We start from the raw sequence: 72,089 nt of genomic DNA, 5'->3' as shown, positions 1-72,089 counted from the left end.
CTTTATGTTTTGCGCACGGTTACTACCCCTACCACCAGTTCCTCTCGAGAAGATTAAGGGAATGTACCTGAACATTTTATAATAGTGATATTTCTACTTTTTTTCAGTCTTATCTCTAAGCCATCACTCCTGGGCAGTTACCTACTGTGACTCAGTCTTTGTGCTTTCTATAATCTTAAGTTTCTCATCCATTTTATTATCTTCTCATTTCTCATAATAATTGCTCGCTGTTTACTGATATTTTACTGACAGAGCTACTTGCCACTCACCTATCACTTTACAAGGCTCTGATAGGGTCCATCTTTGGAACAGTCATCGCTCCAAAAGGGTGAAGGGTCAAATAGTGTAGATTGCATGTTGCTTCTTGTGAAGGGAAGAAGCAGAATTGATAAGAGGGGAAAAAAGTCTGTTAATGTTTTCCAGTATCATCAGCTATAATCTAGATTGGCCTGGCAAGAACAATGTAAAAACAGTATTAATGTGCAGCATGTTCCAACAAGCAGCACAATTAGGACATATGCAAGCTCATTTTTTTTTTTAAAAAAAATACTTTTTAAAGCCATGATATCCTTGCATGTGAAACCTGAAACCGCTGTTCAGTTTTTCATTCAACGCCATCATTACAGCATGCCAGACAGGATGTTCTCGGTTGATGTTGGTGTCACAAAGATTAGAGTATTAATAAAAAAGAACGTAGGGGCTGGAGAGATGGCTCAGAGGTTAAGAGCACTGGCTGCTCTTCCAGAGGTCCTGAGTTCAATTCCCAGCAACCACATGGTGGCTCACAACCATCTGTAATGGGGTCTGGTGCCCTCTTCTGGCCTGCAGCCATACATGGAAGGAATGCTGTATACATAATAAATAAATAAATAAATATTTTAAAAAAAAAGAACGTAAACATATAAGCATTTTCTTATTCCTCCTGAAAATCTAAAACTGTAGATAGGTCACTGTCTTTTTATGGATTTGTCTGGCAAGTATTCATTTTGAGAGAGAGTGATCCTTGTTTCCACTATTTGCTGATATTTAAGCTTCATTTCTTGCTTTGTTCCATGCCCAACTTTTTTTTAGCATACATGAAGATCTTCATGCTTTTTCCTGTAATCCCAAACCTTCAAAAGAGATGAGGGAAAGTGAAGGATAGATTCGTCCTCTTCTTTTTATGCCTCCTTCTCCTTCTACTATTTGTTTTCAAAAGTTGGGGATGTTGAAGCTGTATTGTCAAGTCTGTGATGTTATAATATTTCATCTTTGGAAGTATTCATCTTGTTATGAATTGAGGTATTTGAGTAAGTGTCTCTATTTTTCTCTCTTATTCTCTCTCTAGTTCCCTGGCCTTGATCTCCATGTGTAGCAGAGGATGAACTTGAACTTCTGATCCTATTGCCTCTATTTCCTGAGTGCTGGGATTACAAGTATATACCACCATGGACAGTTTTATGCAGTTGTGGGGATTGGACCCAGGGCCTACTGATTGCTAAACAAACACTCTAAAAACTGAGCTACACCCCCAGTTCCTACACCTGTCTTTTTAGCATAAGGAATACCTAAAATGTGAGCTTCTGGATGCCTGTACTAGTATATAAAGGCACTTCAGATATGCCTACTTAGAACTCATTATATGATTTGTGAAAGAATAAATTGTATTTTTTCTCTATCTTCAATTGCACCTGTTTTATATTTGAACTTATTAATTGAGTTTTACTGTCTTTATTGTAAGAGATTGGTAACTATAGCCTCTTTCTAACAAGTGAAATAAATGTAAAAATAATAGGGAGCTTATCGTCTTTAGACATACAGTACATACCTTCCTTGAAATAATGGTTCCTAAATCTGTTTCCTTGAGAAATATGGTTGGAAGTTTGAAATTCAGAAGTAAAAAAAAATATGTACCTTTGCTCTCTTACCTCTGAAAAAAGAGCATTGAATTAATTAAGATTATCTGATAGGAAATAAACTTGATTGTAGAATACTTCAGTGTAATTCCCACCCTGGCACTCAGAGCTGTATGATCTAAAGCAAACCATTGAACTTTTCTGAACTTCAGTAGTTGTAGGAAATTTATATGGGATCATATGATGGAGGGGATATATATATATATTTTATAAATATATTTATAAAAATGTAAAATATATAGATTGCAAAATGTTATCTAGATGTTGTGGTGGTATCTTAGTGTTTCTATTGCTATGAAGAGACACCATGACCAAACCAACTCTTAAAAAGGAAAAGCATTTAATTGGAGTGGCTTACTTATAGTTCAGAGGTTTAGTCCATTATCGTCTTAGTGCAACATGGTGGTGTGCAGGCAGACATGGTGCTGGAGAAATAGCTGAGCATCTTACATCTTGCCTCACAGGAAGTGGTCTGTCTCACTGGGTGGGTCTTGAGCATATATGAGACCTCAAAGCCTGCCTCCACAGTGACATACCTTCTCCAAAAGGCCACACCCACTCCAACAAAGCCATACTTCCTAATAGTGTCACTCTCCTTGCTGTTTGCATAAGAATGGCCCTCATAGGTTTATATATCATCTGTATGGTGGTCATTAGTGAGTGGTGCTACATATTAAGAGGTATGGCCTTATTGGAGAAAGTGTGCCACTGAGGGTGGGCTTTGGGGTTTCAAATGTTCAAGTCAGTCCCATTGTTTTCTCTTCCTGTTTCCTGCAGATCCGGATGTAGAATTCTCAGCTACCATGTCTGCATGCATGCCACCATACTCCCCACAATGACAATAATGGACTAAATCTCTGAAATTGTAAGCCAGGCCCAATTAAATGCTTTTCTTTGTAAGAGTTGCTGTAGTAATGGTGTCTCTTCACAGCAATAGAACACTGACTAAGATTATTAAGCAATTTTTAGTGTGTCCATTTCTTTCTCTTCTACGGGTTTCAGCTTAGTCTGAAATTATATAATAAAAAGGTTTATTTTTATAAAAGTACGTTCAGAGACTGTAGTTTTCTCAAGAACAGGATATCCTTGATTCTTTCTCTCTGTGTTTAAAATAATTTAAGATGATGGGATGAAAGCACTTAGTTCCTTTGTGTTTGAATTGCTGTAATTAGGAAATTGTAGTATTTACCTCTTATGTTCACTCTGAGTTCTGAAGTCAGAAAAATGTCAAATCTTGAAAAGATCAACTATTCAAGTGTTAGAAATTATAGTAATGCAATGTTGTGCCTTTATTTCAAAGTAACAAAACATACCTGTTATACGTCTATGATATTTTTATATTGAAGCATCTTGAAATATAGCAACCTTGTGATTTGGCATTAACTCCTGAAACCAGTGAATCTCATTCTTGGGATCTCTGGATCCTTCTTTGCATTGAATTCTATCTCTACTGTTTCATGTGGAAGTTATTATTACTGGGTTTATATTAAATGGCAAATTTTCAGAAAAAAATGATGAGAGCATTATGTATCAAGAATAAAATTTTTTTTTCAAGACAGGGTTTCTCTGTGCAACAACCCTAACTGTCCTGGAACTATCTCTTGTAGACCAGACTCGCCTCGAACTCATAGAGATCTACCTGCCTCTGCCTCCCGAGTGCTGGGACTAAAGGTGTGCACCACCACCTCTTGGCTAAGAGTAGAATTTTATTTAAGAAACATTCAAGATGCAATATGTGGAACTAATATCAATGATGAGCTTCTGCCAGACAAACTTTGGTAGTCAATTTTTGTATGCTATAGGTACTAGACCAACGGTATCTGCTGATCACTTCTTTGTTATTATTCCTTTCTACTTTGTGAAGTTCCCCTTCCTACATGTTGACACTTCTGCTGTTATTCAGAAAGTAAGGTTTGCATATGTGAGTCTATTTTTGCCACATATTATGGCCCTTTGTTGTATCTTTATGAAGTCTGTTGCTGCCCAACAATCTGTGAGAAAGCATTATGAATAATCTAGTTTTCTTACTTCAATGTGATAACTTGAGTTTATTGATATAATTTTGTTGGGCAACAACAGGCTTGTATATTTCACTGCTAACTTGTGATTGTTAGTATCTTTATTTAGAGCTATGCCTTAGTGAGGTGCTTATACCTTAAAAGAACTTTCTGTCTCATTTTTGTGATATCTTACTGGTTATTTTCTGGCACAACCTAGGACTGACTGTGCCCAAGGGAGAAAATAATTTCCCTTTATGATAAGTAACAATCCTTTATTTGCTCAAAAACGTGCTCTCTTTTTTCCAGCCAAAATTGTGTCAGAGGTTCTGGTATGGGAGTTTAGTAAAGTCTGTCTCTTTCATAAAGATAAATAATCTTAAAATGGTAAGGAGGAAGAAACTTCTTTTTGTAGTAGATGGAGACCATTACAGAAAGTCACAACTAGTTAAAATGCAGAGGACTACAAACTGTGGGATGCTCAGCTCAAATTGATATATCTGTACACAACCCCTAAACTTAAGGCTCAGGAAACATCAGAAGACCAGGGTATCTGCTGTGAGATTGTCTTCTACAAACAACATGGAGCTACAGTCATGAATTCATAACTTTGTTGTCACCTAAACACGGCCTGACCCAGAGACAGCACCAATTGGTATTTCAATTTGAATGAGGATGGTCTCCATAGACTCTTATTCTTAAATGCATAGTGGAACTGTATGGTAAGAATTAAGAGGTGTAGCTGTGTTGAAGGAGGTGTGTCACTGGAAGCACGCTTTGGGGTTTCAAAAGCCCACACCAGGCTCAATTAGCTCTCCCCTCTCTCTTTGTTATGGATTCAGACGTAAGTTTTCAGCTACTGTTCCAGTGCCATGTCTGCCTGCCTGCTTCCATGCTCTCCACCATGATGGTCATGAATTCACTCTATGTAAGCCCCTAATAAACTCTTCTATAATTGGCCTTGGTCACGGTGTTTATTCACAGCAAATGAAAAGCAACCAAGACACCAGTGTGGATGTGGTAAATCTGACAGGTCCCCATCACTACATGAAACTATAGGCAATTGTTACTGAGAGAGTGAGAATTAGTCTTCTTTAGGAATAAGCCCCTGACAGGTTATCCAATCCCAAATGGTCATTCTTAAGCATATATACATACAAGCAACACTAAATGGGCTAGCAGATTGTATTTATAAGTACATATGTATAAATGCATATATATAATGTATTTATAATTACATATATAAAATGTATGTGTATATATATATAAATGTGTATATAAGTATGCTTTTGTTTTCATATACTATAAACTTCATTTTTATGAATAAATAATAAAGATTTATTTATTTATGTATATGAGTGCTCTATCTGCATGTACACCTTTCTTTCAGAAGAGAGCACCAGATCCCATTATAGATGGCTGTATGCTGCTGTGTGGTTCCTGGGAATTGAATTCACAACCTTTGGAAGAGCCACTGGTGCTCTTAAACACTGAGCCATCTCCCCAGCCCTCCAAACTTTATTTTTAAAACATGAAAATTAAAAAAATTACACAGAGAAATTAACCAGACCTGAAGTCTATACATCATAGTGAAGTTCTGTACAGTTCGAATAGCCATTCTGAAGCTGTGGAACTTCACACTGAATCTTACACTGTCACTACTGAACACATTTTTACATGTTTTCTCCCACCAAAACTGAAAAATCCATAACATAACCAGAAGTAGAAAAGTAATTAGCTTTATATCCTCTTTCATAGCTCGTATCCGTTATCTGCATTCAGTCCTCTCCTATCCCCCAACATTTACACTCTCTTATTCTCTTCTATTCATGCTTACAATATATTCAGATGTGATGTAGGTGTATCAAAGAGTTCCAAAATAGCCCAGAATGGAGTATAACAAAGGTTTATTATTTGGGGATAAACTCGCAGTAAGAGTAGCAATTCAGTCTTCTCTGTGCACTGGGAACTAGGAACGCAATCCAGCAGAAAAAAAGGGACCCTGCACACTTTTCGCCTACATGTATTTTAACTGAGACCATGCCCAAAGTGGACCAGTATCTAAAAGGCTATTGGTTGAGAGAGTTCCTATAACACCATGATAACAATAATTAAAGAGGATGAAGTCATGAACTAAAGAGGAAGTGCGAGATACACAGGAGGTGTTTGAAGGGGAGAGTGTGTAGAGGAAATGGTGTAAATACAGTATTCATGTATAAAATTATCAAAAGTAATATTAACAAAAAATAAAATAAATGTTTAAAAAAGAAGAAAGTGAAATTTTTTTTTAAATGTTATGGAGGGCCAGAGGTGGTGGCTCTTTTATCCCATATGACTTCAATCCCAATATTTGGGAGGCAGAGGCAAGCAGATCTCTGTGAGTTTAAAGCCATCTTGGTCTACATAGAAACTGACAGGCTAGTCAGAAATTTATAGTGAGACCTTGTCTCAAAAAGAAAAACAATTTCTTTCCTCAGTGCCTTAAAGTTCTTGTCAAACAGATCTTTCACTTCCTTGGTTAGAGTTACCCCAAGATACTTTATGCTATTTGTGGCTATCGTAAAAGGTGAAATTTCTTTGAATTCCCTCTCTGCTTCCTTATCCTTTGTGTATAGGAGGGCTACTGATTTTTTTGAGTTGATCTTGTAGCCTGCCACTTCACTGAAGGTGTTTATCAGCTGTAAGAGTTCTTTGGTAGAGGTTTGGGGGTCACTAATGTACACTATCATATCATCTGCAAATAACGAAAGTTTGACTTCTTCCTTTCTGATTCGAATCCCCTTGATCTCCTGATATTGTCTTATTGCTATTGCTAGAACTTCAAGAATTATGTTGAAGAGATATGGTGAGAGTGGACAGCCTTGTCTTGTTCTTGAATTTAGTGGAATGGCTTTGAGTTTCTCTCCATTTAATTTGATATTGGCTGTTGGCTTGCTATATATTGCTTTTTATTATATTTAGGTATGATTCTTGTATCCCTAACCTCTCCAAAACCTTTATCATAAAGGGGTATTGAATTTTGTCAAATGCTTTTTCCACATCTAATAAAATGATCATATATTTTTTCTTTCAGTTTATTTATATGATGGATTACATTGATAGATTTTCATATGTTGAACCAGCCCTGCATCTCTGGGATGAAGCCTACTTGATTGTAATGGATATTTTTTTTAATGTGTTCTTGGATTCTGTTTGCCCCAGAACCTGGAAACAACCTAGATGCCCTTCAATGGAAGAATGGATAAAGAAAGTGTGGAATATATATGCATTAGAATACTACTCAGCGGTAAAAAACAATGACATCTTGAATTTTGCATGCAAATGGATGGAAATAGAGAACACTATCCTGAGTGAGGTAACCCAAACCCAAAAAGATGAATATGGTATGTACTCACTCATTAGTGGATTCTAGCCATAAATGAAGGACATTGAGTCTATAATTCATGATCCTAGAGAAGCTAAATAGGAAGGTGACCCCCCCCCAAAAAAAACCATGTAGTTATCCTCCTGGATATTGGAAGTAGACAAGATTTCCAGGCAAACACGGAGAGCTTGGGGGTGGGGGTGGGATGGAGGTAAGGTGAGATGGGGAGAGAGAAGTGAGAAGGGGAGGATGGGGAGAACTTGGGGGAATGGGACAGTTGGGATAGAGGAGGAGTGGATATGGGAGCAGGGAAGTATATATCTTAATTAAGGGAACCATTTGAGGGTTGGCAAGAGACCGGACTCTAGAGGGGTTCCCAGGTGTCCGAGGAGATGTCCCCAGCTTGTTCCTTGAGCAGCTGAGGAGAGGGCACCTGAACTGGCCCTATCCTATAGCCACTCTGATGAATATCTTGTATACCACCATAGAACCTTCATCTGGCGTTGGATAGAGACAGAGACAGAGACCCACATTGGAGCACTGGACTGAGCTCCCAAGGTTCAAATGAGGAGCAGAAGGAGAGAGAACATGAGCAAGGAAGTCAGGGCCTCGACGGGTGTGCCCACCCACTGTGACAGTGGGGCCCATCTAATGGGAACTCACCAAGGCCAGCTGGACTGGGTCTGATGGAGCATGTGATCAAACCGGACTCTCTGAACATGGCTTACATGGAGGGCTGACTGAGAAGCCAAGGACAATGGAACTGGGACTTGTTTCTACTGCATGTACTGGCTTTTGGAGACCCTAGTCTATTTGGATGCTCACCTTCCTAGACTTGGATGGAGGGGGGAGGACCTTGGACTTACCACAGGGCAGCAAACCCTGACTGCTCTTTGGACTGGATAGGGAGGGGAAGGAGGAATGGGGAGAGGGGGAGGGAAATGGGAGGAGGTGAAAATTTGTAATAATAATAAAAATTTAAAAAAGAAAAAAAAGAATTTCAATGGTGAAAATAATAAACATTTAAACATAAAAAAGAAAAACAAAACAGAAAAATCAAAATCAAAGAAAGCAAAATGGCAAGGAGAAATACACTAAATATTTTAAAAACTAAAACGTTGGTGTGTTTTGTCAAATGCAACACTATAAAGTCTTTTAACAGTTCAGTTTTTAAGTTCAAGAAAGTCAAAGTGTGTGTGTGTGTGTGTGTGAAACTAGCATCTTGCCACTCAAACTAAACACTCTACTTACATAGATGCATCTATAGAAAATGCAAGCATGTTAATAGATGTGGTGGTTTGAAAGAAAATGGCCCCCAAAGGAATGGCATTATTAGGAGGTGTGGCCTTGTTGGAGGAAGTGTGTCATTGTGGAGATAGGCTTTGAAGTCTCTTTTGCTCAAGTTTTATTCAGTGTAGAAGTCAGTCAACTTCCTGTTGCCTGCAAGATGTAGCTCTCTCAGCTACAACATTACATCGGCCTGTATACTGCCTTGTTCCCTGTCATAATGATAATGGACTGAACTTTAAGCAAGTTATCACATTAAGTGTTTTATTTATAAGCGTTGCTGTGGTCATGGTGTCTCTTCACAGCAATAAAAATCCAAACTAAGACAATAGGCTTAGGAATATGTGGGAAATTCTTTTCTTCTGGATGCTATACTAGTAGAAATTTTACAATGCTGATAAAATTTTGTTTTTAGGAGTCCTCAAAGTCTGAGATCAAATCATGCATTCAACCCTTATCTATATTATTATAAACAAATTGGCTTACCTGTATGAACCTATTTATTATGGGGGTGATAGTATCTATCTTTAGAGACTATATGAATTTAATGAGATAACAAATATAAAGGATCTTGCACAATGTCTGGCACATACTAGAAATTCAATATTACATCTCTTCATCGAAATATTTATATGTAAATAAAGATCTGCCTGACATATTTTCAGAGCAAAGATTCTACTATCTTCTTTAGCTAGCCTAACTCTTACCGAAGTTGAAAATATTAAAATTATTGCTTTGTTTGCTGAGGCATCACTCATAGCACACTTGTTTGTGCTTTTATAGGCATGCCTTTGATATTTGTCATCAATTTAATGAAAGCTCAATGACATCATTAGTGTAATAAAAGAGCATAATAATTGTTAAATTTCTCCTTTAAAAAAATGACTTATTTTCTCTGAGTAAATTTTGCTTTGAGATTTTTGTGTTCCTTTCTATTAATGTAAAAACTACACCCTGTCCACATCCACATGCTTTCTCCTTTTTGCCTTCTGAAATGCACAATACTGGGAGATGAGAAAGCTGGCCCAGACAATAGAAAATCATTTACTGAGATGGTCTTCATCACAGATAGTATCTTGTTTGCTTTCTAGTAATTGTATTCTTATTTCCTTTCTGTAGAACTTATTAGTTCCTTACCTGCATCATTATTTCTGCGACCTAGGATGCTGTATTCACCACACCTTTAGTACAGTGATAAAGCACTTATTGCTATCTTCATTTAAAAAAAAAAACTGAAGCAGGGCTTCTCCTGTAGCATAGGCTGGACTTGAACTCACTATAACTGAACCTGGCTTGAATTCCTGAACCAATTCTTATACATGAAATGTATTTCACTTTATCTAGGCCAGAGGTTATGGTTTTTTCTTATTATGTAGGTAAAAATGCATGCCTGGTGTAGGATGGCGCATAAAAGCAAGCAGATGAGCAGAGTCCACTGTACATAACTGTAAGCCTTGTTTACATAGTACTTGAATGATATGAGTGTTGGTTTGACAAGCTGATAAAAGCACTCAGCTTCGCAATTTGTTGAAGTGTATCTGAGTCAAATTGTATAAATAAATTCTCTCTATAGAACTACAGAGGTTAGCTTTAAGGGGTGGGTAGATTAACATTCAAGTAATAATGCACTTGTTTTTCTAAAACCGCTACGTAGGATTCCTTAATGTTGTATATTATCTGAGAAAAAGAGGGAAACTCCTCTTTTTTATAGTGCAGTCTCAACGCACTGTTCCTCGTTCTTTTCTTCACCTTTGTCTTCCAAGAGCTTAAAATATTGCCCTTTGTGGGATAATTGGGACAAAGTATATTATATTTAGTGTAAATGTTTTGAATGTGTTAAGGTAGCAATAGATCTTCTGGAAGTAGATTGAGGTGGAGAAAAGATGGAGCCTGAAGAAGTTGCATCAGTGGAATGGGCTGGGAATCAAATGTATTTTCTTCTTTCTTTCTTTCTTTCTTTCTTTCTTTCTTTCTTTCTTTCTTTCTTTCTCTTTCTTTCTTTCTTTCTTTCTCTTTCTTTCTTTCCCTCTATTTATTTATTTATTTATTTATTTATTTATTTATTTATTTATTTATTTATTGTTTTGATTTTAAGAGACAGGGTTTCCCTGTGTAACAGTTTTAGCTGTCCTGGAACTAGCTCTTGTAGACCAGGTTGGCCTCGAACTCACAGGGATTCACCTGCCTCTGCCTCCTAAATGCTGGGATTAAAGGCATGCGCCACCACTGCCCAACCCAAATGTATTTTCTAATTAGAGCACATTTGAGCTTTTTCCTGTAGGGACTGACTGAATCTTTCAGATTTCTTCTTAGATTTTTGAGAGCTTGAGAGTAGGTTCTCACACGTGAGAAAGCAAAGATCCATGCAGGAAGATCCAGTCATCCTTAGTCCCACTTACTATGTTGTTTCCAGTTCTTTAACTGTTTTATACATTTATACAAAATGGAGAGAACTTGCTTCCTTATCTGATGGATGAACAGGAGTGCTTGTCCATTTCAATCTCTGCTTCTTTGCTGCCTTAGCTTGTGAACTGAAAATTCCAAGGAACGAATTTCTTAGCAGCCTGGCAAGTTCAGGCAAGTTTTAAAAAGTACAAAGGTCATAATCCAGAGTTTAAGTGTCAGCAGGCCATGTGAGGGAAACAAACAGGCAACACTGAAACTCATGGGACATGGGTGGGTGTTGCTGGTTGGTTTTTTACTCTTTTTCTCTTTGCTCTTTTGGGGACCCACCACCCTAGCTCCCAAATAAGTCACACATGGAGACTTAATCTTAATAATAAATGCCCAGCCTTAGTTTGACATGTTTCTAGCCATCTTTTATTATCTTAATTTATCCAATCTACCTTTTGTTTCTGGGCTTTTTTCTTTTCTTACTCCATGGCTGACTGTGTAGCTGGGTGTCTGGCCCCTGATGTTCTCTCTCTCTCCTTGATCTACCTTTTCTTGCTCCTTCTCTTTCTCCCAGATTTCTCCTTGTATTTATTCTCTCTCCTTGTGAACCCCACCTATCCTTTCTTTTGCCTTGCTATTGGCCATTCAACTCTATTAGACCACCAGGTGTTTTAGACAGGCAAAGAATTAAAGGGGAAGCCCAGCCAATCACCTTGTTTATAAGGTGTGTCCCCCTTAGGCTAAAATTTACTTATAAAATCTTGTGGGTGTGCAGCCCGCCCTCTGTTTGTTTTCCTGTGCTCCTTGCTGGAACCTTGGCTTTTGTAAGTTCCCTTTTCTTTCCTTTATTAAAGCTGAATATTATATATTAAAGCTAGTCTGGTTAATCATAACTGCCGATCGACCACGCCCCTTCATTTTGGCACCTGGCTAGCTCAGTCGGTAGAGCATGAGACTCTTAATCTCAGGGTCGTGGGTTCGGGCCTCACGTTGGGCGCCAATCTGTAGATGGAGTAGAGGGGCTGCGTCCCGCCACCCGGCTAGCTTTACACCCGAAATAATTACACGGAAACTGTATTCTTTAAACACTGCCTGGCCCATTAGTTTTAGCTTCTTATTGGCTAATTCTCACATCTTGCTTTAACCCATATTTAATAATCTGTGTAGCACCATGAGGTGGTCGCTTACCAGGAGAGATCTTAACCTGCGTCTGTCTTGGAGAGGAGAAGCATGGCGACTACCAATGGCGACTGCCTGAAGCATCTGCCTCCTCTCTCCCAGAATTCTGTTCTGTCTACTCTGCCTACCTAATTTTCTGTCCTATTAAAGGGCCAAGGCAGTTTCTTTATTAAGCAATGAAAGTAACACATAGACAGATGACTCTCCTCCATCAAAGAATCACAGCTTCATGTATTTAAACAAATGCAACATAAAAGAATGCAACACATCTTTGCATCATTAAAACAAATGTTCCACAGCATAAACAAATCTAGCACATCTTAATATTCTACAGCAGGTTTTAGCAAAGCCACATCTTAGTGAGCCATGGGAGAGGCAAAGCCCTGAGGATTACATGTCCTGAGGACTTCATGCTGTTATTGAGCAGAGCTCTGATTATTGGCTTCATGATCACCACATCCCTTATAATCTATGGGTTGTATGAAAACTCTCAGGGGTCTCTAGGCCCTCACTGGGCAGTGTTATTGGTACTTACAATAATAGTGATTGGCTTTTTCCAAACATTACTGCTGGAACAGAAAGAATTTAGACATGTAGAATTGTAAGGTTAGGATAAGATGTTTTTGTTAATGACTTTGAGGTAGAAAATCTTAGGGAATAATTTAAAGTTTATAAAGACACAGTATTAATTGTTGAACAAGGGACTCATTGAGGGCATGAAACAGGAACAACGGCAGCCTGGCTATTGCTGGCTGATGTATCTTTCTTGATAGGATGGATTGGTGATTAACAGTGATAATTAATTCCTTGTACTCATTTCTGCCCTCAGCTTCTGGATATAAAAAATTGTGGATGAGTGAAATTTGAAAGTAGAGATGACTGATTGTTTTTCATATATAACAGTTTAGATTTGTGATTATTTTAAGATTTCTTATAAGATTATCTTTTGAGATAAACAATAAAGTGACCGATCCTTTCTTTGTAATCACAAAATGCAGCCTGACAGCAGAACTTCCTGAGAAAAATACCTTGCTTGCTCACACTCTGTTAATCTATAACAAGTTGCTTGGGTATGAATATATATGGATTCTTGGGACCACTTGATTTTCACCTATAATACGTAAAATGTTTAATCATGTAAGGGATATGGAAAACATGCTGTTTTTTTTACTTGTATTCATTGTGATCATTCACTTAAAAATAGACTATAACCACATTGTAATTTTTACACTGCTTGAAACATTTTGCTGGGTATAGAAGCTGTAAGGGAAAAAATGAAGTTAGAAGGAAAAATTATAGACATATAATTTTTATAGACATAAAGAATAGACAGAATGGAAACATCAGCTTAGAAGAACAGAAAAATAATACAGTAGAACAAGCAACAGAAAGAATTATAAAATGAAGAACTAAGCTTTGGCCCTCCGAAAAGTCCTCATGTGTCTGTTTGTCTATCCAGTAGTTCACCTGCTCTGCATCTCCTCTTCAGTTTCTCTGACCTACTGAAGGCTTATCATTCATCAGCACTCTAGGTGAGACCCTGACGTGTTGGAGACGTGTGTGTGTGTGTGTGTGTGTGTGTGTGTGTGTGTGTGTGTGTGTGTGTGTGAGTTTCCCTTTCTTAATGGCCCCAGTGAGTTAAGTTTTACTTTCTCAGAAAGAAAAGTCAAGTTGACTCTGTGAATCCTCCTCAGCCCCTGAGCTGCTGAAGGCTAGTCCTCATGGCAGCAATATTTAAAAATTTGCCTGATTTTAGTTATAGGATGTATTAGTTAGTAATGGTGGAAAAACTATGATAAAGAAACCGTTTTTGCACTCAGCTCTGCCAGGATTTCACTGTGTACCCTGGATAAGTCTATTTCTCGCTCTAACTCTCAGTTCTGTCATCTGTAAAGGAAAGTGGTTAGACTAGAATATGATAAACCCCCCTCCTCTAAAATGCATATAGAAAATGGTTCTCAGTGTAAGGAAATCTACAAATCCTGAATCTTAGTTTAAAGTTTCTTAAGGGATATTTGGTGGTCCTTCAGGCTCAGGTACTCTCAGATGTTTCTATGTGTGTGCGTGTGTGTTTATGAAGGAAATTTGGAATCTGCAATTTCTCATTTTGAAGTTTTACTTTTAGAATTTTGTACATGACAACTCTCTTTTTACCTCACTCTAATCATTCAGTAAAATTTTTTTTAAAGACTGACTTTTTTCTGTGATAATTGAAAGCAATTGTAAATGTGTGTGTGAGAGAGAGAGAGGGGAGGGATAGGGATAGGGAGAGGGAGAGGGAGAGGGAGAGGGAGAGGGAGAAGAAGAGGGAGAGGGAGGGAGGAGGGAAGGAACAAAGTGCCATCCTTTTGACTTGAAAGTTTTCTAGCGGGTTGTGGAGATGGCTAAGTAGCTATGAACACCTGGTGCTCTTGCAGAGGACCTGGGTTAGATTCCCAGCACCCATGTCAGGAGGCTCACACCTATCTGTAAATTCAGTTAAAGGAAATTTGACATTCCCCCCTCTCTCACACACAGAGTAGTTAATCCTTTTAAAAATGTGATAAAGGAAGTATGCATACTTAACTGCTTCAAATAATCCAGCCTTAAACCTTTTACTTTCCTAGTCTTGTGTTCTGCTTTTATTGTAATATTATTACTATTTATTTTGTGATCCAACAGGTTGTCTTAAGCCCTGTGTTCTAACCATTCTGCTTACTGTTACTTTTTCATATATCCTATATCCAAATATCTGTATAGTCTTTATAAAATCACGTTTATTAGACCAAAGAGAATAAAACTGGAGACAGGACGATTGCAGAGGTAGTACAAGTTCATTAATACTGGTTGAGTTAAAAATTAATGGACCAGCCTGACAACCTGAGCTTTGCTCTAGAACCCATACGGTGGGGAAAAAAAGCTGACTCCTGCAACTTGTTTTCTGACCTCCACAAGTGTGCCATACAACATGCACCCCTGCAACTAAATTAATGAATGTTTAAAAATAGTGGACCAAAAAATATAGACTTGGGAATCTCACAGTTATTTTGTTTGTTCATCCCCTTACCACTCATTCTGTATCACAAGTCAGCCTTGGATTCTTTCTCTTCTTTTATTTTATATGACAGTTGACAGTTAATAGTAACTAGGACAATTGTCTTTTGCGCTTTTTTTAACCCAGCATGGAATTTTATTGTTTATGCATTATCATTTTGTATTCATTCTTTTACGTGTTTTCCTCATTTATATTCTTACTGTCTCTGAAAGTGCCTCCTTTTGTATAGTCATAGAGCAATTAGTGGTAGGTATGAATGGATGACAGAATTAATTAATTAATTAGTTAAATAATTAAAGGAAATTCGTTTCCTTCCCCATCATTACTTGGGGAAGTCCTGTTTTTTGATCAAGGCTCAAGCTTCTCAGGCTGCTGTAAAAGGACAGCTATAGGTTAATCTGTAACAGTAATTCTTCTACTTTAGTGGCATTATTGACTTACCTTTTCTCACCCCAAGTTAGATTGTGGGCTTTTCAAAGGCAGCAACTGAATGTCTTTGTATGTAGTGATACATCTTGCATATATGGTCACATGAAAAAATGAATAAATGAATGATCAATATCTACTTTTGTCAAAATGTCCAATGTTGATTACCCTGAGTTTTACATTATTCTGATTTTATAGAAGCTTTCTGAAGACAGGCAAACTCTTCCCTATTGAGTAGGAAGACTTTTTACTAGTAAAAATAAATGGATAAAGGAAATCATTTTCTAATCTATGATTTATGATTTTAAACATGATTTACTATCCTTACTGGATCCTTCCTCTAAGTATTAATCCTTGTTTTGTTTGTTTGCTTTGTTTTTCCAATTCAGAACTCCACTTTTATCTTAACTCCATAACAGGGAATGTTTTTTTGTCTCTTTTCCTATTTGGTAAACTTTCCTTTTGCACTCTATTGTTGTCTTTTCATTCTCCAAAGAGCAAAGTATGTTCTGATGTTAGGACAAGAAATTAATATAGTCCAGTAAGAATAGATTCTCCATGCCATGTGGACAGTATTTGGAAACTCAATTAGCATAACTTATGATGCCAAGATTGCTTATTGTACTTTTTGTCCTTTCTTAACAGGTAGCTAAGGTTGAAAAGATCAATATCTTGGTCCATTGTTTTAATTGATGGAGCCATACATCACAAATGTGCTCAGTGACCAGCCTCCATCTAAACCCATTTCACAGGATATTCAGAAAATTTAAGGTAAGAGAACAAGTAAAGATATTTTCTTTTATGTGAGTAACAGTTTGGGAATGAATCAAAGAACTCTGGACAAGCTTGACACTTTACACATAGACAGATTTAAATCTATGACTGGGTTTTCAACTTAGCTGCTTTGTATTACCATCGAGTGTAACTCCTTTATACTTTTTCCTTGGACATTTAACATGTTTAGTACCTGTCAGAAGGTAGGTTGCATGTAATAGGTTTCTGTTAGAGTTTGTATATCTGTTATTTTTCTTTCTCTTGCTGTATCAAAGCTGTAATTTCTGTAATAACGAAAAACACGTATGGAAGAAGGAATTTACTTTGGCTTACGGTTCCAGAAGGAAAGGAGTCCATTTTGATGGGAGGTATGTCAGCAGGCAGGCTTAGTGAGAGGAGCAGGAAGCTGAGAGATCATGTCACGAACCACAAGCTCAAAGCAGAGAGAGCAGACCGGAAGTAGAACAACTCTTTAAACTCCCAAATTCTACTCCCAGTGGCCTCCCATAAGGCTGTGCCTCCTAAACTTCCCCAAACATTGCCACCAACGTGAGACCAAGTGTTCAAATGCCTGAGTATATACAGGACATTTTTCTTTTAAACTATCACAGGTAGAAAAGGCTCAAAAATGATTACAAAGTTGGATACCATTTACATAGGCTAGCTTCTGGACTCATCTGTCTGAATATTAGACTTATTATTGTCTTCTGATCCACATTCAAAGATTTCTTTTTCAGTCTTTCTAAGAAACAGAACCCACAATACTGGTTTATCTTCACTGGAACTTTCTAATGTTCTCCATATTAATTCAAATACTACCTTTTATTTCTGTTTTCAGAGGTTGACTTTCATACTGTGCTCATCAAAATTTGGCTATGGTTTCATATTTTGTCATGCATTGATACAGAAAAATTTATTCTAAGAGCATAGGAAGTTTAAAAGACATCCTATTTGTACCTACAATTGGAATCCAAGTATTTTAATTTGGTATAATTTGGAAGATGAACCTGATTAATCATTAAACCATTTCAGCAAAGTATATTGATACTGCTGCAGGGGGTAATTAATTTTATGATTTTTCTAACACAAATGCTTCTTTCTGTAGAGAAATTAAGACCATAATTTCACTTAGAAAAGGTTTAACAAAACCCAAGTATGCTTTTGTATAGAAAGAAATAGGAAGTTAATATGACCTTAAAAATTTTCATTAAGTAATAATTCTTCCAGGCTGGCTTTATAACCTAGTGGTAAAACATTTGCTTAGCATGCACACTTCTCTGTATTCAATCCAAAATAACAATTAAAGAAGGAAAATGAGTGAAGCTGAGCCTGGTGGTACATGCCTATTATCCCAGAACTCAGAAGTAGTGGCAGGATGCTCACATGTTCATAGCCATTGTCTGCTGCATAGTGAGTCTGCAGTCAACTGGTTATACATAAAACTCTTGTCTCAAAATATCAGAAACAATATTCAAGGACAGTATAATATAATGCATACATTGAAGGGGTAGAGATAATTATATCAATTGTTAAATAAAAATCATCATAAATCCCAGAGAGAAAAGCGCTTAACTTTGGTGACTGAAGATGTCCATTCAGATAATGGACGAGGAGAAGCATAGCCGCAGGGAGTACAACCAGAATCGAAACTTTTTGCACAACTGTGACAATTTTAATTATTAAATAGGTCACTGCTTCTTTAAATAATCCCCCCACGTTGATCATCTATTGGCCAGGGTAAAGGCTGAAGGGAATTCAAATCGCGCCAGTTCTTTAATAAGAAACTGGACCTTAGAGTAGGAGAAAGATTGTTTCCCTTCTAAGTGACAACCAGCCTTTCTCTTCCTAGCTGAGCAGAGCTGCTGAAAAATGGCCCAATAAGGCCCAACATGCACCTCACATTTTGGAAGACTTTCTTTCTTTATTGATTAAAGTCTTCATTAATTTTACATTCCAAGCACAATTTTCCCTCCTTCCTCTTCTCCCTTGCCCTCCCACCTCCCCACTTCCACTCTGTCCCCTATTCACTCCTCCTCTGTTTCTGCTCAGAAAGGGGCAGGTCTCCTACAGGTGTCAACAAAGTATGGCATATCAAGTTTGTTGAAATACTTTCTTAAAGGGATAGCATTTTTGTTTAGAGTCCTGAGAAGGACTATAAACATGGTTTTATTGACCAGCAACCACACAATGTGATGTTCTAGATTTATCTAAATATTTACCTTTATCAAGCTTACCAAGTCACAAACTTTTTCTTGATTGTGTGGTGCTGCTTTATCATTTCTGCAGCTTGAAGAACTAACTGTCTTCGCATTTCCTACAAGGCGGGTCTAGTGGTAATAAAATCCCTCATGTCCTGGAAACCAATTTTCTCACTTTAACATTTGAAAGACAATTTCACCTCCTATTGCCTTCTTGATTGGTAAGTTTGTCTCTCCACGTTCGGCATTTTGAATCTATCTTTGCAATAAAATAGCTGCTTCTGGCATATTAAGATTTTGTTGAATCATTTTATGAAAATATAAAAATTTGTATATGACTTATTTTTCACTTACTGCTTTCTTAACTTCTGATAGCTTGACTATTATGTATCTCAGTGTGTAGTTCTTTCAGTTCACCTTATTTGTGTGCATATTTTTTAATGCTGATATTGTACTGGGTGGTTTTGTGTGTCACCTTGACACAAACTGGAGTCATCAGAGAGGAAGGAGCCTCAGCTAAGGAAACAACTCCTTGAGATGAAGTTATAAGGCATCTTCTTTCAGTGATCAATGGGGGTGTATCCAGCCCATGGTGGGTGGTACCATTCCTGGGGAGGTGGTCCTGTGTTTTATAAGAAAGCAGGCTGAGCAGCACAGGGGACGCAAGCCGGTAAAGCAGCACCACTCCATGGCCTCTGCCTCAGGATTCTAACCCTGTTTGAATTTCTGTCCTGACTTTCTTTAGTGATGAACAGCAGTTTGGAAGTATAAGTCAAATAAACCTCCCCAACTTTCTTTTTGGTCATGGTGTGTCATTGCACCAATAGAAACCCTAACTAAGGCAGATATCTATTTCTTTTCTTGGAATTGCAAACAGAATCTTCTTCTTCTTCTTCTTCTTCTTCTTCTTCTTCTTCTTCTTCTTCTTATGGCTTCTTCTTCTTCCTCTCTCCTCCTCCTCCTCCTCCTCCTCTCCTCCTCCTCCCTCCTCCTCCTCCTCCTCCTCCTCCTCCTCCTCCTCCTCCTCCTCCTTCAATAGGGTCTCACTATGTTGTTTGCTAGCTTGGCACACTCTATGTAGACGAGGTTTGCCTGAAACTCACATAAATCCTCCTGCATCTGCATCCTGTGTACTAGGATTAAAGATGTGTGCCACCACACCTTTTTGGTTTTTGCAGTTGTTTTTGTTTGTTTGTTTGTTTGTTTGATTTTTGTTTTTGGAGGCAGGGTTTCTGTGTAACATGCCTGGTTGTCCTTGAACTCATTCTGAAGATCAAGCCGGCCTTGGACTCAGAGACCAACCTGCCTCTACCTCCTGAATGCTGGGATTAAAGAGGTATATCACCACTACTTGATTCACCTGGTCAGTTTTACAAAATAATGTTTTCTCCGATTCCTACGAATTCCTATGCTGACTATATATTGTCTGATAATATCCCATGGTTCACTTAATCTGTCTTCCCTGTTTCTTGTTTTTCATTTTTGCTTCTCTGAATAAATAATTTACATGATCTATTTTAATTTGCTATTTCTTTTTTATGATTCTTCTACAATGCCATTGGGCTCCTGTATTAAATGTTCAGTTCAATTATTCTTTTGGCTTTTAGAATTCTGGAGATTTTTTTTTTATTTTTTGAATGTTATTCTTATTGAAATGCTTATTTTGTTCATTCATTTTTTAAATTTTACTGGGCTTTTCTATGCTTATTTTTAATTTGTCAGGGAATCAGTTTTTATCTTTTTTCTTTTGTTTATACTTCTCTTTTTCTTCATTTTCCTTGACTGCATTGCTATCTTTACATTAGCAAAAACTGCCACCTCTCCGGTCCTGTGGATTAGCTTTGTATGGAAGACTTTCCAGCATTTAACCCGATCAGAGCTTTGAACTGGTGCTAATGTAGCCTGGGTGTCTAGAGCACACCCGGTTTCATCAGCACCCCTCCACAAATTCTACAGATGATAGTGTTTTTGGAAGCTCTAGAGAAGTTAGACTACTGAATGCCTGGCTCAACTCCTTCCTGCCTTGGGGAGAAGGAGAGAGTTAGGGTTCCCTCCTGTCTGTGGAATCTGCTGGGAATTATGATGAGGGATGTTTCTGCATCTCCCCTTTGTCTTAATATGGCAAGTGTGACACTTATTAGAGGAACAAGAGCCTTTCAGTTGGTGTCTGAATTTCTCACAAAGGGGTTTGCCCTTATGTTGTCATTGAATTGGTGTAGCCACACAGGGAAGGAGAAGCCATGCCTTCTTACTCTGCCATCTTGCTGATGTTAGTCCTCCCACTTTTACCTTAAAACTACATGAAATCTACAATTTTCTCAAAAGTTTCGCTTAATTTTAAAAAGTACTTTACGTTCGTTATAGTCCAAGTGTCTTCTTCTCTAGAAATCTTTCTACTGGAACCTTTATTCTTCAATTATTAGTCAGTCTAGTCTTTAATACCATTAAATCTTCCCACCTACCAGACTAGTATTTTCTTGGCATAAAAAATAATAGTGATCAGTTTCTCCAGCTAAGCACTTCACTGGACCACTGTTAGCTTCTTTTTGTCTAAGATGCAGTCGTGGTGTATTAATTTATTTTTTACATGGAGCGACAAACCCAACAAGAGAGTTAATGAGGGAACTTTCAAGAAATTAAAAGGCAGAACAGTGCATGAGCTAGATGTGCATGAAGTAGGATAAGTAAGGAGATTCTCAGCCATCACCCTGACCAGATAGGTTAGATGTCTTGGAAATTCCATGCATTCCTGTCACCTTCGCCTGAGCAAGTTAGAGATCCCAGGACCTCCAGCCTCTGGAGCACTCTTCCATTGTCCTGCTATGCTCACCCAAACAGAACCGATTAGGCTTCTCAGCTCTCATGTATCAGGACCCCTGGCCTCAGCTGCACACTCCTTGCAACCAACCTGTCCAGCTCAGTCAGGTTGTAAGTCTCAGGGACTATACATACTGCCTTATGTCCAACCCAGTGTGACAGGTTCGAGATCTTGGAACCTTCGGCCTTCCATGAACATGTATGATATTCTGCTTGCTCATAACCCCACTGCGTGTTTCTGTCTCTCCATACCCTTGGGAATGCCTTTTCCCCAAGCATACTTCCACTGCTCTGCATTCTCACCCTGGCCTCATAGGTTAGAGATCTTAGGACCTATCACTGTGTGCTTCCACTGTCCAGGGCTCAACCTGGCCAGTAGAAAGGATAATTTACCACTCATAAATAATAGAAGCAGAATCCCTGTAGCCCACTTTTTTCTTTTTGGTTGTTTTTCATGCCATTCTTTGTTCTGGAGACAGAGACTAGGAAACTGTGCTGAGTCACTAGCAGAGATGTAGTAGGAATGCATTGTCCTGGTACTTGGGAAGTCCTTTAATCTCCTAAACTCCATGAGTGTCAGTGGAGGTCTAAAAGGCCCCCTGTCCAGAGGAGGCCTTTGCTCAGATAGATCAAGCAAAAATCCAATGTACAGACCTCTATCATGACTACTGTAGGATTATAAATAAGCCTCTTATGGCCATAAATGAACCTCTCGGGGAATGTGGACATCTTCAAAGGCATGGAAATCTCTGGGAAAGCAGGCACATCTGAGACTTTGATAATCTCTAAAAGCTTGGCATCCCTGGGACCTTGAATATTTCTGAGGCCAGAGACTTCTCTGGAATGCTGGATTTCTTTGAGGCTATAGACATTCTGGGCGATATGGTTATCTCTGAAAATAGTTTTCCCCAAAGGCAGCAAGAAGATAGGCTACTTTTGTAATAGGGACACCTACAAAGGCCACAGTTACCCACCCTTTTTCCAAGTAGAGTTATGCTGCTCTTTCAGTTGGTTTAAGCTGGTAAGACTAAGGCACCTCTCCCCCTTCTAGAAGGAGACTTATAGCCCTTACTGATTTACTGGCCAGTGTAAACAGTCCAGAATGTAATTAAGAAAATAACATGTCATTAATTTCTAAGATGGGATTTAAGTTTAGAAACATTGCCTTTCAGTTGAGATACCTCCTTACACTGCCTGTTCCCTTAATGATTATGATTACCCTTCCCTGCTTTTCTACCCTCATTGCTCTAGCCTGAGGTTAAAGTAAAAATATCACAGGGGAAAATTATGACCTTGTTGCAAGTGTGGAGAGGTGTTATGTAGCAGGTACCCATGAATTGCGGACTATTTCAAGAGAAAATGTACTTTCAGATATAATTGAATCATAGCCATGTTGGCATGAGAGTACAAGGTGCTTTAAGGTTTCTAACATACAAGGAGTATTTTCTTATTTATAGCACTCATTCTCCCCAACCCATACTCGAGCTCTGTCTTGTTATATTACTTTTTTTTTTTTTAGCGAATTCTCTTCTTTTGTAGATAGTTCACAGGTCTAATCCAGTGTAGTATAAAATCATCTATTTCAAGTCATTGAGGTCTGTAATAAAACTGATTAATAGCATCCTTTTTGCTTAAATTTTTATTATATTTTTATTATTTGTGTGTGTGCATGAGTATGAGTATGGGTGTGCATGGCACAGTGTATGTACAGATAGACATCAAAGGACAACTTCCAGGAGTCTCTCCTTTAACCATATGGATTCTGAGGGTCAAACTCAGGTTATCGTACTTAGTAGCAAATGTCTTTACCCTTTGAGCCATCTTGTCAGCCCCAAAGTTAATTTTTTACAGTAAGTTTTTTTTGTGTGTGTTTATATTCACTCCATGATACTGCAGGGAAAACATGCAAGGCAAAAATATGTTTCTTGTCTCTTTGACCAATCAATATTCTTGACATTCTTGACATAGTTCTAGAAGCAACTGAAAACCTTAGTGCTTTGTCCCTTGTTGAAACATAATTTGTATGCTTATCTAATTGTTTTGCAAAACAAGCCCTTTTAGAACCTCTTATTTTAGTTTTCAAGATATCATATAGTTTTTGGATTTTTATACAGTTGACATGACTTTTAAAGTCTAATAGGTTTTCTTGACATGGTAACACACACTTCTAACCTCACAAATTTGGAGAGGCAAAAAATAAAAGGATTTTAGTGGCCACCACCAGCCACATACATAGTTCAAGGACAGATGAGGCTACATGAGACCTAGTTTAAAATTTTTTTCCCTCAGTTTTAAGGTTTTTTATTTATTGCTTCTATTTCCATTTTCAGGTCTTGAACAATTTTATTTGTTTCTTTCAATTGTTTTTTTTTCTTGGCATTCTTTAAGGGATTTATTCATTTCATCCAATTGATTGTTTGTGTTTCTTGGATTTCTTTAAGGGATATATCAATTTCCTCTTTGTGAACTTCTACCGTCTTCATATAGTTGCTTTTAAGATCTTTTTCTTATGATTCAACTGCGTTGAAATATTCAGAACCTTCTGTGGTAGGATATATTTTTAAAAAAATATAAATGTTTTAAAGCACATTTTCAAATGAAATTAAGCTTGGCCTGAATTTAACATAAATTGATGTTTACAAACTAAAGACATTTATGTAATATTTTTGCTACCTGCTGGCTTTCATTAAATATACAACACCTTTTTGGTGCTGCTTTAAATCTTTCTGTAAGACTATTTTGTAAAGTGTTCTCTTTCAGTCATGTTGAAAAATGTAAATAACCTTTAATGAAATTACTCTAAAGAGGAATTTATGGTGTTCTACAAAGGCCATACCTGGGTAGATTGTTCTCTCTTTAGTTATCAAATATTTTATAATAATTATAACAAAATTATTTCTACATGTAATGCAAGTAAGTATGAATGCAACTAATTCAGGTTTCCTCCTAGCCAAAGATGGACCTGATTTTCAATATAAACATTTAAAAATGAACTAAAAGTAGCTATGATTTAACCTCTGAATTTTTCTTATGAACTTGTTTTTCTATAATCTGAAGAAGTGGCTGGCCTGTCAAGTGACACTAAAGAGACAAAGGACAAGGGAAAGACACAGGATCATAAAGGATTCTTGCTTTATTATCTTTGAAAGGAAATTCTGTTTTCAAAGTCTCTGGTGACAGTATAGAATGTTGCCTTTCCAAAAGCAAAAATGTTCCTTTTGAAGTCCTTCAGAACTTGTGTTATGTTACCCTCCAGCTGTGAAAACGAGAGAGTCCGTGTCTCCCTCTTAAACAGAAACTATCAATATTGTTGCCAATTATGGAAACCCACATCTCCTTTAGATGCCAGTGCAAGTAAAAGATGTTACAAGCACTGTGGTTTTTTTTTTCTTCACAGAATGGGTATGCTTTGAAACAAGCTGTTGAATTTATTCTTGTGTATCTTGCACAGGCTGAACAAAACATACTTATAAATTGGCATGTGAGAAAGGAGTAGTTTCCATATTAAGACTGGTGCCCTGTCCCTTCGTGTTTTCAAAAAGCGTGTGAGTGAATTAAAAGCTTAATTCTCGTCCAAAGCGTTGTTGCCTTTTAACTATTTTCTGGTGTTTTTTTTTTTTTCCCATGTGTTTTCTTTACAGGACCACACAGCATTCTCCATAGAGAACTCATTGTGGTTAAGGTTACAGGAAAAAGAAAGGATGAAAGATACACTTGTCCAGTTAAATTTTTATTCATGTTTGAAAGCTAAATTGTTTCTAATAAAATTCAAAACAGGTATTGTCTGAAAAGTACTGTAGCTAAAATATCCCCCCCCCCACAGGTCATCATTTATACTGATAGAAAGTTTTCTCAGGAATGCTTCAAGATATATTTTCTTTCTCAATACTTTTATTTGATAGATTATATGCTCCTGTGTCTTTTAAAATTTAATTTAATTAATCAATTTTATATCCCAAGAGAGGTTTCTCTTTCCTACTTTCCCCCCATTCCTTCTCCCTACCTCCCCTCTGCCCCTCAGTCCACTCCTCCGTTTCTGTTCTGAAAAGGGAAAGCTTCCTAAGGGTATCAACAACACATGACATATCAAGTTGTAGTAAGACTAAGCACCTCCCCTTGTACTAAGGCTGGGCAAGGGAACCCAGTAGGAGGAATAGGTTCCCAAGAGGCAGTTAAAGCATTAGGAACATTCCCTACTCTCACTGTTAAGGGTCTCACAAATAGACCAAGCTATACAACTGTCAAATATATGAACAGGGCCTAGGTTGGTCCTACACAGGCTCTCTGGGTGTTGGTTCAGGCTCTGAGCATCTATGAGCCAGGTTAGTTGTTTCTCTGGGTTTTCTTGTGATGTCCATGACCCCTCTGGCTCCTACAATCCATCTTCCCTCTCTTCAGCAGGATTACCTGATCTTGGCCTAATGTTTGGCTGTGGCTCTATGCATCTATTTTCATCAGTTACTGAATGAAGACTCTGATGATAATTGGGGTAGTCATCAATTTGATCATAGTTGATGACCAGTTCAGGCTACTAAACCACTATTGCTGGGAGACTTAACTGGGGTCATCTTTGTAGATTTGTGGAGTTTCCCTTGCATCAGGTTTCTACTTGACCCTGAAATGCCCCTCCTTTCCAGTTGTCTATTTCAGTACTCTCCCCCTTCATCCACCCCTTAACTCAATCCCTCAAGTTCCCATCTGCGCCAACCCTCAGTCCACACAGGAGATCTATTTCCTTTACCCAAGGAGATATGTCTTCTGCACCCTTAGGCTCTCCTTGCTACCTAGTATCTCTGGGTCTGTGAAATGTAGCATGGTTGTCCATTACTTCATACCTAATATCCACTTAATGAGCGAGTACAAGTCATGTTTGTCTTTCTGTGTCTGGGTTACCTCAAGATGATTTTTTTTGAAGTTCCAACAATTTGCTTTCAAATTTCCTAGTGTCCTTGTTTTTAACAGCGGATTAATACTCCTTTGTGTAAATATCCCACACTTTCTTTATCCATTCTTCCATTGAGGGTCATCTAGGTTGTTTCCAGGTTCTGGCTATTAGAAATAATGCTGCTATGAACATAGTTGAACAAATGCTTTTGTAGTATGATAGGGCATCTCTTGGGTATATTCCCAGGAGTGGTATTGCTGGATCCTGGGGTAGGTTGATCCTGAATTTCCTGAGAAACTGCCACACTGCTTTCCAAAGTGGTTGCACAAGTTTGCATTCCTCTCCAGCAAAGGCTATCATTGGTGTTTTTGATTTTAGCCATTCTGACAGGTGTAAGATGGTATCTCAAAGTTGTTTTGATTTGCATTTCCCTGATCCCTAAGGAGACTAAGCATGACCTTAAGTGTCTTTTGGCCATTTGAACTTCTTCAGTTGAGAATTCTCTGTTCAGTTCAGTACCCCATTTTTTAATTGGGTTAATCAAAAATGGAGAGCTTGGGGGTGGAGGTGGGATGGGGGTAAGGGGAGATGGGGAGAGAGAAGTGAGAAGGGAGGATGGGGAGAACTTGGGGGAATGGGACAGTTGGGATGGAGGAGGAGTGGATATGGGAGCAGGGAAGTATATATCTTAATTAAGGGAGCCATTTGAGGGTTGGCAAGAGACCGGACTCTAGAGGGGTTCCCAGGTGTCCAAGGAGATGTCCCCAGCTTATTCCTTGAGCAGCTGAGGGGAGGGCGCCTGAACTGGCCCTATACTGTAGCCACTCTGATGAATATCTTGTATACCACCATAGAACCTTCATCTGGCGTTGGATAGAGATAGAGACAGAGACAGAGACCCACATTGGAGCACTGGACTGAGCTCCCAAGGTCCAAAGGAGGAGCAGAAGGAGAGAGAACATGGGCAAGGAAGTCAGGGCCGTGAGGGGTGTGCCCACCCACTGTGACGGTGGGGCCCATCTAATGGGAACTCACCAAGGCCAGCTGGACTGGGTCTGATGGAGCATGTGATCAAACCGGACTCTCTGAACGTGGCTTACAGGGAGGGCTGACTGAGAAGCCAAGGACAATGGAACTGGGTTTTGATTCTACTCCATGCACTGGCTTTGTGGGAACCTAGTCTGTTTGGATGCTCACCTTCCTAGACCTGGATGGAGGGGGGAGGACCTTGGACTTCCCACAGGGCAGGGAACCCTGACTGCTCTTTGGACCTGATAGGGAGGGGAAGGGGGAGTAGGGGGAGGGGGAGGTAAATGGGTGGACGGGAGGAGGTGAAAATTTGTAATAATAATAATAATAATAATAATAATAATAATAATAATAATAATAAAGAAAAAATAAAAAAGAATACCTGGAGGTATACCTTCTCTAATCTCAAGCTATACTGCTGAGCTACAGTAATAAAAATGGCATGGTATTGGCATAAATACAGACATGCATTTTCTTTTAGAGCAGAGTTTCTCAACCCGTGGGTTGCAAATCCTTTGGCAAACCTCTATCTCCAAAAGATATATACGATTCATAATAGTAGCAATATTACAGTTATAATGTAGCCATGAAATAATTGTATGGTTGGAAGTCATTACAACATGAGGAACTGTATTAAAGGGTCACAGCATTAGGAAGGTTGAGAACCTACTGCTTTATAGAATCAAGGAAGGTGGGTGGTATTATTTCCTCTTAAAATATCTTTAAGAAAGATGACTTCTGAGCCTGTTATTTGCTTCTGTAGCAAAACTATCATTGGATACCTCAGCTATTAGGTAAAAATTTGTACACCCATGTCTCTAGATGATTAATGTTTAACGGCCTATGTCAAAGCCCCGCTCACATGTAATTGGCTACACTCCAGTTAATGTATAGTACCTGCAAGTCTCCACCTTAGTCATATTTGCAGATAAAGTGGTTTCTCTATGTGTTGTGAGCACTATTGGGAAAGGAAAGCACATATTCTAGTCCTGGAAGAGAGGATGTTCTGTATTCCTGGTGATCAGTGCTTATGTAGAACTATCAGTTTACTCCTTTTATAATAACACATGGGAGCACTATTTGCATTTATCTGTATAATTTTGTTAGCATGTGGCTCAAAGATCATTTAGCATTCAGATGAAGAAAATTTGTTTGGTAATTAAGGATATTTGAGTGCTAAACCACTCGCTGATACTGTACAGCAAAATTTTACATGGTAAAGCAGAGACACAAACCAAAGTGAAACAACCAAGCTTTTTTTCTAGTCAGTGTTATATAAATTAATATCAGTCAAATACCAGCATGGTCATGCAATTAATGTGTACTTCCAAATCTTTACTAAGAACCTGCCTTTTCACTAGCTCTATGTGGACAGAATGACACCGTCACAGCAGTTCAAGCTGAATTAGCAAAAATACAGAAGTATGATTTACTTTCAACTTCCTATTTTCCGCTTTCTTGAGCCCATCATCATATCATAGGGGTATAGATGTGGGATGCAGTCAGTGTTTTATTAAGTGCCACGGAGCTCATTTTCCTTTTTAAAATCCTTTTTACTTTTAGAATACACCCATGTTTTGTATATGTGTGGTTGCTAGTAATTCTCTTTATCAGGTTTGTCTGTGGACATGTCTGTGAGAGATGGCCTTAATTGTCTTAATTAATGTAGGAGAGCCCAAGCCACAGTGGGTAGCACCCTTTCTTGGGCAGGCAGTCCTGGCCTGTATAAGAAACCTAGCTAAGTCATGAGCTCGTTAGTAAGTGAGTTTGATTATGGTTAGCGTTAAGAGTTAGTGTTAAGATCTCAGGTTAAGGTCAAAGTAGGGTTAGGATTAAGTTAGGGCTTAAGAGTTGATGTTACGGATACCGGTAGGATGTTGTTGATCTTGGAGTTCAGATTTTGGCTTGGGCTAGGATTAATTTAATGAAAATAAAGTTAATGCAAGTATTGATATTAACACTACGTGTAGGACTACATTGAAAATCTTTAGGCTATGGGCTAGATTTGAGGTTAAGTCTAAGTAAAAGGATTGGGTTAATGTTTAACGCCAGAGACAAACCTAGATTAAAGGACATGTTAGAGCTATATCTTAAGTTTCATATAAGGTTTAATGCTAGGGCAAGGGTTGTTGTTAGTGTTGCTTTTTAGGTTATAATTTGGCCTAGGGATAGAGTTACTGCTGGTTCAATAGTCAGGCTTAACATTAAAAATCCTTAGCATTAGGTGTAGATGTAGGGTTTTTAGTTGTGGGGCTAAGGTTAGGATTAGGGTTATGGTTAAGTCTAGGGTTTAGTTCAGGGATAGGGATAGCCTGCTTTCTTACACAACTCAGGGCCACCTTCCTAAGGGTTGTAACCCCCACCATGGGTTGATCCCAGCCTACCCACATCCATTATTAATGAGGACAATACCCCCAGAGACTTGCTTACAGGCCAGTTTTATTGGAGGCATTTTCTCTGTCATAATTCTCTCTTCCTGGATATGTGTCAAGTTGGCAAAAGTTAACCAGCACAATAGGTATAGGTTAGCATTAGAGCCAGGGTTTTGGTTAAGGTTAGAATATAGATAGGTCTAGAGTTAGGCCAGGGTTAAATTTCTCATTAGAATTGAAGCTAGGTTTGTGGTTAGGGCTTTGATGAGTGTTAGTTCTAGACCAAGAATAGGGCAGTGCTAGGGTTAAGGTTAGTTGTAGTATTAGTGTTAGGGCTTGTGTTACAGCTATGGCTAAAGTATGACTATGTCTGAGGTTGTGGATTTGGGGTATGGTTAGTGTTTGGTTTAGACTTAGGGTTAGGGCTATGTCTATGGCTGGGTTTAGGATCAGTGCTAAGGAATAAGATTAAGTTAAGTGTTTGGAGCTATGTCTATGGCAAGTGTTTGACTTTTATAAAGCTTAGGGCTGTGGTTGTGCTGGGATTTAGATTATTGTTAGGAATCAGGTTAGGTTAAGAGTTTGGGCTAGGTGGCTCGAGAGATGGCTCAGTAATTAAGAGCAATTGCTGCTCTTTCAGAGGATTCATATTCAGTTCCACGTATCCACATGATGGCTTACAACCATCTGTAACTTTAGTTTTAGGGTATCAGATATCCTCTTTTGGCAGGTAAAATACTTATATAACAAAAACAAATCTCTTAAGAAAGAATATAGGTCATGGTTTATGCTATGGCTAGTTCTTGGATGTGGTAATATTTATGTCTAGGTTGTGCGGGAGAATTGTCTGTATTCTGTCAATCATGTTTTAAATAAATGCTGATTGGCCAGGCAGAAAGTATAGGCAGGAAAACCAGACAGAAAGTAGAAATGATGTAACGAGAACAGGAGAATTCTGGGAAGGAGGAAGCTGATTCCTCCCACTCCTGCCCAGACCACCGAAGCAGCAGGATGTGTTCTGCCCCACTGAAAAAATGTACTGAGCCACATGGCTAACATAGATCAGAAAAATGGGTTAATCAAGATGTGAGAGTTAGCCAGTGAGAGGCTAGAGCAAATGGGTCAATCAACTATATAACTTATAGAGATCTCTGTGTTATTTCTTTGGGGCTTGCTGGCTGTGGGGTACCGGGTGGGACAGAAACCCAAACAAGCAGGCCTGGCCCCTTCATGTTACATCTAGGGTTATGTTAGGGCTTTGATTAGGTCTAAAACTAATGCTAGGATTAAGGTTAGGCCTAGCATTGGGGCTAGTTCTACTATTATAAGTGTTAACGTCATGACTGTGGCTAGGGTTAGAACTGTGGCTAGGGCTTGCATTGGGGGCAAGGGGCAAGGTTTATGTTTGACTAATTTTATGGTTAAGTTTAGGGTTACAGGCAAGGGTTAGGCTTTGAGCTAGGAATAAAGATAGGTTTAGGTTTAGAATGAGGTTAGGGCTAGAGTTAGTTTCATCACAATATTTACGATTGGAGTTAATTTTGCCTTTACAGATAAGTAGTTTATAATTTCTTCTATTTTGTGTTTTGTTTGAAACACAGTCTTGGTATATAACCTAAACTGAAGTTTATGCCTATGACTAGGATTAAAGTTATGGATAGAATTGGTGCTAGAGTTTTGGTTAGGATTCAGATTTGAGCTATGGTCAGTGTTAGGGTAAGGAATAGGTCTAGGCTAAGGTTAGGTTTAATGTTAGTGATAGGTATATGGTAGGGTTATGGGCAAGGGTTATCTTTTAGGGTTAGGATTACGGATGGAGCTTTGACTCATGTTAGGCTAAGGTTAGGTTAGTAATAAAGCTAGTGATAGATCTTAGGGTTTTGGTTAGAGCCAGGCTAGGATAATTATAAGGTTAGATTTAGGTTTTGAGCCATGGTTAGGGTTAGGCCTAAATTGAAGATGAGGATAGGAGGATGGTTGGGTAATGTTTTAAGGATAGTGTTAGGACTAGGACTAGGATAATAGTAGATTTGGAGTTCATGCTTGGAATAGGGCTGGCAATATAGTTAGGGTTATAGTTAGAGCTTGGGTTAGAATAAACATTTGGTCTAGAGTTTGGACAATGGTGCTGTCTTGGGCTAGTGTTAACATTAACTTTAGGGATAGGGCTAGTATAAGGGTTACAGTCAAGTTTATACTTATGACTATGGCTAGGCCTTGGGTTTAGGTCATCTAGCTAGCTTCCTTGCTGCTTTGATTAAATACTGAAATCAAAGGTAGGTTTTGAAAAAAGGATTTATTTGTCTTACAGTTGGGGCCTATGGTGAACATTTCCCACTCTAATCTCTACAATCACCACATTAAGGACATTTTTCTCTAACCTCCTCCACCTAAAGACATTAGTCAGCCAGAAGATAGCTGTAATAAGCAGTGATCCAAGAAGCTTGCCCCACCTTCCCAACCTGTGAAAATAAGAAAAAAGGTAGGAAAGCCTTTTTGTTCATCAGTACCTTTGATCCTAGGCATGGCTAGGACACAGTGGAACATAGGGATAGCACTTCCATTCCTGAAAAGTGGCATAAGGAAAATGGGGGAAATCCAGTATATCACATAAACAAGTGGGATAAAACAACGTCAGAAAGGACTCAAAAAAATTAAATTTCCTTTGGGACTATAGCTAACGAAATTGGCATTATAAATCACAGTTGAGAACCAAAACAAAAATTGTAACTGTAAGAAGGAAATTATCATGGGAAAATAAAAGACCAGATTCAGTTCAACTTCAAAATGAAGAGAGCAGACTTGTCCTGAGTGACTGGCACTTCCAAATGCCTTGGCTCAGTATCCGAGGGTACAGAAGCACACATCAGATAGGGCCGGAGAATCAGTCCTTATAGTAAAGAGTAGGGAGTCGGGGAGCGACTGTCTTCTATGATTCCAGAAACTGCCCTTTTTTGGATAAACTGCAGAGTGAGAGATAAGTCAGAATGTCTGTTTTTGTGACCTTCTGGCTCCAAGGCCATGTGGTGAGGGTTGGCTGTTTTCCAGAACTCCTTAGGCATCAGGGTTCTTAAAGCCTTTGGCCTGTTTTGTGGCCCTGGCTTTGGTTTGAGTGATTCCCTTTATTTCATACCATTTGCATATAAAAGATAAGATAAGAGGTTTTCTGTCCAGCTACTTTGTGCTGGCAGAAGGGGCTTCTTTCAGAAGTTCATTGGTCTGGAGTTACCTTATGAGCATTAATTTTATTCATCATGTGTGATGAATCTAGTGATGGCAGTGATTCAATCCAGGAGGAACTTCTGTAAAAAATGTAACGACACAGTAAAAATGTATACATGAGGATAATAAGAAAGGCTAAAAACAATATGTATGAGGATAACAAGGAATGGTAAAAATGTATGTATGAAGATAATAAGGAGGAAATGAGTTATTTGAAGGAGAAAAAGAGAGGGCAGGATTGGAGGGAATCAAAATCCCATCCAGAGGAGGAGGCTTATTTTTGCATTTTTTTGAGCCTGGTCCCTAAGTTTTTGGGTTCCATCCTGAAGCAAATTGAGTCTGCTGGTGTAAACAACACTGTACTTGGAAGAGAGCACAAATATCTCCATTTGCACTAGTCAGGAGATAGAATCTTTTTCAATTTAGGAGAACCATTGCAGTTAATGAATCAATTTGATCCTGAAGGATGTCAAGATGATCTGAAATTTCTTTGTTTTCTAAGAGATGACAAGTCAGAGAGATTAACTGAGTCAAAGAAACTCCCAGTTCCAGCTTTTCGGTTCTGAGTCTTAAAATAATGCAAGAAGAGGAATGAATTATATGCCCCTTTAGCTATGCAAAAGTTATTAGTGTCAAGAAAAACAAAAAACCTTGGGTGGTATTTTAGGAAACCGTGGGTGGCAGCAGAGGCAGGTTTGAATAGGGAGGATCAGGTAAGTATTTTCCCATGGCAGGGAAGTAAGGTCTCCAGCAATATACTGAGAAGCAGAAGACTCAGAAAGAAAGAGCATAGTATGGCCAGTGAGGCAGACAGTGCAAGAAGGGCACTAGTCATGTGGAGCAAAGGTGGTTTTGGTGAGATTACACTGGCCAGGCTAGGGGGAACTGACAGTAATGGACACAGAGAAGTGGGGTCTGTGAACACATTACGTTGTCCTATGGAGTACGCTTATTCTGGACTGGTAAGGTCTCTTGTTTTATAAAGTATTACCAAACGATGAGAAGTGAAGCTTATTTAAGAGGTCTCTTCTCACAATTTCAAAAGACCCCTCATAGCTTTACAGGTGAAGTGGAAGCTGGGGTTGCGACAGGGACTACTTGGTAGCAATCTGAGAGAAGTGAGGACACACACCCAACAAGGTGACAGAGAGGAAGACCTTTAATAAAGTATAGAGGGGGAGGAAATGGACTCAAGAGCCTGAAAAATCTAGTCTTTTCTTAAGAGCTTTTTTTTTTAAAAAAAAATGTCTTTGAAAATCCTACTCTCCTAATTTGGGCTTGGTCAGCTTGAACAGGAGCAGGATGGCTGATCGGCTTGCAGCTGTGGCTTCGCGCTAATCCAGTCCATCAGCTAGGGGCACTCCTGGCAGGAGAGAAACCTTCCAGTTTATTTTAGGTTATCAGGCTTTTGCACTGGGTGAGGAAGAAGCCAGTCACTTCGGAAGTTTGCCGTCTTTACTCCTTAGCCGACCAAGGAATCTGTCCAGCTCCTAGTCCATGGGTTCCCACTCTCAGAGGCTACCCACATTGCTGTTAGAGGTTTCAGGTCCCAGACTGTGTTAACTGCTTCATAGCTAGTGAAAGGGGGGGTTGTAGCAGGGGGAAGCAGTTAGAGTGCCTCAGAGGAGGGGCCCACTTAGCTCAGGGGCCACAGTAAAACAACAGATGGCAAAGATCCAGAACATAAGACAGCCATGCGCTGGCAGTGCATGGCCTTGGAGTGTGCTATGCAAGTGAGGTAGTATCTGTGACATACACAAATTGAGACTATTAGTGCTACTATTATTCCTACTGAGAATGTAATTAAGAAAATACTTGGGACAGTTTTTTTTTTAATTAGAGGATGAAATCAAGCAAGAAAAACACTTAAAAAAGCCTTAGCAGCCTTTGTCATAGACTGATTTTGTTTTGTTTTGTTTGTTTTGTATTAGAGCCCTGTTGAATGATTAGGTAACAGTGTAATCTGCTGTTGATTATGCCAGGCTCCTGTATAACGAATGGGGTGCTTGAAAACTGACAGAAATCAGTTAAAATCAGCATCTAGCTGACAGCTTAAGAGAAATAGAATCCTGTTGGATCCTTTTAATGAGATTATCCAGAAATGTCCCAAAGATGCCTGTCAGCATCTTAAATAATTTCCCCAAACCTGTAAGTTTGATGATGACATGGTATCTGCTGGTCTCCTTTAATTAGGGAACATGGGTGACTAGAATGTAGAAAGAAAGACATACTGACATTTAAGAAGATAGACTTTCATGGTCTTTTTCAATCAAGAAGAAACTTGTGAGAAATAGTTGTCAAATAACATCTCATATGGCTAAGTATACTATTTGAGAACTGTTAAAGAAACATACTGGCAATTTTAATCCTGGTTATACTTTCCTGGTGGCTGTTTAAGGCTATGTAGGTGGCCAAAATTAAACACTCTTTTTGCAAGGTCATTTGACGATCTGATCCTCAGGGGTCTTGTGAGTGTGGGAGGGACCTCTGGCTCCGCCAGCCTTTCTTTTACCAGTTACTCCACCTATGTGAGGGTAAGTCAAAGGCCTTGCTTGACCATTGTCTCACTTAAAAGTGTAGGGGAAATTCTTGCTCTGTGTTGACTCTCCTCTTTTTAGACTGAACACTAGTTAGAATTCACCAGATCAATCTCCATGGTCTCACCAAACAAGAGAACAAGTGACCCCATGGCGTAGTTATAGAACATTTCAAGGGATGCTCCACAGTCCTCAGAAACCTAGTTGACCTAGGAGGGCAAAGGGGAAACAGTCTACCTTTTAAAACAACTTTAGTATAGGTCTTCAAATATGGTGATTGAGCACCCAGAGAATCAGTTACACTAGTTTGGTACTTTTAATGACTGCATTGTATTTTTAAAGCCATACACTTTCTTTCTTCCTTCCTTCCTTCCTTCCTTCCTTCCTTCCTTTCTTTCTTTCTTTCTTTCTTTCTTTCTTTCTTTCTCTTATAAAAACAGTCTCTTCTCATTTTACATACCAATGCCAGTTCCCTCTCTCTCCCCTCCTCCTACTCTCCCCACCTGCTCCCACCCCACCCCCATTCATTTCTCAGAGAGGATAAGGCTTCCCATAGGGAGTCAATAAAGTCTGGCATATCACTTTGAGGCAGAACCAAGGCCCTCTCTACTATATCTAGGCTGAGCAAGGTATCCCTCCAAAAATAATGGGCTCCAAAAAGACAGTTCAAGCAGTAGGGATAAATTCTGGTCCCACTGCCAGTGGCCCCACAGACTGCTCCAGCCACACAACTGTCACCCACATTCAGAGGGCCTAGTTTGGGCTTATGAAGGTTCACCAGTTGTCAGTCCAGAGTCAGTGAGCTCCCACTGGCTCTCAGGTCAGGTATTTCTATGGGTATCCCCGTCATGGTATTGACCCCTTTGCTCATATTCTCACTCCTCCCTCTCTTCGACTGGACTCTGGGAGCTCAGCCCAGTGCTAGCTGTGGATCTCTGCATCTGCTTCCATCAGTTGCTGGATGAAGGTTCTGTGATCACAATTAAGGTAGTCATCAATCTGATTACAGGGGAAGGCCAGTTCAGGTACCCTCTCCAATATTGCTTAGGGTCTTAGCTGGGGTCATCCTTGTGGGTTCCTGGGACTTTACCTAGTGCCAAGTTTCTTGCTAGCTCCATAGTGGCTCCCTCAAACTATTTTCTTGCTCTCTCTTTCTGTCCTTCCCCTATCTCGACCATCCTATCCCCTCATGTTCTTCTTTGCCTCTTCCCTTCTCCTCTCCCACTCCCTTCTCAACCCCCCCACTCCCAATTTTCTTAGGAGTTCTTGCCTATTTCTCCTTCTCATGGGGACCCTTCTGTCTTTCTTAGGATTCTCCTTGTTATGTAGCCTCTCTAGGGTCATGGACTACAGGCTGGTTATCCTTTGTTTTATATATAATATTCAGTTATGAGTGAATACATACTGTGTATGCCTTTCTATGTCTGGGTTACCTCACTCAGGATAGTTTTTTCTAGTTCCATCCATTTGCCTGCAAATTTCAAAATGTCATTTTTTATGGTTTATTTTTTTATATTTAAAAATTTCTATCTCCTCCCCTCCTCCTCCCCCTTCCCTCCCCTCCCCTCCACCCATACCCCCCCTCCCTCCCTCTCCAGGCCAAGGAGCCATCAGGGTTCCCTACTCTATGTTAAGACCAAGGTCCTCCCAACTCCCCCCAGGTCCAGGAAGGTGATCGACCAAGCAGAGAAGGCTCCCACAGAGCCCGTCCATGCAGAAGAATCAGAGCCCAGCACCATTGTCCTTTGCTTCTTAGTCAGCCCCCACTGTCAGCTACATTCAGAGAGTCTGGTTTGGTCGCATGATCCATCAGTCCCATTCCAACTGGAGTTGGTGATCTCCCATTAGTTCTGTCCCACTGTCTCCATGAGTGAATGCACCCCTCACGGTCCTGACTTTCTTTCTCATGTTCTCTCTCCTTCTGCTCCTCATCAGGACCTTGGGAGCTCAGTCCAGTGCTCCAATGTGGGACTCAGTCATTTTCTTCATCTATCGCCAGGTGGAGGATCCCTCACGGTCCTGACTTTCTTTCTCATGTTCTCTCTCCTTCTGCTCCTCATCAGGACCTTGGGAGCTCAGTCCGGTGCTCCAATGTGGGGCTCAGTCATTTTCTTCATCTATCTCCAGGTGGAGGTTCTATGGTGATATGCAAGAAATTCATCAGTATGGCTATAGGAACTGGCCTTTTCCGGCTCCCTCTCCTCAGCTGCCTAAGGAACTAACTGGGGGCGTCTCCCTAGAAACCTTGGATCCCCTCTAGGGTCAAGTCTCTTGACAACCCTCAGATGGCTCCCTAAATTAAGATATATGCTTCCCTGCTCCCATATCCACCCTTCCTGTATCCCAAGCATCCCATTCCTCTGAGCTCCCCCCATTCTCCCCTTCACGCTTTTCTCTCTGGAGAGGTTGTGGGGTAAGGGGTACACTCATCCATTGCTGGTGGGAATGCACACTTGTGCAACCACTTTGGAAAACAGTGTGGCGGTTTCTCAGGAAATTCGGGATCAACCTACCCCAGGACCCAGCAATTCCACTATTGGGAATCTACCCAAGAGATGCCCAATCATACTACAAAAGCATTTGCTCAACTATGTTCATAGCAGCATTATTTGTAATAGCCAGATCCTGGAAACAACCTAGATGCCCTTCAGTGGAAGAATGGATGAAGAAACTGTGGAATATATACATGCTAGAATACTACTCAGTGGTAAAAAAACAATGACATCTTGAATTTTGCATGCAAATGGATGGAAATAGAAAGCACTATTCTGAGTGAGGTAACCCAGACCCAAAAAGATGAACATGGGATGTACTCACTCATAATCGTTTTCTAGCCATAGTTAAAGGACATCGAGCCTATAATTTGGGATCATTGAGAAGATAATAAGAAGGTGAACCCCCCAAAAGAAGATATAGTAATCCTCCTGGATATTGGAAGTAGACACGATCGCCAGGCAAAATTTGGGAACTTGATGGTGGGGCGAGACGTGGCCAAGGGAAAATGTCATTTTTTTTTAACCACTGAGTAGTATTCCATTGTGTAAATGTACCACGTTTTCTTTATCCATTCCTTGGCTGAAGGATATTTAGGTTGTTTCCAGGTTCTGGTTATTGCAAATAATGCTGCTATGAATGCAGTTAAACTAATGTCCTTGTGGTATGAGTGTGCAACTTTTGGGTATATGCTCAAGAGTGGTACTGCTGGGTCTTGCAGTAGGTTGACTTCCAATTTTCTGAGAAACTGTCATACTGAAAAACCAATCACATTTAAATGAAATTTGATTTGACATACGTTTCATCCAGTTATTAGAATTCTTGATCTTTGACCTTAGAAACTTTAATACCACGTGCATTATCCCTAAGTTTCAACCTTTATGTACCTTAAACATATTGCTAAGATTTTAATAACTTGCACACATTTTTTATTCTTCCATTCTGGAAACATCTAGACATCTTAATTTTCATGTGTAGAAACTTTTCTTTATTGAAACACAGTTCATGCTCATTCTAGAATTTCCTTTTACTTACTGGTTTCCTTAATACTGTGAGACATAACAGCATTAATAAATAAATTTCCTATCCATGTGAGATTGTTTTCCCCTGGGTGGTGGTAGGGAGTGCTAAGTGATGTCTATTCAGTACTCATAAGGTTCTTCTGACAAACCAAAGTCCCATTTCATCAGCGTTTGTCCCAAGGAACCACTGAATTTATTGGGCTTACTTATAAATAACTGGTAAGTGTTTACTGATGGGAATGTTGCTGACATAGAAGCAGTCACACTGAAGACTCTTCACCTTGTATGTATAATGGCTTTTCCTTAGCAACATAGGTAGCAAGCACCCCATTTCTCTAGCCTTACCCGGTCTATCACCCTAGATTCTCCATAAAACCTTGGAGCCTCATGTAATTTATCACCTAATTGTATGAAACTGGCTGGGGTGACCCTCTCTATTTCATCTTTCTGTGAAGGAGTATAACATTTAGCAAGTCCAGCTGTGGTCATTTTAGACAGACACACCTAAGGTCACAGCTGTTTAACTTAGAAGAAAGAACATGTCTTAGTCACTGTTCTATTGCTGTGAAGACACCATGATCAAGGCAATTATTATGAAAAAAGCATTTAATTGGGGCTTGCTTACAGTTTCATATATTTAGTCCATTACCATTTTGGTGCAGAGCACAGCAGCATGTAGGTAGGAGCTGGAGCAGTAGCTGATAGCTCCATCTTGATCCACAGGCAGAGAGAGAGAGAGAGAGAGAGAGAGAGAGAGAGAGAGAGAGAGAGGGAGGGAGGGAGGGAGGGAGGGAGAGAGAGAGAGAGAGAGAGAGAGAGAGAGAGAGAGAGAGAGAGAGAGAGAGAGAGAGAGAGAGACTGGGCCTGGAATGGGCTTTTGAACTTCAAAGCCCACCTCCAGCAAGATTACACCTACTCCAACAAGGCCACATCTTCTAATCCTTATAATCCTTCTAAATAGTTCTACACTCTGATGACTAAGCATTCAAATATATGAACTTATGGGGGGCCATTCTTATTCAAACTCCCATAGGACAGAAGCCCTGCAATCTAAGTGGTTTTCTTTTAACTTCATGAGTTGGACAAAGCAAGGTGGGAAGCACCTGCTATCAAATAAATAGAACTTAATTTTAGTACTGCATAAGGCTTAAGATCCTGCTGTTGGCTGTGGCATAAACCAAAGTAACTTTTAAATGCTCGGTCTTCTGAAAGAGCCAGAGTTCATGCTGGTAACACAGACCAGGAAGCGGGCATTTTGAAACTGTGTTTTGTTTGTTTGTTTTCTTTTGCTACTACCACTGAATCAGGAAGACCTCTCTTAAGGGAGCTGTGGCATACTGTCAGCAAACAGAGTCCATCTGGAAAAAATGCGGCTAAACTTAGTTTTTGTGTGTGCTTTCTAAGGTTTTACGTGGATATAGTCAACCACGTTGATGCGCCAATTTGTAGTTTCAACAGGGTTCAGTGGGGTGGGGAAGTTTTAGAGTGCTGCCGTTTGGTTAATGCCATGTGGTTGCATTAATAAAAATGATGTTGGAGTCTCCATGCTGCTCCTCTCCGAGATGGACGCAGGTTAAGATCTCTCCTGGTAAGCCACACCTCGTGGTGCTACATAAATTACTAAATATGGGTTAAAGCAAGATATGAGAATTAGCCAATAAGAGGCTGAAACTATGGGCCAGGCAGTGTTTTAAAAGAATACAGTTTCCGTGTAACTATTTCGGGTGTAAAGCTAGCCGGTGGCCTGGTGGCCGATTCACACTACAGATTGGCGCTCCAACGTGGTGACTAAATCCACTTAAAAACCTGAGAGGGCTTTAAATAAAGGAGAGAGAGAGAGTTTAACACAGCTTTTTGCTGTTTGCCTGGACGTACCGTAGAGAGATTTCCTGTTTTGGCAATAGCGGCAGAGAAAAAGCTGAGTCATTTTAAAACGCGGCTTCCTGGTGCTCTGCTCCGCCATGCTAAACTGTGCTGACCTCAGGCAGGTCTATCGTAATTACCATAATAACAACGCAGTTAAGGTTTAGACTTGGCTGTAAACAGGCGGTACCATATTACCTCTACCTGGCGCAACTTAAGTTTTTAAGAAGTGCTTAACCTTTTAAGAAGTGCTCCTGGATAGTAAAAAAATTACAGATTCACAATAGGAAAGATTCAGACATAGAAGGCCTTTAAATGGGTCACAATGTTGGATAAATGTACGTAGGCTTGAGAGCGAAAGAGAAGAAAAAATATAGAAAATAAAGTTAATGCCTTAAAAAAAAGGTAAAGCCTTTAAAGAGACAGAATAAAGTAAGTGATAGAGTAAAAATAAGCCACATAAAAATGGAAAATTCACAGAGAGTCTGGATGATGTATTTTATTGTGTTTTCTTTGAAATTTTTGACTGTAAAGGAGCTAAATACAGAGAGACATTTCATTATATGGGCTGCCAGTCTAGACCAGAATGGACATCTTAACGGTATGACTTCAGGATTTGGATCTAAGAACATGATGCTTTGGAAAAGAGTTTCTTCTTTTGTTTTCACAGAGGACGAGACTCTGTGGATTGCTTCTATCCCAATATGGTATGATAGACCACGCCCTCCTGAAAGGTTGCTATGAACATCTTCAAAAAATTACTTCACTCAACTGCCAACTGAGAGGAACCTAGCACACAGGTTACACCATAAAAGACCTAAATAACAGCGCCCCCATTCAGCAGGAAGCAGTTTGGAGAGAAAAAACTGCGCCCATTTTCCCAAATATTGTTTATAAATGTTCTTTTACATTTAAAGGGGGAGATGATATAGATATGAATAATTTGCATTGGTATGGATTTTAAGGTCAATTTGTTATATGCATATGTATTTCTGATCTTGATTAAGCTATTGTGATTGTAGTTCATTTTAAAAACTGTAATGTATAATTAGGAAATATAGGTTGTTAATGGATAATCATTGATAATAGTTAAGCTTGTAGTCATGTTATTAGATTTTCTAGATATGTAGAGATATATTTCAGTTAGATAGACATTCTTCATATCTTTCAAAGACTGCAGAATATGGCATTTAATGTTTTAATAACTTAGGGTTTTTCATGACAAAGAGACACGTCTGCTCCTGGCAGCACCAATCTACTTCGAGAGGAAGATGGGCATCGAAGAGGCTACTTATGGAGTTTGTTAGCCATTTGGGCAAGAAACTGCTCTTGGCTGGACTGTTCCATAAACTAGACACAAAAAAACCCACAGAGAGAGGACTGCTGAACTTGCCTAAAGGTGAGATGGTCTTTCGGGGTTCCTGATTCATGAAAGAGTCTGCGAGACGTTCTGCAGGACACAGCAGAAAGTGACTGAACTGTCTTTGGAATTTCCTGCTTCATGAAAAAGTCTGCTGGACACTATGGGCCTGAAGGCTGAAGATGGATGCCCCAACGGTACAGAGGAACTTTGGGTGACTGTCTAGGCAGCGAGTTGTCTCTGTCATTTCTAGAGTTTGAAAGTTACAAATGACTTGTTTACTTAGGTAATATTATATCCTTCTGGAGTCTTTGATGGAGTTGAAGAATAAATAGATAGTTATAGATTTCCTTAGTTATGATAAAAGATAAAATAGATTTAAATATTGTAACTGTAATACTTGCTTGATAACTGTTTTGTTATATGTAATTTTGCTATGTTAAAATTGAAGCCTTTCTTTTTTGTTTAAACAGAAAAAGGGGAAATGATGGAGGAGAGTTATCTGTCTATGTTTCTTTCATTGGTTAATTAATAAAGAAAACTGCATTGGCCCTTTAAGAGACAGAAAATTAGGTAGGTGGAGTAGACAGAACAGAATTGTGGGAACAAGGAAGTAGAGTTGGGGAGACGCTTCAGGCAGTCGCCATAGTGAGTCTCCATGCTGCTCCTCTCCGAGATGGACGCAGGTTAAGATCTCTCCTGGTAAGCCACACCTCGTGGTGCTACCCAGATTACTAAATATGGGTTAAAGAAAGATGTGAGAATTAACCAATAAGAGGCTGAAACTATGGGCCAGGCAGTGTTTTAAAAGAAAAAAAAAAACAAAAAAAATAAAAAAATAAAAAAAATAAAAATGATGTTGACGTCACATAACATTTATCCTTTTTATGGTGCTATTAGCCAAGATGATAGTAAGCCATATGGTTGCTTTCTGCTCATAGTGAGCTCAGCTCCATGATAAAGTGAGCTCATTCTCCTTCAGAGTACAAGCCCCTGTGGGATTCACCATCTCACAACTTAGATGTGGACCATTATATCCTTTCCTTTTAAAGATACCTTAGGTTAGTATGAGTATACCAAGTGACAGTGCCTATGGCCTAGGCTGGTAGGATCAAAATAGCAAAATAAACAGAGGAAGGATTCCATGGTCTTAGCTCAAGGAAGCAGAGTCTAAATGTAGTTGGTAGAATGGCTGGTAACAGTGTGAGGTTCCTCTCAGATAGCTTCTAAAGAGGCAGACAGAGAAAATTTAAGCATTATTTCCTTTCAGTTTAAAACAGTAGTGAGCCTGCCCCTCTCTCGGGGTTGCAAAAAAGACAAGAGAAGGGTGGGAGATACAGGTACCTTAAAGATCCAAAGATTAGTCTGTCTCTAGGTGAACAGTAACTTTCCAAATCTCCCTGAGGAATGTCCCTTCTTCTGTCACTTGGATCAGGTTCCAGCCTGAGCAGTGTGAGGTAACATCACTGTGGAACCAGGCCTTAGGTTACCAGTGTAGTTTTTATTGATAGTCACATATATCTAGTCACCAAACGATTCAAACTGCTTCTTACAATATACAGGTATCAATGTTAGAAGGGGGAGTATCTAAGGAGACCTTTCTTATTACAGAGAAGGAAGGACTTAGGTGGTTCCTCAGGAGGGAAAGGATCCCAGATCTCAACTGTACCTTTGTGTCAATGAAAAAGAGACCCATGGGACAGCAGTTCAGACCTGAGGCATATAGGGTGAGCTTCAGGGATTGAGGAAGAGAAGAGGGCAGTGGCGGGTGGATTGTAAAAATGGGGTATGGGGGAAGAGAATGTGTGTGTAGAGAAGCAGAGTGGGGGAAAAGTTTGATGAGGGAGAGCACCCACTGGCTAGACCAAAATGTGTGAGAGAGTTCTGGGAACTGGGTTTAGAAGTTCAGTATATAGAAATGGCAGAACAAAGGGAATGACATGAGTGGAGACAGAACTCGCTCTATTCACCTGGCAATAAGGCTGCTGGCAATCATGGTCCCAGATGGGGTGAGGTCTTCAGGTTGTATAGCAGTCACAGTTCAGCCACAGTGAGCTTGGAGGGTGGAGTGCCTCTGGCAAGGTTCAGGAAAGATAAGAAAAGGCGAGTGGGAAATGGCTTCTGGCAAAGAAAGTCTGGTCAGGCTGGATCCACCAGGCGTTTGCACCAAATGTAAAAAAATGAGTCAGTGGAGGAAATAGACTTAGTTCAGCCTCGAAACAAGAGGAGGCTTTATTTGCCTAAGAGGTTGATGCCTCCAAGGGCTCAGGAAAATGCACTTTGCAGGACCTGAGCATCAGTTTTTGTAGTGGAGAGTAGGGAGGAAGGAGGGCCTGGCTTCAGCACAGAAACTGCCTCTTTAAAAATGTGAACTATAGAATGGGTCATAAGGCAGGTTGCCCATAACTGAATCTCTTGGTTCCAGGAAATGTGATAGGGTTTGGATACTTTCCATGTTTTTTCAAGTCTTAGACCTGTTTTATGGCCCTGGTTTGGAGGTGGGAGATTTCTTTTAGTAACATATGATATTTAAGGTCGTATTATCTAAAGGGGGTAGAAGGATGTAAATGGATGTTATGTTTCTATGCTCTAAGGAGTAATAAAGCATTAATACTAATTGACTGTGATTAGTCACATATCATTCCAAGTACAAGCGTGTTTTAATATTGTTTGCAATCTCTACAAAAATGATGCAACGACATAATACTAAAAATACCATATCAGGTAATGTGCATGGAGACAGAATGAGAAACAATATAATTCATATCTAGATGAAAATACACATACCACAAGAGAATATCAGAAACTATTAACACAAAAGTTTACCAGATGTTTTATATAAGTAACCCATTTGACAATAAAGTATACTAGAAAGCCAGATTTGGTGGCACATGTAATTCTAGCACTCAGTAGGTAGAGACAGAAGAATCACCATAACTTTTATGCCAGCCTGCTTTATATAGAAAGTTACAGACCAACTATGGCTAAAAGTGAAATCCTGGCTCAAATAAATAAATTAAATTAAAAAATGATAGTTCAGTGCTAGGGTTGGCTACAAAATAAGATCTGATGTGTGTCAAAAATGATAGGGGGATATATTGGTGAACTTTTGTAACCAGCACTTTAGAGGTCTAGTCAGGACAATGACAAATGAAACATAGTACTGAAAAACTAACCAAAGAAAGAGAGAGAGACACTATAACCCAAAATGAGTACAGATCCAACAACTGAAACTCAAAATACATGGAACAAACCTTAATAGAAATTAAATGAGAAATAAACAAAAATATAATTATAGTTGAGGTCTTTAACATCCATGCATCTTTCAGAAACTGATTAAAAAATAATAGAAAATAAGAATATAGGAATGGAAAAAACCCTCCAGCCAACAAAATCTGTTATATTTCTCCAACAACAGCAGAATACACGTTTTCAAGCTGTGATATAACATGCCAAAGTAAACCACATCCTTCTCCCTAAAACTAGCCTCAACAACTTTAAAGGAATGGTAATCATATAGAGTGGACATTCTGACCACAATGTCGTAAAACAAGGAATTTATAGCAGGAAGATAAGAGCAAAAGTCTCTAGGCAGTTCATTATCAAAACATTTCTATATAATCTATGAGACCTCAAAGGAAATGTAAAACATAAAAGGCTTTCCTGTTTATGAGTTAGGATGGGAAAATCTTGGAAATTGTCATCCCAACTCATGTGAGAAGAAAACGGGTAAACAAACAAAATTAACAGCTTTTCTTAAATATATTAAAGAGCTGAGTTTGACATTAAACTTGGCTTGTGTCACATTTCTGTGCCCCAACCCAGGTTTGCTTATGCAAGAGATTTCATGCAGATCTAACAACTTGTCAGACCATTCGACAGGATGAGAGTAAAGCGCAGGCAGTGGTGGTTCAGAGGTGGACAGAACCACACCTTGTCCAGAACAGCTCAGATGTGGATGTCTGTGGCCCTCTGTTTCAATTTTAATCTCATTTCAGGACCTCAAGATGGACCTGAGAAAATCGATGGATCTTTGTCATTCTTCCCAGTGTGGCCACAGTAAATAAATCTCCCTTTTTCTTTTTCTTTTTTTTTTTGTTTTCCACTATTAATGTGATTATTTTAATTGACTTACCAATCTGCATGATATCTCTTCTTATGAGATACATTTGCCATCTGGCTGGTGCCTTTTCCTTCTACCAACATGAGATTCCTAGGGCAATTCCTTTTTCTTTGGGTTCCATTGTCTGAAGAGTCTGATGGTCAGATGGAGAGACAAAACTAACTCTGGAATATCTTCATTTTTGCTAGGTCACTAACAGGACCGTGGAACAAAACACTGTCTTTTAATTTGCAGGGATAGACACAAGATATAAAGGAATCACAGTCTACCAAGACCCAAATCTATTAGTAGAATTCTTAAAAAAATAACTAGTACAACAGTAGAAAATTTTGATCTTTAATTGAAGAATTGCTGGAGCCTTGGTGTAGACAAATTTGGGAGTTACAAGAAATGTGTTGAGACCTATTGTACTATATGTGACTATAGCTGATGATAACAGTGTATTCATTTTGCACACTATCTCATGTCTTTTATTAATAACAGACTTATAATTTATTCATGTCTCCCACTCCTCTGCTATCTTATCCATTTACTCCTTCTGGTTACCTTCCCATAAAATATCGTGCCCTTCTCCTATCCTGTCATATAGGTGTACATGCATATATTGTTAATCCAGTATGAGAAGTATTTTTCTTTCTCCCATTACTTTCTTTGGGTCCACTGTACTGACACCCTGTGCTCCTCTTCACATTCTCATCTCTACTCTCTCACACACACGCACGCGTGCATGCACACACACACTTAAAACTAGGTCTTACATATTTAAAATATGATATTTGCCTTTCTGGATCTGGCTTATTTATTTTGTCTAATTTTGTGATCTCCAGTTTTTTCCATTTTCCTGAAAAATACATCCTTTTGAACCTCTTTAGACTTAATGAAACTGTATTGTGTATGTACCACATTTTCTTTAGCCATTAGTCTGTTGATAAGCCTAAAGACCAGTTTTATATCATGTTATTGTGAACAATGAGGCAATAATGATATGCTAACTTAGAAGTTGAGTATATACCCAAGAGTAGCATAATCTGGTCATACGGTGGTTCTGTGTTTAGTGTTTCATTTCAGCTTACGTTCCCACCACTAGTGTATGGAAATCACCTTTTCCCACATCTTCACCAGCATTCATTATGATTTGTATTCTTGTTGGTTCTTACAACTCAGATAAGATGGAATTTTAAAATAATTTTAATTTACATTTTCTTTAAAGTCTCTCATTCATTCTCTCCCCCCCCCACCCTGCTCTCTCTCTTTCTCTCTGTGTGTGTCCCAATCCCTGGAATTTCATTAGGGTTGCTTACTAAAGAACATGAGTAAGAGTGTGTTTACAGGAACGTGGGAACCTTACTACTCAAAGAGAATGTCTTTCCCTTGCCTAGCAACCATTAACGATGTGCAAATCCACCCATAAGCTCCTTCTGCTTTGAGACAGGCTCTTGATGGAGACCAGTGTTGTGCATGTAATCACAGCTGCTGTGAAGTTTAGGGCGCTCCATCCAAGTCTGTGCCATGCCTGTTAGTCCGAGTTCTTCACCATTCTCCCTTCTTCCTCTGGCTCTTACATTCTTTCCAACCTTTCTTTCGAAACATTCCCTAAGCATTGGAAGGGGGTATTGATGCTTCATTTGGGGACCAGTTTCAACAATCACTTACTCTTAGCTCTTTGACCTATTGAGTTTGTTCAGTTCCTTATGGCTGCTGCAAAAGGAAGCTACTCTGACAGCAGCTCACAGTGGCACAGATCTATAGGCAGGAACAGTTATTTAGAAGACAATGTGACAGACATATCATGTCCATTTATAAAGCAGCAAAAGCTTTCCCACTAGGTCCTATGAACTTCTTAGCCTCAGGCTTTTGTCCTGGTTTATAGTACCATATATGAATTCCCATCCAAAGAATGGGCCTCAAATCCAAACAGAAAGGCTCATTTTTATCCCAGAGGGAAGCAGGATGCTGGCTTCACATTTATTTGTAATGTCTAAAATTGATGATATAGTTATTTATAAAATCAGTTTTGTACCATTTCCATCATTTAAAGGTAATCAGAGAGAGAAAAGGATATACTTAAGAACTGTGATTTTGACTAAGTTCCTAGTGCTGCCTACATTAACCTGGAGGCATTGCCTCTGAGTAAGAAGGTAACACCTTCAGACTGAACCCAGTGATGAGCAGTTGAGGAGGGTCCTTTATGAGACAGCAAGATTTGCTTAAGCTTTAGAGATGACAGAGAGCTCATTCCAGTATGAGGTTTTCCCCTACTCATCTTCCACTTGAGTCAATAGAGATTGGGGTGACATATTGTAGAGCCCCAAAGAAAGGAAAATAGAGTTTCATTGGGGAGAAGTAAGTAAAAAGGTTACAGTCCAGAGGAAGGTGACCTAGTTAGGTGAAGCCAGCATTTTTCCGGCCCCTTTGTGACACACTGGAATGTCAACTGCTCAGCACCCTTATCTTGGTGCCCTAGTGAGCACTGTGACAGAGTATGTGAGGACATACTGAGAGCATGTTTCAGCCATACCAGATTCCTATCTGTCAAACAGCCCTTCTAGGACTTCCCCATGGCAGCCCCCCCTCCCCTTGCTGGGATCACTCCCAGAATGTCACTGGTAAGATAACACAGCCAAGGGAGGGAGAAGAGGGCGGACTAAAAATAGGCACCTAGAATAAATCAGCCCAGGGACCAATGCCTAGTCTTTCCACTGGGAACAGAGGGCCCAAACAGCTCCAGGCTGGGTGGTAGTGGCTCTCTGAAGACGGTCAACTAGGACCTTGGTGTGTCACAGAGGGGCTAGGACTGCAACTTCCCATTCCGCGCAAGCTCGAGCTGAAGACCTGTGAGTATCTGGAACCTAACTTTCTGCCCTATCCCAAAGGCATAAGTCCTGCTCTTCTTGTTGGGGCCAGCATCTGGGAGCGCTTAGAAAGTAGAAGAGGAAGACCCTTTAGAAGGGAGGAAGGATATCATGTGAGCTTCTTGCTTTATCTGTCCCAAAGTATGTCTGCGATTTTTTGTTACTTTGTTTTGTATTGTTTGGGTCTCAGTATTTTTAATTTCAAAAATGTTTTCTGTTTGATTTTGGTGGTGCTGGTGGTGGTTTTTGTGGTGGTGATTTTTGATACAGGATCTCGCTTTACCGCATAGTCTGGCTTGAACATCTTCAAAGTGGAAATTCTGCCTCAGGCTCCCTAGTGCTAGGAAAACAGGCATGGGCCACTATGTGTGGATACACTTATTTATTCAGAAACATATGTGGTTATCTGCCACAGAGGTAAGGTTAAAAGTTTGTTCATGTGTCCCGACATGGCATTTGCATGACTGGGAGTTTGCAGTAGAGTGGGCTTAAGACCATAAGGACAGAGTTTCTTAAGATGGAATAAAGAAGGTGAAGCATAAATTAGTCTAATAATGTCTTAAGGAATGTTTTAGCTCCCATAAAGCTATCCACTCTCCCTATAAGAGTTCTTACTCTGGGTACATGTATTCTAAGAGAACGTTAGAGAACATATAAAGAGTTTTAAAAACTTGGAAAAATAAACAATTGCCTGTTGTCTCCTAACCCCTAACCTCTAACTGAAACTCAGAACATTTTTCTAAGATAAAGGTAGGCAGCAAGTGGTGGTAGTGTTACAAGTTTGTATGACTTGCTCACCAGAGTAAATCACAAATATATCATATTACAGTGTGGCAGAGGTCCTGAAATTACAATGACCGTCAACCACCACTTACAAATTATTAATAGATCTTGTTATTTACTATATCTCATGGTGTTAAAAATGATTTGATAACATTTCAAGATAGTTGGTTCTTTGACCATGTATGTTTTACTTTATATACTAAGAGCACAACAGAAAGGACCCACGGACTTTGACTTTACCATTATCAGTGTCACAAAGGAAATGTTTTAAATAACTACACACTGGAAATTAAAAAGAAACTCTTTTGTTTACAGTGCACATATATACTAACTGTTTATTAATAATCTAGAGCAAGATAAAGCTACATAATAGACTAGCTGGATTTTCTTGTTCTTATCTAATTGAGGCACACTTTACTCAAGTGCAAGCAAACATGGCATCTTTCTCTCTGGGGCTCATTATAATATAAACTGTATGGTGAACTTATTGTGTGAGCTAGGTGAGCACCCAGCAGACCCAAGTCCCCAAGATGAAATCGTAAGAAGGGAATCTCCATAGACTGTCAGGAGAAGTGGTATGTCACAGGAAGGCTTATCCTCTTTGAGGAGTGGGTGGGGGGGGTGGGAAGGGAGGAGTGTGAGGAGGGGAGGGAGTGGGAATTGGGGCAGGTATGTAAAATGAGAAAAGATCATTTTTTAAAAGTAATAAAATAAAATAAAAGTTCCTAAAATTCAATTTGATACTCAAAAGCTAAAAGCTGCAGTGTAACTCAACATGAAGCAAGAGGAAGGAATGTATTTATGTTTCATGTTACAGTCCAAGAAGGGGGGGTGAAAAGTAGATCTAGATTTTATTTCTAGTTCGGGTAGAATGCATCTGGCTGGTGTAAGGCACTTCACAAATGTATTAACTCCCAAGCTCTAGCTTCTACCATTTTTAAAATGAGGGTATTGTTTATGCCACTATGTGACGTACCTTTGAAAAGTATAAGTTTGCAGATATTTTCTTGTTCGTGATAACAAGATAATCCACAATAACAATGATATAGTATTAGAAAAGTCCCTGGGACCCTCTAAGCTTTGAATCCCCATCTCTTAGGAGAAAAAAATTAACTTATCAATAAGATCCATTCTAGTTCCGAGCTTTTAAAATATTAAGTAGGGAGCAATAATCATAGAAAACCACAACAAGTCACTAAAAATGACTTTTCTATCAAAAGTTTTTTCTGAGATATAGCACTGACTTAGTTAGGGTTTCTATTGCTGTGAAGAGATGACATGACCACAGCAACTCTTATAAAGGAAAATATTTAATTGGGGTGGCTTACAGTGTCAGAGGTTTAGTCCATTATCACTGTAGTGTAACATGGTGGCCTACAGGCAGACATGGTGCTGGAGAAGCATCTAAGAGTCTTTCATCTTGACTCACAGGCAACAGGAAGTGGACTATGGCACTGGCCATGGCTTTAGCATATGAGACCTCAAAACCCACCTTCACAGTGATACACTTCATCCAGCAAGACCATGCCTATTCCAACAAACTACATCTTTCAATAGTGCCACTCCTTTTGGGGGTCATTTTCTTTCAAACCCCCATACCATTGAAGCCATTGTGAATGGGATAGTTTCATGGTTTCTTACTCAACATGTTCATTATTAGTATATAGGAAAGTTCTTGAGTTTTATATGTCAATATTTTATCTTGCTATTTCACTTAACATGTTTATCAATTTTGAGAGGGTTTCATTTTTTGTTAAAGCCTTAAGGGTTTCTTATGTATAGCATCATATGGTCCGAAAATATGCAGTATGGGTAAGCTGACTTCTGCCTGTACAGGTAAGTTGATTTCTGCCCCCCTTTTTTATTTGTGTTCCTTTTATTTCTTTGTCTTATTAAAACCTCAAGGATTGCATTTATTTTTCCTGTTTTTAAAAATTCTTTTTATTTATTCTTTTTAAAATATTTATTTATTATTATTTTATTTTTCCATTCAAATATTTACACTTCCTTCCCTCCTCCCAATCCCCTCCCGCTCCCCCACACCTCCTCCTCCCTCTCCCTCCCTGCTTGAGAGAGGGCAGGGAACCCTGCCCTGTGGGAAGTCCAAGGCCCTCCCCCCTACATCCAGGCCTAGGGAGCTGTACATCCATATAGACTAGGGTCCCAAAAAGCCAGAACATGCCGTAAAAACAAGTTCCAGTGCCTTTATCAATGGCTTCTCAGTCAGCCCCCATTGTCAGCCACAATCTATTCTTTGTGTCTTTGACACCCCCCCCCCGATAAAATAAAATAAAATTTAAGAGAAAAAGAAAAAAAATCTTGTTATGGAAGCTATAGAGTGGCATAGTGAGTCATGCAGAAAACCCTTTTATCCGTATACCTTTAGGTGCAAGTGTTCTTTGCAAACAGTCATTGATCTGTTTCTAGGCCTCTGGGTTCTTTTACATTATTGATGCTTGACCCTCACTGGGACTCGTCTTGGATATCCTTTTGTTGCTGTGTTGTGGATATCCTGCAGCTTTGGGTCTGCAGTACTGGCACGTTCTCGTGATCCATCAGATCATAGATGGGGTGGATGTTGGGGTGGGCCAACTTGTAACCCTGTTTCTAGGCCTGGGTAGTTGCAGGGTTGGTCAGTCTCCCATTGTGACCAACAGCTACCACCAGGCTGAGCTCTTCAGTATTGCAGGGATGAGCAAGGGGCAGGGCCAGTTCTCCTGCTTTCATACCCTCAGGGTTGGCTCTCCCACACCTACACATTCAGGGTCAGCTCTACAATGAGGCCCATTTGAGGTACAGGGGCCACTCTCCTGAGTGCTGCAGCTGGTGAGAGACAGGGACAGCTCTCTTGCTCTTATGACCTGAGGGTCAGCTCCCCTATCTGCCACAGGCAGTGAGGGGCAGCATCGAGGACCATCTCTCCCCCACCCACAGCACCATATGGCATAAAGAGGGCTTGGGCAAGATCTCTCATGCTTACCTTATAGGGACAGGTTCACCCATGCCCCACCTCCATCCCCATCAATAACATCAGCTCTACTGTGCTGCCCAGGTGAGGGTTTAATGCTCAAGCTTAGACTTCAAGGACTACATTTCTTAAAATAGAAAAAAATCAACCCTTTATCTCTTTTCTGGTTTTAATGGAAATGCTTTGAAATTTTCCCTATTTAGTATGCCATTGGCTATAAGTTTGCCATATATCCTGAATTTTGTTGAGTTATATTCTTTTGTCCTGGTTTCTTCAGGGTATTTATCATAAAGGAATGTCAGACTTTGTTTCAAGTGTTTTTAGAAACTACTGATATCGTGGTAAATATTTTATTTCTTTTATGCCTCTAACATTCAACATTTCTATATTTTTCTAAACTCTGAGTCCACTCTTTATTATATAATCCTTTCTTGCATTTCCATGATTCTTACCTCTTTTTTAAGACAAGAATCAGATATTTTCTTTCATATTCCTAAAGACTTGGGAGAGTGCTGGTTTTCCTTATTCTGCCATCTTCCAATTCAATCTGTCCTATATGTCATTAAACTAATAAAAGTGGAACTTGATCTAATTAGCTATGGAGAACCATGCTCAAGTATATTTCAAGTAATTATTCCAATTACTATTATTTTTTTCTTTTTTAAATTTTAATACTATTATTATTATTACAAGTTTTCAACTCCTCACCTCCTCCCATCTACCTCCCCCTACTCCCCCTTCCCTCCCTATCCAGTCCAAAGAACAGTTAGGGTTCCCTGCCCTGTGGGAAGTCCAAGGTCCTCCCCTCTCCATCCAGGTCTAGGAAGGTGAGCATCCAAACAGACTAGGTTCCCACAAAGCCAGTGCATGGAGTAGAATCAAAACCCAGTGCCATTGTCCTTGTCTTCTCAAACAGCCCTCCATGCAAGCCATGTTCGGAGAGTCTGGTTTGATCACGTGCTCCATCAGACCCAGTCCAGCTGGCCTTGGTGAGTTCCTATTAGAAGGGCCCCACCATCACAGTGGGTGGGCGCACCCATCGAGGCCCCGACTTCCTTGCCCATGTTCTCTCTCCTTCTGCTCCTCATTTGGACCTTAGGAGCTCAGTCCAGTGATTCAATGTGGGTCTCTGTCTCTATCTTCAACCATAGCCAGATGAAGGTTCTATGGTGGTATACAAGATATTCATCAGAGTGGCTATAGGATAGGGCCAGTTCAGGCGCCCTCTCCTCAGCTGCTCAAGGAACAAGCTGGGGACATCTCCTTGGACACAAGGGAACCCATCTAGAGTCTGGTCTCTTGCCAACCCTTAAATGGCTCCCTTAATTAAGATATATACTTCCCTGCTCCCATATCCACTCCTCCTCCATCCCAACTGTCCCATTCCCCCAAGTTCTCCCCATCCTCTCTTCTCATTTCTCTCTCCCCATCTCCCCTTACCCCCATTCCACCCCCACCCCCAAGTTCTCCGTGTTTGTCTGGAAATCTTGTCTACTTCCAATATCCAGGAGGATAAAGGATAACTACATGGTTTTTTGGGGGAGGTTCACCTTCCTATTTAGCTTCTCTGGGATCAAGAATTATAGGCTCAATGTCCTTCATTTATGGCTAGAATCTACTAATGAGTGAGTACATACCATATTCGTCTTTTTGGGTCTGGGTTACCTCACTCAGGATAGTGTTCTCTATTTCCATCCATTTGCATGCAAAATTCAAGATGTCATTGTTTTTTACCGCTGAGTAGTATTCTAATGCATATATATTCCACACTTTCTTTATCCATTCTTCCATTGAAGGGCATCTAGGTTGTTTCCAGGTTCTGGCTATTACAAATAATGCTGCTATGAACATAGTTGAACAAGTGCTTTTGTAGTATCATAGGCCATCTCTTGGGTATATTCCCAGGAGTGGTATTGCTGGATCCTGGGGTAGGTTGATCCTGAATTTCCTGAGAACCTGCCACACTTCTTTCCAAAGTGGTTGCATAAGTTCGCATTCCCACCAGCAACGGATGAGTGTTCCCCTTACTCCGCATCCTCTCCAGCAAAGGCTATCATTGATATTTTTGATTTTAGCCATTCTGACAGGTGTAAGATGGTATCTCAAAGTTTGCATTTCCCTGATAGCTAAGGAGGTTGAGCATGACCTTAAGTGTCTTTTGGCCATTTGAACTTCTTCAGTTGAGAATTCTCTGTTCAGATCAGCACCCATTTTTTAATTGGGTTAATTAGCATTTTAAAGTCTAGTTCCTTGAGTTCTTTATATATTTTGGAGATCAGACGTTTTTCTGTTGCGGGGTTGGTGAAGATCTTCTCCCAATCAGTAGGTTGCCTTTTTATCTTAATGACAGAGTCCTTTGCTTTACAGAAGCTTCTCAGTTTTAGGAGGTCCCATTTATTCAATGTTGCTTTTATTGTCTTGCTACAGGGGTTATACGTAGGAAGTGGTCTCCTGTGTCCATATTTTGTAGACTATTTCTCACTTTCTCTCCTGTCAGGTTCAGTATGTTCAGATTGATATTGAAATCTTTAATCCATTTGGACTTGAGTTTTGTGCATGGTGATAGATATGGATCTATTTTCATTCTTCTACAGGTTGACAACCAGTTCTGCCAGCACCATTTGTTGAAGATGCTTTCTTTCTTCCATTGTATACTTTTAGCTCCTTTGTCAAAAATCAGGTGTTCATAGGTTTGTGGGTTAATATCAGGGTCTTCTATTCAATTCCATTGGTCGACTTCTCTGTTTTTATGCCAGTACCAAGCTGTTTTCATTACTGTAGCTCTGTAATAGAGTTTGAAGTCAGGAATGGTAATGCCTCCAGAAGTTCCTTTGTTGTATAAGATTGTTTTGGCTATCCTAGGTCTTTTGTTTTTCCATTATTATTGTTCTCTCAAGGTCTGTGGAGAATTTTGTTGGGATTTTAATGGGGATTGTGTTGAACTTATAGATTGCCTTTGGTAAAATTGCCATTTTTTCTATGTTGATCCTACCCATCCAAGAGCATGGGAGGTATTTCCTTTTCTGGTATCCTCTTCAATTTCTTTCTTCAATACCTTAAAGTTCTTGAAAAATAGATCTTTCACTTCCTTGGTTAGAGTTGCCCCAAGATACTTTATGCTATTTGTATAGGTTATCGTAAAAGGTGAAGTTTCTCCGATTCCCTCTCTGTTTCTCTATCCTTTGTTTATAGGAGGGCTACTAATTTTTTTAGTTGATCTTCTAGCCTGCCACTTCACTGAAGGTATTTATCAGTTGTAGGAATTCTTTGGTAGAGGTTTGGGGATCACTAATGTACACTATCATATCATCTGCAAATAACGAAAGTTTGACTTCTTTTTTTCTGATTCTAATCCCCTTGATCTCCTGATGTTTTCTTATTGCTATTGCTAGAACATCAAGAACTATGTTGAAGAGATATGGTGAGAGTGGACAGCCTTGTCTTGTTCCTGAATTTAGTGGAATGTCTTGGGTTTCTCTTCATTTAACTTGATATTAGCTGTTGCTATATATTGCTTTTATTATATTTAGGTATGATCCTAAATATAATAAAACCTTTATCATAAAGGGGTGTTGAATTTTGTCAAATGCTTTTTCCGCATCTAATGAAATGATCATAAAGTTTTTTTCTTTCAGTTTATTTATATGATGGATTACATTGATAGATTTTCATATGTTGAACCAGCCCTGCATCTCTGGGATGAAGCCTACTTGATCGTAATGGATAATTTTTTAAATGTGTTCTTGGATTCTGCTTGCTAGAATTTTATTAAGAATTTTTGCATCGATGTTCATGAGTGAGATTGGTCTGTAATTCTCTTTCTTGGTTGGGTCTTTGTGTGGTTTTGGAATCAGGGTGACTATAGCTTCATAAAAAGCGTTTGGCAATGACTCTTCTGTTTCTATATTGTGGAATACATTAAGGAGAATAGGTATCAGCTCTTCTTGCAAGTTCTGATAAACTTCTGCATTAAAACCATCAGGTCCTGGACTTTTTTTTTTTTTTGGTTGGCAGGTTTTTTATGACAGCTTCTATTTCCTCACAACTTATAGGTCTATTTAAATTGTTCACCTGGTCTTGTTTTAATTTTGGTAAATATTACATATCTAAGAACAAGTCCATTTCTTTTACATTTTCCAACTTTGTAGCATATAAGCTTTTGTAGTAAGATCTAATGATTCTCTGGATTTCCTCAGTGTCTGTTGTTATGTCCCCCTTTTCATTTCTTATCTTGTTAATTTGCATGTTCTCTCTCTGCCTTTTGATTAATTTGGATAAAAGTTTGTCAATCTTATTGACTTTCTCAAAGAACCAGCTCTTTGTTTCATTGATTCTTTGGATTGTTTTCTGTGATTCTATTTTATTGATTTCAGCCCCCAGTTTGATTATTTCCAATCTTCTACTCCTCCTGGGTGCACCTGCTTCTTTTTTTCTAGAACTTTCACCTGTGCTGTTAAGTCTCTAATGTGAGCTTGCTCCATTTTCTTAATGTGGGCACTTAGAGCTATGAACTTTCCTCTTAGCACTGCTTTCATAGTGCCCCATAGTTTGGGGTATGTTGTGTCGTTATTTTCATTGAATTTAAGGAAGACTTTAATTTCTTTCTTTATTTCTTCCCTGACCCAGGGGTGGCTCAGTAGTTGACTGTTCAGCTTCCAAGAGTTTGTAGGCTTTCTGGGGTTAGAATTATTGTTAAATTCTAACTTTATTCCATGGTAATTCGATAAGACACAGGCGGTTACTAATATTTTTTTCTATCTGTAGAAGTTTGCTTTGTTACCAAGTATGTGGTCAATTTTCGAGAAGGTTCCATGAGCTGCAGAGAAGAAGGTATATTCTTTCCTATTTGGGTGGAATGTTATATAGTTGTCTGTTAAGTCCATTTGATTCATTACCGCCATTAATTCTTTTATTTCTCTGTTAGGTTTCTGTCTGATTGACCTGTCCATTGGTGAAAGAGGAGTTCTGAAGTCTCCTACTATTAGTGTGTGTGGTTTGATGGCTGCCTTGAGTTCTAGTAATGTATCTTTTACATAAGTGGGTGCTTTTATATTAGGGGCATAGATATTCAGGATTGAGACTCATTCTGAAGGATTGTTCCTATTATGAGTATAAAATGTCCCTCTCCATCTCTTCTGATTGATTTTAGTTTGAAGTGAACTTTGTTAGAAATTAGTATGGCCACACCGGCTTGTTTCTTAGGTCCATTTGCTTGATAAACCTTTTCCCAGCCCTTTACTCTGAATAGATGTCTGTCTTTGTGGTTGAGGTGTGTTTCTTGTAAACAGCAGAATGTTAGATCCTGTTTTCGTATCCAGTCTCTTAGCCTGTGCCTTTTTTTACAGGTGAATTGAGTCCATTGATATTCAGTGATATTAATGACCTGTGGTTGTTATCTCCGGGTTTTTTTTTTTTGATAGTAGAGTTTGTGTGTTTCCCTTCTTTGAGTAGTGCTGGTAAAGGGTCACTAGATGTCTGAGTTATTGTGGGCATTGTTGGACTCCTTGGTTTGTGATTTTCCTTCTATTACTTTCTGTAAGGCTGAATTTGTGGCTACATAGTGTTTAAATTTTTTTATACTGGAGTATTTTGTTTTCTCCATTTATAGTGAATGAAAGCTTGGCTGGGTATAGTAGTCTGGGCTTGCATCATGGTCTCTTAGTTTCTGCAGTACATCTATCCAGGATCTTCTGGCTTTCATGGTTTCCATAGAGAAGTCCGGAGTAAGTCTGATAGGTTTACATTTATAAGTTGCTTGACCTTTTTCCTTTGCAGCTCTTAATATTCTTTCTTTATTCTGTATGTTTTGTGTTTTGATTATTATATGGCAAGGCGATTTTTTTTTATCTAGTGTATTCGGTGTTCTGTATGATTCTTGAACCTTCATAGGAATATCTTTCTTTAGGTTGGGAAAGTTTTCTTCTATAATTTTATTTAATATATTTTCTGGGCCTTTGAGTTGTAATTCTTCTCCTTCATCTACTCCTATTATTCTTAGGTTTGGTCTTTTTATTGTGTCCGAGATTTCCTGAATGTTTTGTCATGAGAATTTTTTGGATTTGCTGTTTTCTTTGATCAGTGTGTTTATTTTCTCTATGGTGTCTTCAGAGTCTGAGATTCTTTCTTCTATTTCTTGTATTCTGTTGGTTATGCTTGTTTCTGTAGTCTCTGTTCGTTTACCTAGATTTTCCATATCCAGCTGGCCCTCGGTTTGTGTTTTCTTCATTCCCTCCATTTCAGTTTTCAAGTCTTGAACTATTTCCATTATCTGTTTGATTGTTTTTTCTTGGTTTCCTAGGATATCATTTACGCATTTACTCATTTCTTCAAACTTTTTGTTATTCTTCTCATCCATTTCTTTAAGGGAGTTTTTCATCTCCTGTTTAAGGGACTCTATCACTTTCATAAAGTCAATTTTTTTCTACTTCTTATTGATTAGGGTGTTCAAGTCCTCCTGTTGTGAGTTCGCTGGGTTCCAGTGTTTTCATGTTGTTTTTCAGACTGTTGGAGGGATTCTTGCATTGGTGCCTGCCGATCTCTTCCTCCGAATGCTCCCCAATGGATCTGCTGGTACAGGATCAGTTCCCCTTGCTGACCAGGGACCTCGCAGACAAATGGCCTACCTTGCTGCAGGCAGGCTATTGAAACAAAGGAACTCCCACCCAGTTGTGCTCACCAACCCATCCCAGCACCCAAACAGGCTGAGCTGGGGGATCTTATGGCCCCGAAGAAGGGATTAAGAAGAGAGGGGTTTCCTGGGTGCTAGCTGGGATGGGATAGGAAGAGGGAGGCAGTAGCAGGGGAGAGTAGCCCCTGCAGGATGACCAGGAAGTATAGAGGGTTAAGGAATGTCTGTGCTCATCTCCTGGGCTGCTGCCACAGGTCAGGATCTCACTCACCCCTCTGATGGAACATCTGGTACAGGATCAGAGCCCCTAGGTGTCCAGGGACCTCGCAGACAAAAGGCCTACCTTGCTGCAGGCAGGCTATTGAAACAAAGGAACTCCCACCCAGTTGTGCTCACCACCCCATCCCAGCGCCCAAAAGGGCTGAGCTGGGGGATCTTATGGCCTCGAAGAAGGGAGGAAGAAGGGAAGTGTTTCCTGGGTGCTAGCTGGGATGGGATAGGAAGAGGAAGGCAGTAGCAGGGGAGAATAGCCCCTGCAGGATGACCAGAAAGTATAGGGGGTTGAGGAATGTCTTTGCTCCATCTCCCGGGCTGCTGCCGTGGTTCAGGAACTCACTCACCCCTCTGATGGATCTTCTGTTACAGGATCAGAGCCCCTGGGTGTCCAGGGACCTCGCAGACAAAAGGCCTACCTTGCTGCAGGCAGGCTATTGAAACAACAACAACAACAACAAAAAGGTCCAATTACTATTATTATCTTCTCCATAGTGATAAGGAAGTCCATACTGAGAAATTAAGAATGCCCTAGGCCACACAGTTACATGATTGAAAATCAACTCCAGACCTAAGTTTTGCCCCTACCCCACATGGTCTCTTCATCTGCAATGGGGACAAAACAGATAGATTTCTATAGAACTTAGAGTTCATTAGGATGACTATTAGAGTTATGTGAACATAAGTTATAGAGGAATTAACTCCGAAGACATGTAGTGGCAGAAAGAAGGAAGACAGACATCGAGGGGAATTATTTTTATCCCTTATCACTGTATTTCAGAGTATAATTTTAAAAAGGTGAAATGAGGCTAGAGAGGTTAACAAAGGTATAGGACATATAAAGCATTTTATGTGTAACTTGAAAGAAATCAAAAGCATTGATTGGGACTGAAGGTACAGCCACTAAGGAGGCTGAGGCATGAGGATTGCAAGTTTAATGCCAACCCTGCCTCAAAATTAAAACATAAAAAGAATGCTGGGGATGTAGCTCAGTGACAGAGCAAGAGTATGCGTAAAGCTGTGTAATCAATCCCCATTACTGAAAATAAGAAAATAAAGCAAAGAAGAGAGAACTTATTAACTGATTTAGAATAGATCACACTTGTATTTTTATATTATCATTTTAATCACAATACAGGAAAGATATTGAAAAGGGAAACTATAGTTATGAGATTACTGTAATGGTTGATGCAAAAAGACAACAGAAGCCTAGATAAAATATTAGAATGGGTATGAAATTCTGATGGTCTGGAAAAGTCTCTAGGTTAAAAAATCCACCAGACTTGATGGGATTGAATGGAAGTGGTAAGAGGTAAGGAACTAAGATATATCTTGGAGATTTAGTTTGACAGATGATAATGAACTGGTATCTAGATTAAGTCTCATGATAGTAATGGTCCCAGTATGATACTGCTGACTTGAAAGTGAATATATGCCAGGAACTAAAGAGACTCGAGGGTGGGACAATGGTGTAATAACCTAGGAATCATTAGCATAAAGGTGAGGGCTAAAGCTAAGCTCTGGGACTGAGATGAAGAGGATGGAAGAAAAAACAGGGGAGTATAAATATTCCAGTGAAAAACTGTGAGGAGAAAAATCAGGGATTATGCTCCTTAAGAAGTCGATCGGTAAGGACAGATACTTCAGAAAGTTTACAAAGTGAGCAGAGGGTGGTAAAGTGCTTCACTAGCATACATGAAGCCCTGGGTTCAATCCTAATACCACAAGGAAAAAGAAAGAAAAGAAGAGAGGAAAGAGAAAAAGGTTTTCAAAACACCCAATAGGTTCAGTCACGATTATACTTTTGAAAGTTGTCTTAGATTAAGGGTGGATAGAGTCACACCACATAGAGAAGAGAAATAAATAGGCAGGTGTGTAAATAGTATGTATCTGTTTGGTAAAGAAGAGTGATTGAGAGAGGGGTTTCATTTACCAAGCTAGTTGAGGGAGAGGAGCTAGTGTAAAATAGCTCATCTGTGAAGCTTTTGTGTAGAGGTAGTTATCTTTATCCTAGAAGCCCCACAAAACATGAACTACTATTTCTGTACTGTAGATAAAGAAATTAAACCACAAAAAGAGACTTGCCCAAGGTACATTGTTAGGATCTTGGAGAGCTGAGATATAAACCTAAGTCTGTCTGATTCCCCAAATTCTACTTACCTTGCACCCTAAGAATGAACAAATAGTAAGACCATATGCAAAGCTGATGCTGGCAGGTGAGGACAGACCTCACTCACCTACCTTCATAATATTCTTTAAAGAGGTATTTATTTACCTGAAGCTGCTGTCAAACAAAGGGGTGGGCTAGATAGTGAATTATGGAGCTGTGAGGCCCTGAGACCTAGGCTGAAGAATATGGGAAAGCAGGGAGACCTGAGCTCTGAAAACCCTACAGCTCACCCTGACGCCATTACAACTAATGGGAGAAAATACACTTAGAGAGCCTAAGGAGGGACTGGCGTGGTCAGGTTTTAAGCTAAGTCCATAGGTAAGCCACAGGTGATTTATTGAGCCCTAAAGATTATTGAGGGGAAAAGAGTTGAGGTTTGAGTCAAAGCCCTAGACTGCGTTTGATAGAAAATGGGAGAAGACTTTAGTCAAAAGGTGGCAACGCAGAAGGTTCTAAGTGTCAGCCATCAAAGGTTTGGAGTAGTCCTGAGGGAGAAGCTATCCATCACCATAGAGAACTTGCTCTGTAAACCTGCTGTTTCTGTCATCTACTGCCTTCATTTTGATTGTTTTCTTTGTGATGCCACCTCTTCACTTAAACAGCCAATACCCTTAGCATCTATTTCTTAGGTACCTTTCTTCCTGAGATCCATGGGGTCTTAGTCTGAGAAGAGGGTACAGAAAGCTCAGGAGAGGGATATTGATGTGATCATGGGTAAGGGGATGCAAAGAAGTTGAAACTCAACTAAAATGCCAACAGGTGGAGTTGAGAGCTTACCCCCTGAGACCGTGATTAGAGTACCCATGGACAAGAGTTGGATGCCATGAATTCTCACTCTATTGAGCTGCTCACTGCCACACCTAAGCTAACTCACTAATGACACATTCTCAACTGAGGAAGATACAGCTCCCACGTCTCTAGCCGTGAGGTATGGCCTATCAGCAATAGGGAACTACCAGATGGATGGAGGGCCCTTGTCTTTACGTTATTCACTAATGGCACACAGACGAGTACAAATGTGTCTGTTTGGAGATGAGTTCTAATTATGACCTTCTTGAAATCTCCAAAAACCCAGGGAAAATTTCCAAGAAGTAGGAGTTTTAAGGGCAGGCAGAAGAGTATATGCGAAGTCACCAAGCTGTGAAATGACCCAGCTATTTTGACAGCCATTTTAAGTCCTAAAATTGAAACTGAGAAACAGGACACCCACGGATGACTATCCTTATGGCCAAGGTCAAAGAGTAAACATAGAGTCTGGCATTCCAGATTTTTGAGAGGGATTTTTTTTGTTTTGTTTTTGTTTTGTTACCCACAGAGATCTAGAATTGTGGTTTCCCCACAATGAGAATAGTCCTATTCCAATAAACCAGAATGAGCCTCATGGACATCGCCAAGATCTTCTCTCTTCTGCAGCCTGAAAAGGAGGAGGAGGACACTGACACTGGAGAGAAACAAGCTCTCAATCAAGCTGTATATGACAATGACTCCTGTACCCTGGACCACCTTCTACAGCAGGAGCGCTATAAACGGTTCATCAATAGCAGGAGTGGCTGGGGAATACCTGGAACACCCTTGCGCTTGGCAGCTTCTTATGGCCACTTGAACTGTGTGAAGGTCCTACTGGAACATGGTGCTGATGTAGATAGCTTGGATGTCAAAGCACAAACACCACTTTTCACCGCTGTTAGTCATGGTCATCTGGAATGTGTGCGCGTGCTTCTAGAAGCTGGCGCCTGTCCTAGTGGTAGCATCTACAACAATTGCTCTCCTGTTCTCACCGCCTCACGTGACGGTGCTGTTGCCATTTTACAGGAGCTCCTAGGGCATGGTGCAGAGGCCAATGTCAAAGCTAAATTACCAGTGTGGGCCTCAAACATAGCTTCATGCTCTGGTCCCCTGTATTTGGCTGCAGTCTATGGGCATCTTGACTGTTTCCGCCTGCTTTTACTCTATGGGGCAGATCCTGATTACAACTGCACTGACCAGAGTCTCTTAGGTCGTGTTCCACAGCCTCGCACACTTCTTGAAATATGCCTTCATCATAATTGTGATCCAGAGTACATTCAGCTTTTAATAGATTTTGGAGCTAACGTCTACCTTCCATCTCTCCCATTGGACCAGACCTCACAAGATGATAAAGGCATCAAATTGCTGCTGCAAGCCCGAGGTGAGTAGTGATCTTGTATACCACATAGCCTTCTTTATTGTAGGTCTCAGGGTTCCAAATCGTCATCTAAGTCCTTCCCTCTGGGTTGAACTAGAGACAGCTCCTTCTTTGTTCTCCTGGGGGTCCTGTGGAGAAAAGGTTAAAGATTCCACATGAGTAAAAGGGTCACTAAGCTGAGGTATATAGAAAGCATTTATAGAATTTCTGATCTTAAATCTGCCAATGACTGGTTGTTTTGATGCCCGAGCGTCTCTTCTCTACACCTCTAGTGTATCTCCATTGTTACCATGCACTGGGGGATGGTTGGGATAATTCTTAGAAGGGAGAGGGCATTAGGGCTGTAGTAGCCATGGCAGAGTAGATTTAAGCTTGGAAAGGAAAAGTACTCTGAGAATTGATGCTCATAATCTGTTTCTCATTGCCATAGCCACCCCGCGGTCACTCCTGTCTCAGGCCCGTTTAGTTATCTGCAGAGCCCTGGTCCAGGCCAAACAGCCACAAGCCATCGATCAGCTGGATGTTCCCGCTGTGTTGATTAGCTACCTCAAACACCAATGATAAGTTTTCAACCTTCCAAGGAACCCGTGATACCTCCAAAAGACACCTGGTAAACCAGGTAGCTTGAATATAATATGCCTCATGACTTCACTGATGTATTACCCTCCATAATAAAGTCCCCAGCAAAGTAATGGTGTCTGCTGTTTGTATGGGAATGGGGGAGGGCCCCTGTGGAAAGGGTTTGCTCTGCCATAGGGAAGAATGGCCAGAAGTCTGGTCCTCTAAAGCATAGAATGAAGAGAGAAGAAACTGGCCCATTGGGGCACCTTCTCAACAAGACTCTTGGTAAGAGTTCCCTGACCTGGTATAAAGGCTTTGAAAAATCCAAGTACGTGGAAGAAGCCAAGTAGGCTTGGACTCCAAGCAGTTTTTCTAGTCTCTGCTCTAGCACATGCTGACTATTCTCAAAGTCAATATCATTATCTCTATCTGAGCTAGGGGATAGAAATGTACGCCCATTTGAATAGGGCACAATCTTCTATGATATGTGAGACATAGATTCTCTGGTTAACCTGTAAAAAACACATGGACACTGGATATTTCAAAAGCCTTGCAATTGAAACTATTATTGGTATATACCAAATACCCAAAAATGAGGAGGGGCTGAAACAACCCCATTTTCTACATGAGGTTACAGAGATGATGACAAAATTAAGAGTCTATGTATTGGGTAAACCAAATCTCCAGACTACTCATAGGTGTTCTTTTTCTAGTTGCCTGTACTTCCATTGGGTTTGAGAAACAGTGCCTCGGTCCTTTTCTCTCCCCAGACCTCACTATTCCCTTCTAGACAATGGGCCAAGGGTTGGGATAGATCATCTCAAATGCAAATAACTCTTCCAAGATTCTTTTCCCTATGAGGTGTGACTAGTAAGTAGAGGCAGCATTACGAAATTCAATCTTCCCTTGGCCTTTTGTTTCTTGTTGTTACTGACCCTCAGTGAGACTCTAGTACCCCCCCCCCCCATTCCCTAAACTTTCAGCTGCCGCCAATCTTCAGGCAGGCAAGTTGAAGGTACTTTAAACTTCAGGTGAGTTCTAGATCCATCCCTCTTTTGGAAAAAAAAATATAACAAAGTACAGCTTCCAGCTTCTAGGCTTCTTGCTCACTCCTTGCTCACCTGTACAATGAGCAGACCTCCTTTATTCAGTATAAAAGCAGTGCATGATAGGGAAAGAATAGTGTCTGGTAGAATGACCCCTTCCAGTGCTCTAGCTCGTAGATAAACTGCTTCAGAATTACCGCTTACTGTTTTAGCATCCTTGACCTCACTTAAAAATGAGTCATTCTTTCTAATCAGAATTCCCCTCTTTTATAGAAATTATATTCCCAGAAATTTATGGGTTGGCTCCACAGAATCTCCCTATTCTGGGCTAGCTATTGTATCTCAGAAATCATATAACCCTAGGTTTCTTTCCTTTTGCCCCTACCCTTGCCTTCTTTCTTGTCCATTCATTTCTCTTTAGTTACATTTTCAACCTTAAGTTTATATACATGTAAAGCATTAAAATCTACATGTATATAAAGTACTACATGATATTCCAATACATTTATACATGGTCTAATGTTTAAGTCAGGCTACTAATATTTCTTTAAATATTTATAACTTTATGGTAAAAATTTAGAGTTTTTCTAGCTTTTTGAAATGTCTATACAGTGTACTGATACTATCTGCAGTCACTCTAATGTGAATTAGCAAACCAGAAGTTTTGGGGCATTTTATAACTGATATTACCATTCTGTTTTCAACTTCTGTGAGGTATTAACTTACTTTTATAATTCACATATGAGTTAGTTCATTGAGTACTTCTTTTTTGATGTCTGACTTATTTCCCCTAACATAATGAGTACTGATTGTTACCAGGGGCTTGAGGGCATGTGGAGAAATGAAATGGGAAATTACTGATCAAAAGAATCTAATCTTCAGGAGACTTTGAGATCTGTTGTACACAGGATACTATAGTCAATAATTATGCAGTATATTATTCAAAATGACTAAAAGTAAAATTTACATATCAAGCCATGAAATTATAGGTAAATAAAGATGATGGGTATGTTAATCAGCTTGATGTAATCATGCTACATTTAATGAAAATATTACATTGTTCCTCATTTGTATATAAAAGTATGATTTTGTTAAGTACATTTTTCAAAAGAAACCTAAACAGTTACTCTCAGCCAAATACTTCTTATATGCTGGAGAATGTGCTCAAATAATCATTTTATGTAGATTAACTCATTTGATTTAATAGCCTTACCATACTCATGGCCATTTTATAGATTAAAAAACTGAGATCCACTGTTGTTAAGTTAAAAATACAAGTAGTCACTCACCAACCTACAGAATGGGATGAATGTCCCTACCTAGACAACATCCTACCTGGGCCTTTAGCAACTAGACATTTTATAAACCAGCTGCATCTGACTCTGTGCAGTATTAGCAAGCTTTCTTGATCTTTCCTCCACATATTGCTTTCCTTCTCACCATCAAATTGGAACTTTAGTGTCTCCTACTTTCCAGAGCAGGTAGGTATGAAATCTTTACCTTTCGTGTCAATATGCTACTGAATCCTCCTATTCTTCTTTCTTGTCTTAGTCTGCCCTAACCAAGACTAACTCACCTGCAGGTACTCTAGATTACACCTATCACCAGCCGCCACCGCACACCAGATTATCTTTTTTTTCTTTTTAATTTTAAATACTTAGATATGACTTATTTGTTAAGTGTATGCCATAGCACATATGCAGAAATCAGAGGATAACTTTGTGGAGTCATATCTCCGTCCACCTGTAAGTGGCTTCTGAAAATGGAATTCGGGTAGTCAGGCTTAGAGGCAAGCACGATTACCCACTGAGCCAGATTCTTTGTCTTTTACTTAATCGATATATTTTCCTCAGTGTACAAACAAGCACATCCTTTTAATATGTGAAAACAAACATGCTCCCTAGGGCCCTCTTCAGTCACTACTCTTTGTAGCCAAATATCTGTAACAAGGAAACCATTTTTATGATCCATACTGGTTGGCGTACATCGCACTTCTGCTTCCAGCCAGTATTGCCCACATCACCCACCAATTTCTAGGCCCATACCCCAGGGGATATTTTCTGCATCTATCTCAGAGTCTTGTAGCATTTTTCTCTCACAACCTTCATCCAAGGTGCCATCATAGTGTTCAGTTCTTTCTGTTTTCAGAATACATGCAGAATTCAAATGTTTCTTGCCACATCACTGCCTCTCACCTGGGTCATTAATAGAGCTAGTACTCTCTGCACCTGTTTCTATTCTCTTTTCTCCATTATATCCATTACTATCTGGTGTAACTGTACATTTTACAGAAGTAGTTTCTCTAGTATGTTAGTGCTTTCATTATCATGATGGAAGGCAATGAAAAATGGCAATAAAGATAACATCTCCAGCTCAGCCTGATCAGGGCACTGGGACTGTGTAGGGAGTGCAACCGGCGTGCGGGAGTTTCTTTGTTTCAATAGCCTGCCTGCAGCAAGGTAGGCCCTCTCCCGAACTCCCTGGCCAGCAAAGACACTGGATAGTAGGACCAGAAGACACATCTGGGAGGTTAGTGACTTCCTGACCCCTTGGCAGCAGCCTGGGAGACGGATCACAGCCACTCCCTGACCCGCTACACTTTCTAGCCTACTGGCTGGGGCTAGTCTCACTAGCTACTACCTCCATCTTCTGACCCCACCCAGCTTGTACCCAGAAAAACCGTCCCTTCTTCCTCCCCTCTTCGGGTTCATAACATCTCCAGCTCAGCCCAATCAGGGCGCTGGGACTGCATAGGGAGTGCAACCGGCGGGCGGGAGTTTCTTTGTTTCAATAGCCTGCCTGCAGCAAGGTAGGCCCTCTCCGGAACTCTCTGGCTAGCAAAGACACTGGATAGTAGGACCAGAAGACACATCTGGGAGGACCAGAAGACACATCTGGGAGGACCAGAAGACACATCTGGGAGCAAAGACACCAGATATTTGTACCAGAAGACACATCTGGGAGCAAAGACACCAGATCTTAAAACCAGAAGACACATCTGGGGGCGTCCCTCAGCTACCAGGAATCCCTTATTCAGTGCTGTGGGGTCCCATCTGGATGGCCTTCCCTAGTGTATTCAAGTGTCCTGACCCTGTACCAAGGCCACCTAACCAGAGGGGGGAGAGACTGCCCTCCAGGCAGGTCTCAGGAGCCCGGCAAGAGAATGCAGGCTCCTTCAGATTGTGCTGCAAGGAATAGCTCCTTCTCTGGCACTGAGGAGATCCACCCAGATTCAGTCAGAGCAAAGATTGGAACAAGTCACCAAGTCTCTCCTAGCTCCATTTGAAGGAAGAGATGGGCAGGCACCAATGCAAGAACTCCTCCAACAACCCGAAAGGCAACATGACGTCACCAGAATCCAGGCACACTGAAACAACAAGAATTGAACACCCTACTCCAGAAGATATAGAAGAAATTGACCTTAAACAGTACTTTATGAAAATAATAGAGGACCTTAAACAGGAGGTAAAAAACTGCCATAAAGAAATGGAGATGACAAACAAAAAGGCAGACGAAATAAATAAATCTCTCAAAGATACCCAAGAAAAAAAAGAAAAACAAGAAAAAGCAATCAAACAGGTAAGGGAAACAGTACAAGACCTGAAAAATGAAATGGAGGTAATGAAGAAAACACAATCTGAGGGAAGACTGGAAATGGAAATTCTGAGTAAACGAACAGAAACTTCAGAGACAAGTATTACCAACCGAATACAAGAGATGGAAGAAAGAATCTCAGACTCTGAAGATACTATAGAGGAAATAAACTCACAGATTGAAGAACAAAACAAATCCAACAAATTCTTAACACAAAACATCCAGGAAATATGGGACACCATAAAAAGACCAAACCTAAGAATAATTGGTGTAGAAGAAGGAGAAGAATTACAATTCAAAGGCTCAGAAAATATATTCAACAAAATTATAGAAGAAAATTTCCCCAACCTAAAGAAGGATATTCCTATGAAGCTACAAGAAGCCCACAGAACACCAAATAGACTGGATCAAAAGAAAGCATCCCCATGCCATATAATAATCAAAACAAAAAACATACAGAATAAAGAACAGATATTAAGAGCTGCAAAGGAAAAAGGTCAAGTAACATATAAAGGAAACCTATCAGAATTACACCTGACTTCTCACTGGAAACCATGATGCCAGAAGGTCTTGGATAGATGTGCTACAGACACTAAGGGAACATGGATGCAAGCCCAGACTACTATACCTGGCAAAGCGAGCATTCACCATCAATGGAGAAAACAAGATATTCTAGGACAAAAACAGATTTAAACAATACGTAGCCACAAATCCAGCCTTGCAGAAAGTAATAGAAGGAAAATCACAAACCAAGGAGTCCAATAACGCCCACAATAACTCAGGCATCTAGCGACCCTTCACCAGCACAACTAGAAGAAGGGAAACACACAAACTCTACTATCAAAAAAAACCCCGGAGATAACAACCACAGGTCATTAATATCACTGAATATCAATGGACTCAATTGACCTATAAAAAAGGCACAGGCTAAGAGATTGGACACGAAAACAGGATCCAACATTCTGCTGTTTACAAGAAACACACCTCAACCACAAAGACAGACACCTACTCAGAGTAAAGGGTTGGGAAAAGGTTTATCAAGCAAATGGACCTAAGAAACAAGCCGGTGTGGCCATACTAATTTCTAACAAAGTTGACTTCAAACTAAAATCAATCAGAAGAAATGGAAAGGGACACTTTATACTCATAACAGGAAAAATCCTTCAGAATGAAGTCTCAATCCTGAATATCTATGCCCCTAATATAAAAGCACCCACTTATGTAAAAGAAACACTTCTAGAACTCAAGGCAGCCATCAAACCAAACACACTAATAATAGGAGACTTCAACACTCCTCTCTCACCAATGGACAGGTCAATCAGACAGAAACCTAACAGAGAATTAAAAGACTTAATGGAGGTAATGAACCAAATGGACTTAACAGACATCTATAGAACATTCCACCCAAATAGGAAAGAATATACCTTCTTCTCTGCAGCTCATAGAACCTTTTCAAAAATTGACCATATACTTGGTAACAAAGCAAACTTCCACAGTTACAAAAAAATATTAGTAACCACCAGTGTCTTATCGATCACCATGGATTAAAATTAGAATTCAACAACAATGCTACCCCCAGAAAGCCTACAAACTCATGGAAATTGAACAGTCAACTACTGAACCACACCTGGGTCAAGGAAGAAATAAAGAAAGAAATTAAAGTCTTTCTTGAATTTAATGAAAACAAAGACACAACATACTCAAACCTATGGGACACAATGAAAGCAGTGCTGAGAGGAAAGTTCATAGCACTAAGTGCCCTCTTAAAGAAAACGGAGAAAGCACTCATTGGAGACTTAACAGCACACCTGAAAGCTCTGGAAAAAAAAGAAGCAGACTCACCTAGGAGGAGTAGAAGATTGGAAATAAACTGAGGGCAGAAATCAACAAAATAGAAACACAGAAAACAATCCAAAGAATCACTGAAACAAAAAGCTGGTTCTTGGAGAAAATCAACAAGATTGACAAACCCCTAGCCAAACTAATCAAACGGCAGAGAGAGAACACGCAAATTAATACGATCAGAAATGATAAGGGGGAAATAACCACACAGACAGAGGAAATTCAGACAATCATTAGATCTTACTACAGAAGCCTGTATGCCACAAAATTGGAAAATGTAAAAGAAATGGACATTAGATAAGTACCATATGCCAAAGTTAAACCAGGACCAGGTAAATGCTCTAAATAGTCCTGTTAGTCGGGAAGAATTAGAAACTGTTATCAAAAACGTCCATACCAAAAAGAGCTCAGGACCAGATGGTTTCAATGCGGAATTCTACCAGAACTTCCAAGAAGACCTATACTCCTTGAGGTATTTCATAATATAGAAATAGAAGAGTCATTGCCAAATTTCTTTTATGAAGGTACAGTTACCCTGATACCTAAACTACACAAAGACTCAACCAAGAAAGAGAATTACAGGCCAATCTCACTCATGAACATTGATGCAAAAATTCCCAATAAAATACTGGCAAACCGAATCCAAAAGCACATTAGAAAAATTATCCACTATGATCAAGTAGGCTTCATCCCAGAGATGCAGGGCTGGTTCAACATATGAAAATCTATCAATGTAATCCATCATATAAATAAACTGAAGGATAAAAACCACATGATCATCTCATTAGATGCTGAAAAAGCATTTGACAAAATTCAACACCCCTTTATGATAAAGGTCTTGGAGAGATTAGGGATACAAGGGTCATTCCTAAATATAATAAAGGCTATTTACAGCAAGCCAACAGCTAACATCAAACTAAACGGAGAAAAACTCAAG

At 39.7% G+C, this 72,089-nt stretch overlaps 1 protein-coding gene across 1 annotated transcript; it reads left to right on the top strand.

Moving 5' to 3' along the window:
• The first annotated feature begins 53,791 nt into the window (after window positions 1–53,791).
• Asb12 (ankyrin repeat and SOCS box containing 12) lies at window positions 53,792–64,801 on the top strand. The gene is made up of 3 exons (XM_038316818.1): window positions 53,792–53,863; window positions 63,261–64,112; window positions 64,540–64,801. The coding sequence occupies exons 2-3, from the start codon at window positions 63,317–63,319 to the stop codon at window positions 64,668–64,670; spliced, it is 927 nt and encodes a 308-aa protein (XP_038172746.1). The 5' UTR covers window positions 53,792–53,863; window positions 63,261–63,316; the 3' UTR covers window positions 64,671–64,801.
• Window positions 64,802–72,089: the final 7,288 nt, after the last annotated feature.

Source organism: Arvicola amphibius, chromosome X, assembly GCF_903992535.2.
Source record: "Arvicola amphibius chromosome X, mArvAmp1.2, whole genome shotgun sequence".
Lineage (NCBI taxonomy): Eukaryota > Metazoa > Chordata > Mammalia > Rodentia > Cricetidae > Arvicola > Arvicola amphibius.
The sequence above is the reverse complement of the archived record's forward strand: the minus strand, read 5'-3'. Positions and strand labels throughout refer to the sequence as shown.

Coding starts and splice junctions, on each gene's coding strand:
- Asb12 (XM_038316818.1), top strand. CDS start 63,317: ATGAGCCTCATGGACATCGCCAAGATCTTCTCTCTTCTGCAGCCTGAA. Junction 64,113..64,539: donor ATTGCTGCTGCAAGCCCGAG/GTGAGTAGTGAT, acceptor TCATTGCCATAG/CCACCCCGCGGTCACTCCTG.